The sequence below is a fragment of the Lactuca serriola genome, chromosome 4 (genome assembly GCF_051521515.1).
Source record: "Lactuca serriola cultivar US96UC23 chromosome 4, Lser_US96UC23_V15, whole genome shotgun sequence".
Lineage (NCBI taxonomy): Eukaryota > Viridiplantae > Streptophyta > Magnoliopsida > Asterales > Asteraceae > Lactuca > Lactuca serriola.
In genome coordinates this window covers 83720642-83792730 of record NC_136411.1, presented here as the reverse complement: position 1 = coordinate 83792730, position 72089 = coordinate 83720642, and the positions used below count along the sequence as shown (strand labels likewise).

General features: G+C 35.6%; 1 protein-coding gene and 1 pseudogene across 1 annotated transcript; both read left to right on the top strand.

Annotated features, from left to right (window-relative positions):
* Positions 1-28797: 28797 nt before the first annotated feature.
* LOC145100227 (uncharacterized) lies at positions 28798-31029 on the top strand. The gene is made up of 9 exons (XM_079037585.1): positions 28798-28949; positions 29495-29577; positions 29657-29691; positions 29772-29836; positions 29931-30004; positions 30095-30158; positions 30270-30305; positions 30444-30497; positions 30680-31029. The coding sequence occupies exons 1-9, from the start codon at positions 28944-28946 to the stop codon at positions 30815-30817; spliced, it is 555 nt and encodes a 184-aa protein (XP_078893711.1). The 5' UTR covers positions 28798-28943; the 3' UTR covers positions 30818-31029.
* A 5771-nt stretch (positions 31030-36800) lies between these two features.
* LOC145098566 (metacaspase-4-like) lies at positions 36801-56540 on the top strand (annotated as a pseudogene).
* The last annotated feature ends 15549 nt before the right edge of the window (positions 56541-72089 follow it).

The following is a 72089-nucleotide window of genomic DNA, read 5'->3' as shown; positions in this document are numbered from 1 at the left end:
TTTCGGTCTACAACAAGTAAGAAACCAAAAGGAGAGCTTCGGTCCTCAGAGCGTAAGCAACCGAAAGAATGGCTTCGGTCCTCAACATAATAGCAACCGAAAGGATAGGTTCGGTCCCAGTTCAATCAGACGAACAGAAGGGAAGAATGTTCCCGTTCTCAGCCAAGGAAGAGCAATAATCGACGATCCAATATCACTTCTAAACCCTATTCTTCTCATTCTCATTCTAATTCTTATCCTTCAAAAGATTTAAAGGGGAAAGGAAAGCTCTTTCCAGAAGACAACAAATGCCCGAAAGAGATCCAAAAGAATGCAGACGTCAAAATCTCAAACCCTATGTCTAATGAATCTAAGCCAAACAAAATTAAAGTTTTTACAATAAAGAGAAAAGATGAGACAACTCTAATTAAAAGAACTTATATGGTTTATGTTTCTCTTACTATTCCCTGTCGTGTAAAAGGCTCACAAGGACCCAAGAAACTTTGGGTTCCTAAATCCACTTAATATTTTGCAGGTTATACGTGACGAACAGTTTGACGAAGAATGGTATATTGATAGTGGTTGCTCGTGTCACATGACAGGACAAAAGGAAGAACTGAGGGAGTTTCGGTCTCTCAAGGATGGTGGAATTGTGAAGTACAACAACAATTCGTTTGGAACTATCAAAGGCTATGGAATGATTACGAATGGTGATTTCTCAACAAGAAAGGTCGCGTATGTTGAAGGATTGCAACACAACCTTATCAGTGTATCATAGCTGGTAGTTGGGACCAGATTGAAGGTCTCGTTTGATGATGAAGGCTCAGAGATAGTCGAAAAGAAGTCAAATAACATTCTATTGAAATCAAAGCGAAAGGGGGAAATATACCCTTTAAACCTCAATCCAATTCGAGGGAAACTAGCAGTCTGCTTGCTAACAAAGGCTCACTCAGACGAAAGTTGGTTATGGCATCGAAGGCTCTCTCATCTTAATTTCAAGGATATCAACAAGCTTGTTTGAGGAGATCATGTTCGAGGTCTTCCAGTTCTCAAATTCGACAAAGAACATCTATGTGCAACTTATGAAATGGGAAAGAAAAGTAGGCAAAGTCATCTTTCTATTATCAACACAAAGGTGATAGAACCATTGGAGCTATTGCATATCGATCTATGTGGTCCCTCCTCTATTGAAAGCATTGGTGCGAAAAAGTACATTCTGGTCATCGTTGACGACTTCTCTCGCTTCACATGGGTGTTTTTCTTGAAGCAAAAATCAGAGGCTACTCCTAAGCTCAAGCTCTTCATAAAGCAAGTTGAGGTTCAACTGAGGAAAGTGGTTCGTAACGTAAGAAGTGACAATGGCTTGGAATTCAAGGACAAGGATTTCGAAGATTTTCTTGTTGAGAAGGGAACGACTCATAATTTCTCGGCTCCATATACTCCATAGCAGAATGGAATCGTCGAAAGTTGAAACTGATCTCTGTGTGAAGTGGCTCGAACTATGTTATGCTTCGCTTCCTCGCCTTTGTATTTCTGGGCTGACGCTATTGCTGGTGCTTGTTTTACTCTGAACAGATCATATCTAAACAAGCGATTCTCTATTACTCCTTACGAGATCTTGAACAATCGCAAGCCGAATGTGAAATTCTTTCATGTGTTCGGTTCAAGATGCTTCGTCTTCAACTCAAAAGAGAATCGAAACAAGTTTGATGCTAAGGCTGATGAAGGAATATTTTTTGGTTGTTCCTTGCACTCGAAGGCACATAGAGTTCTGAACAATCGCTATAAGAAGATTGAAGAAACATACTATGTCACTTTTGACGATTGCTATGTCAAGAAGATGAAAACAACTAAAGGTGCAATGCAGGAAATCTTTCCAAAGACCGGTCAAGTTACAGCTCCTATCTCAAACCTTTTCGAGCAATATATGCTTCTTTTTGATGAACCTGAAAAGGCTATCGATTCTGAATCAAAGGCGGAAGATAACAAAGTTGACAGTTTAAAGCAAATCATTGACGATGCTGCAAAGAAGATGGTTGCTGATCAACCAAAGGCAACTGAAAGAGCCTGACTTAAGCGAACCTTCTGGTGACCGTCCTTCTGTCCAGGGGGAGGGTTCGTCTCTACCAAAGGATCAAGGTCCTTCATTCTAGGGGGAGAATTCAACGTCACAATCATCTATGTCAATCGAAAGTCAAAACGAAGGGGAACATTCTGATCCAGATATTGAACTTGTGTCATCATTCAAGGGGGAGAATACACATGTCAATGATGATGATACACTGTCAGAATTGGAAGAAGAAATCAATGCAGAACTGGATCCCTCTTGCGATCCAAATTACCCACCTCTCATTAAATGGACCAAAGATCATCCTCAAAGTCAAATCATTGGGGAATCTTCAGAAAAGGTATAAACTCGATCATAGATCAAAGCGAAACAAGCTACACTATTCTCTCAAGTAGAATTTTGCATGTTCAACTCTTTTGTCGCCAAAGTTGAACCGAAGACTGTGAATTCGGCTCTTGATCATTCTGATTGGGTTCAAGCCATGCAAGACGAGTTGAATGAGTTTGAAAGAAACAAAGTATGGCGTCTAATTCCAACTCCAAAGGATGCTTCGGTTGTCGGTCTCAAGTGGGTTTTCCGAAATAAGATGGATAAGGAGGGGAATGTGATTCGTAACAAGGCTCGGTTGGTTGTAAAAGGCTACTGCCAAGAGGAAGGTATCGATTATGAAGAGACCTTCGCTCCAGTTGCAAGATTAAAGTCAGTTCGTATCTTTCTTGCTTATGCTGCACACAAAAACTTTGAAGTCTATCAGATGGACGTAAAGTGTGCCTTTCTCAACGGAGAACTTGAAGAAACTGTGTATGTTGAGCAACCTCCAAGCTTCGTGAACGAGAAGCACCCAAATCAATGTTACATCCTAGACAAAGCAATATATGGCCTAAAGTAGGCTCCCAGAGCATGGTATGAAACTCTCACTGGATTCTTAAAAATGTCTAAATTTAAACAAGGTTCGGTTGACCCAACCTTCTTTCGTAAGAGAAAGGGTAACCACCATATAATAGTCCAAATTTATGTTGATGACATCATCTTCGGCTCCACGAATCCCAGCTTAACAGCTGAATTTAGGAAGTTGATGGAAACTAAATTTGAGATGAGCTCAATGGGTCCAATTAACTTTTTCCTTGGCTTAAATATTAGACAGGGACCCGAAGGCATTTTTATCAATCAGGAGGCATATACAAAGACATTGCTCGCTAAGTTTGGCATGATGGGAGACTCCAAAGTGAAAGTTCCAATGGCTTTTGGGACAAAGCTTACACCTTCTTTGGAGAAGCCAGCCGCTGACATGATGCTTTATCGTCAAACGATTGGGTCACTAATGTATCTAACAGCTAGCAGACCCGACATCATGTTCTCAGTTTGCTATTGTACCTGATTCCAGGCTAACCCACGCGAACCTCACTTGCTAGCCGTGAAAAATATCTTTCGCTATCTGAAGCGAACCTCCTCTCTCGGTCTATGGTATCCAGCAAACTCAGGTTTCTTTGTCCAAGCTTTCTCAGATGCTGACTTAGGTGGCTGTGGACTGGAACGTAAAAGCAACACTAGACGATGCCAATTTCTCGATGGTAAATTGGTCAGCTGGCAATCAAAGAAACAAACCTTTATTTCTCTCTCCACGACAAAAGCTGAATACATTGTTGCCGCCTCATGCACATCTCAGGTTTTATAAATACAAAGTCAACTTAGAGATTATGGGCTGAACATGAAGAAAATCCCACTATATTGCTACTCTGAAAGTGCAATTAGGATTTGTCATAACCCAGTGCAACACTTGAAGACAAAGCACATAGCACTGAGGTATCACTTCATCAAAGATCACGTGGAAGATGGCAACGTGGAGATTCACTTCGTGAGGACAACTGATCAACTGGCAGATATATTCACTAAGGCTTTACCTGAAGCAAGTTTCAACAAAATCTTACAAGGCCTAGGAATGACGGAAGCAGAATCAGTACCAAAATCGTCTTCGCTTCAATAAAGGTAAGAAGCAAAATAGAGCGAACCGAAATGAACCGAACGCTCGGTCTATTTTGGGTTCGGTCTATTTCGGGTTCTGTTCAACCAAGAACCGAAATGAACCGAACGCTCGGTCTATTTCGGGTTCGTCCTTCTAAACTCGTTCGCTTCTTTTTCATCACAAGGAATTTTGATTGTATTCTTTTGTAAACTCTTTTAAATACTCATTTTTATGTTTCTTTTCATTTTTTTATTTTCATAAAATCCAAAAATATTTTTCATTTTCGTTTTATTAAAAATTTTCACAAAATACAAAAATATCTTTTATTTTATTTTATTTTATTTTATTTTTATCTAATGCTTTCCTTTGTATAAATGTTACTCTCGATGGTGAAGCTCAAGCAAGTATAACCACTTTTCTATAAATTAGTTAAGTGTCCCTAGAAGCATGCTGCTGCATGTTGACTAAAGCCTCTACAAATTTTGAGTGAAGCCTTAATAACATGATATATATACAAATCATGTTTTCCAAAACTAGGCTGTTACATTCACTCTAATCATGAGCTACCTTACTCTTCTCATATTGAGCTTAGAGTTTTCTGCTTGGTCCTTCTTTTATAGCAGAGGTACATTCGCTTCTTATACCACCTATATCATTTTTCTTCATTACACTTCATCTTACTAATGTAACCCTTAAGACTCTCAACATTTACCACTGAGGTTTATGGTTATACAAAAATATGTGTTCATGATCTTAGTTTCGTGTCACTACGTACTAAGTGAAACCCACAATTCAACACCTTTAATGAATTGATGGTGCACCATTACTATGATAAGGTTCTTGAATGAAATCTCTTTTTATTTTGAGTGATCCTTCTGAAAATGTCTATTACCAAGATTTTTCTTCCCCAAGGATCCAGTTAAGCTTCTTTTTGAGATTTCTCATTTGTCAACAAGTCACTAAATATCTTACCTACCTACTTGTTTAACAGGCCACATTGGTCTCACAAGTACTTCGTTCAGTTTCAGTCTTATATCAAGTATCGAAATCATGAATTGAAGCGAAAGCCAACCTTTATAGCTTTAATTAAAAAGATGCCTTTCAATACTTCTTAACAAGTACTTGATCGTTATTTAATGGGAAGCCACACAAGCAATTTGAAGTCTCTCTTGACTTTAAAGGAAGAGATTCGTGCCCAGAATCAGTTGCTTTATGTCTTAACAAGACATCACAAATTCCCATAAAAATTTTGCTTTATTTCTTTATCATTCACACTCTATGCACGAAAATCTTTGATTTTCCAAAATTTGGTTCTATTAATGATGACCTAATTGTTACAGCTTCGTTTCTAAAAGTATTCCAGTGATCGATAAAGATAAAGGCGATGACGGTTCATGTACAATATGTGGGTGACGTTTGGGATAAATTTCTTGGTTGAGTCAATAGTTATCTAATCGTTTTGACGATTTGAAAAATGCACTTTTTATGGAAAGGCGCGTAACAGTGAAATTTCGTTTCTCTCTCCTGCGTCATCATCAAGGTTGCCAACTGTTCACTCCGTCACATCAGGAACGGTTTCTAATAAATCCAAGATTTCAGCCGGATATTTCTCTCTCCTACTTGTACGTATAAAAGGATTTGGCACGCTCCTCTATACTCTTTTATCACTTACAAATTCTCTCAAAGAAAAAGGGTAATTTCTCTCATTGTTCATCTTCTTCTTCTCAAGCTTCATCAATGGAAAAATCATCTTCTGTTCAATATATATCTGCTCACTCCAACCTTCTCACCATCAAGCCTCAACAAAACCTCATCATTAATCTTACACCCTTCATCTATGAATCCTACATGTTGTATGTCGTCGAATGTCTTAAGTACTCACCTCTTGTCGATGCTCATATAAAGGTCGAAGTTGTTCCCATGTCCTGCCTCTCACACATCTATTCAACCGCTTACTATGACAAGGTTGCTGAGAGGATTCACTTTGAGATTCACAACGAGAAGACCTCCATCTCCAAGAATCGCTTTTGTGCCCTAATTGGTCTAGCTCATGAACCCACTCTGGTAAACCCCGACTCGATTACTACTGGTCAACTGTTCTCCATGTTCTACCAAATGGGGTACACAGAAACCCTAGCCACAATTACCAAATTCAAGAAGTCTTGCCTTCCTCCACAATGGAACGGCCTCTTCATTCTTCTTTTCAAAGGTCTCTCGGAGCGTAGCGCCGGATCAGACGGAGCAAGCAAGTCATTTATGACTGTGCTTTATGGGTTGTATCATGGGGTTACCTTGGACTATGGGGCAGTCATATGGCAAAAACTGGTTCAGAGTTTGTATTCTTCATCTCGACATTCAGAGATTTCATGTGGTAGGTACTGGTCCATTATTACAAAGTGGGCGATGGATCGTCTCCACGTTCCAATCATGGTGGACTCTCTTCTTTCATCTATCGCAACCTTTCACACCACGAAGATCATCGTCACAGATCCCCCCAAGTATTCCTTCATTGGATCGATCCCAGCAACTATGTATGCCTGCGTGTCTGACGCAAGCAATGTTATTCAAGAATACAAGAAGCTTCCTTCTTCGGGCCCAAGGGAACTCACTCATGCCATGATTCGCTCTATTGAAGAAGCAGACAAGCCTGCGAAGAGGGGCAAGAAACCAGAAACACAAAAGGAGGTGAGGGTCACTAAACCAACCAAGGGACAAACTCCCAAGAAGCGAAAGTCCGATAAACCTGCTCCTTCCCAACCTAAGCAAAAGAAGTTGAAGAAGCCAGCCCGGAGACTCATTCTTCAATCTTCTAGCGATTCGCATTCTGAGTATGTTCCTCCTATTACCAAACCTTCTACTCACACAGAATCAGAGAGCGAAAGCTCTGACGAGGACGCTTCGGGTCGTGGTGATACACCGCCTCGCTCGCCTACACCAGAGGTACATGTTCGGTCCAAAGCCCCTTCTCCTCCACCAGTTTCTGTTCCTGTTTCTATCCCTCCTATTTTTCCCATCACTACATCTCAACCATCCACTACTATTCCCATTTCAGCTCCAATCTTTACTGAAGCCACTACTACCACCACTATTGGAGTACGAACCAAGGTATCTGATATGGGGGCTCGCTCTTCAGCACCAACCGAACCCCCAGTCACAACCGAACCTCCAGTTACCACCACACCACTATCTCCTACCCAATCCACTGAAACCAACACAGTTCTTGGAGGTGAGGACTTGGAGTTTGACTCCACTTATTTCAGTCCCTACCGTGTCCAAAGTGATGACGACGAAGATGCTCCAGTAACCAAGCGCCATCTCTAGGCTGTTACTGACAAGCTTGATCAGCTGCTTTCCTCTTCCTCCACCAGTGCTTATTCTGAAGCCGCTCTTAAAGCTCTGTTCTCTTCGGTTGTTAAAGAGCATGATGCTTCTTTTTCTGCTGCAACAAAGGCTATCGAAGCGTCTACTTCTCAATGCCAGAAGGCCTCGTCTGCTGTTGAGGCTTCGACGAAGGAATGCAAAGAAGCGACCGCAAAAGTCGATAAACTAATTTCTGAGGCTCAACTATTCCTTGATTCTTTGCATGCTGCAGCTCAAAAGAACTCTCAGATAGTGAATGCTTCAGTTGATAATCTTCAGCGTTCTCTTCAAGCTGAAAGGACTAATCTTGAAGACGCTTGTAAGGCCATTGAAGCTTCCAATGCCACCCTTCACGCTAATGTTAATAATCGTCTGACTCAACTGGAAGCAGAGTTGGCTATAGAAAATCTCATAATGGATGAGTTAGACAAGCGTACATCTTAGCTAAAAATGCAAAACCTTAAGCTTCGCACTACAACAAACAAGCTGAATGATTTAAAATCTAAAAGGGAGGTAATTTGAAGCTCTGTAGGTGACGTTCATTCCATTCTACTTCATCTTCTTGATGCACATGATCCCATTCTGACTATATCCATCAGACACCATTTGGCTGACAAACTCATACCTGCATTGGATATCCTTAGTCGGATTGAGGGTGTTTCGGTGACTAATGTCCAGCCGAAACAAGGGGGAGAAAAGCCAAAAACTCAACCTCCTCCCGAACCTAAGTCAACAGCTGAACCGGAGGATAATGAAGCTTCGGTCAGCAAAAGGGATAAGAGGAAAAAGAAAATTGGTGAAGATGATACAGATAATGATGATGATGATTTTGAAGATACTTTTGGTGAAAATCCCTCTAAGCCTTTTCAGAAAACAAAACTTTCTGACAAAGAGCTTGAAGAAAAGTTCAAAAGGGAAACGGCTGAGCTGGAGAAGAAGCAAAAAGAAAAGGAGCTCTTGGAGAAGAAGAAGTCCATTTTTCCAGAATGGACCATTGATTCTCTTCAAAGAGATGCTATAGACGAACCGAGTACTTATTGGCTCGAACCTGTCATGTCGTTCAGCCTTGAAAACTCGAAGGATGCGCAATTTGACATGCCAATCACTCGAAAGGCATTTATCTTTCATTGCTTCAACTCAACTGCTGCCATCCCTTCTCCGGACCCGAAGGTTGATCGGGATCTGCTAGAGTTTTATCTGGAGTTAGCTTAGCCACAATACTTGACCTGGAGTTCATAGAAGATTACAACTGTCAAGGTACTGAAGCCTTATTCATCCGGGAAGTTCATCAACGTCAAATTTAAAGTGACTCGAGGCTCTAAAGGCTTGGTTCATAATTTCTCCCTGGCTGATCTACCGAACCTCAACCCTCACGACTGGATACTCCTCAACAACATTTTACTATCGAATCCTTAGGAGTTTCAGCCGATTATAGACCATATCAAGCGAATGCTTGTTTGCTACATTCATGAAGTAGCAAAGATGGATCAAGAAATTGCCTCTGCTATTCACAAGCGAACCATGATCAAACCAATGGGAAGAGCTGGCGATATAAACTCAATGGTCAAGGGCAAAATTGACACAAAATATCACACTGTGATGTTTCTCAGGGGCGAAGGTCAAAAATGTATGTTCGCTCTTGTTGACAAGCACCTGTTCTCAACTACTTGCTTGGAGCATATTTTAGAGATCATTCAGAGGTGTAATCAGAACTCAGCAGCCGACAAGAAGTTGTTTACTGACATGCTGAGATGGTATATTCAATTTCGGCAGACTCTTCTTGCTATCATTCATCGGTTGTTCAAAGTTGTGAAGACAGTGAAGCCTACTCAAAAGAAATAATCTCTCGCCTCATTTGACGCAAAGGGGGAGATTGTTGGGCTTATTGTGTTGCGTCATGGGCACGGTCCTTAGCCCAGTTTTGGTTTCCGGTTTGGGCCTGTCCAACCGTGCATTATTTTACCCTAGGGTTTTAGTATTTAATGTGCATGCATGCGTCATTAGTTAGTAACGCTTTTATTATTTTCTCATAAGTATTGTAAACCCTAGATCGTCTCTACAGTGGAAGTTCTTCATCGAGCTTTGCTGAGGCGTGACCAATTTAAAGAACTAAACCTTCATCTATATTTCAACCAATTGAAAGAGATTAACTGAATATCATCGCCTGTCTTCATTGGGCTGATCCTGAAACTTTTGAAAATTAAAGCATTTCTAGTCTTCCATATGCTCAATAAAACCGAATATACGAGGGCCCATAGCAATATCTTCCTTTTTTTTTATTCAACACCAATGTCCAACTTTTAACTTTTAAGTTAGACCACTTTTACTAAGATTCATATATGGTATTTTTGCTGAATTGCCATATAACGTTGACTGGGTGTCACATAACGATAATATGGACAACATGAATCGAGTACTTTTAGAAATATAATAGTATTAAGTTCAATCCTTTTATTCTTTTAATAAAAAATTTAATCTATCTCCCACTTCTTAATTATTGATCTCAATCTTCATCATTTAAGTACCACAACTTAGTATAATATTAACATCACCATCACGAAGATCCACCGGCGGCCACTATTTCATGAAGAGAGAGCTTAACGCTATAAATCACTTTCATGATCTATAACAATCTCTTATTATAAATAAATTGGTAGAATTCATACATATCTTGAAAAATGACAAAGAATTCATAATTTTATCCGTGACTCTTAAATATCTAGTATCTACAGCGTAACATGGATAAGGGGTGCTTGGTCCACACGGGAGACAAATGTGAGACATGATAACATTTTCCTCAATGGAAATGAGATATACATGTTTGTAGAAAAATACAAAAGAAATATACGTGGTCATATTCATGAGATATACATGTTTGTAGAAAAACACAAAAGAGATATACATGGTCATATTCCCAGTGGGTAGAATTCATCTTTTATTACTTTCATTTATTGAAATGCCTAAGTAAAAGTTAAGCCATCTCAACCTTTCTTATTTAAGTTTTTAATGTTTATATGTTAATTGCAAAACTGATTCTTGAAACATTTTTTATGTGTTTGAAAATATTATGCGCTAATTGTTGATATTGGGCTACTGGATTGGGCTAAGAAGTAAATGGCTGAAGTAGGTACCATGCTAAGAAGTAAATGCTGAAGTTGGTACATGGTACATGGTTGAACAACTAAGGATACTGAGGGACTGAATATGTACATTTATGATTGTCTTGGATTGTTGTTCGTTTCAACAAAGATGAAAAAGGAAAGTGCGGATCTTGAAGACCCGATACATTATACGGGTTATAGATGTTCTATATCTTCATTTAGCTGAGAGAGAGGGTCATTCAACACACTTCTTCTCGTCTTCAAATTCTCTGGAAATATTTTAGGGTTTTTGTTGATCTAAAACTGATTTGCTAGCTTTCTTTTTGAATAAATTACACGAATGGTCCCTATTGTTTGAGGTAATTTGTGTGTTTGATCTCTAACTTATTTTTTAACACGGAAGGTTCCTACTGTTTGTTTTTTTGTGTGTTTGGTCTCTGTCTTACCTAAAAAGACTGTTTTGTCATTGATTTTTTTAATTTATTTAAATAAATGCACCCCAACCCCACCCTCGCCTCACCTTATCTTACCTAAAAAGACTATTTTTATTTATTTAAATAAGGGCAAAATAGTCATTTTAGATAAGACAGAGACCAAACGCGTAACAAAAACAAACAGTTAGGACTTTCTGAGTTTAAAAAAAAAAATTAGGGACCAAACATGCAAATTACCCCAAACCATAGCAATCATTCGTGTAATTTACTCTTTCTTTTTTATTTGTAATCTGATTAAATAGTTGGGATATATACACCAAAGTTCAAATATTTTCAACGACTTAACAAGAAAGTTTCTTTTTTTAATAGTAAATTCCTAATCGATAGTTTTTGACATGTTTATCTTTTTTGTCGGTTAGCCGGTAATTAGGAATTTACTGTAAAAAAAATAAAGTTTAGGACTTTCTTGTCAAATCGTAAATTAGGGCTTTAATGTAAAAAAAAATTAGAACTTTTTTTGTCAAATCGTTGAAAATATTAAAACTTTAGTGCATAGTTTTGGTTTCCCTTTAAGCAAATAATGTTATTAGCCTCATGAGAATTAATTCGTAGCCCAAGAACTTTTAATTGTGATTTTCGTCGCAACACCACTGTTTTTCTTACCATCATCTTTACCCTGCTGCAATCACGATCAGGGGGAACAGATGCAAAAGTGAGAGTGGGAGAGGGTGAGAAGACTTGTAAAGCTTTCTTCTTGGTTCGCCGCCAAATGTTGAACTGAAAAGAGGAGACAAATTGTACAAACACAAACAACACACGGCTACACGCCTAGTCAAAAGAGTGTGAATGTGGAGAATGGCAGTTTCGTCTTTTCCGGTTTCTTAGTTCTCCATTTTTAGGAGTGTAAAAAGCCAACACAATACTGATTCTATATTTTTTTCTTGATTATCTCCATTCTTTTCAATGTCGGTTTGTTGAGATTAAAAAAAATCTATTTAACAAGAAGCAAACGTTAAGGATTTCAATAGGATCTAGCTGACTAGAGTTAGTTCCAATAACTCTTATACTTAAAAACTATCATATTATTAATTTTCTAACAAAAACGGTATATATATATATATATATATATATATATATATATATATATATATATATATATATATAAGGTGTTAAGTGTTGCGTCTTAGGGCTTGTTTATTTAGTCCATTTTTTTTCGGTATTGGGTCTGTCCATGCCGTCTCATTAATTATGGTTAGAGTATTAATAGTGCATGCATGCACCGTAGATCATTAACGTTTTTTTTATAGAGATATTCTTGTAAACCCTAGCACGCCTCTACAGTTGAAATTCTTCATCGAGTTCATCTGAGGCGTGACTTTTTAATCATTCAGCATCAGTTTGATTACTATTGTGTTCTTTGTTTACTTGTTGAATCTAATCGATCTTTAAGGATTTAATATCCTAACAATTGGTATCAGAGCAGGAGATTGTGTAATCTATATGCATCTCTTCTCTTTGTTGAGCTACTAGGGTTTCCGTTGATATAGGATCTTGTTTAGTCGTCTTCTTTGGCTTCTGACGACTTACTGTGATCTTGATATTACCCTTTTATTTTTTTAGTTTGCACATCTGATTCATAACAGGTTACAAAGATCTTGTTAAGATGCAGCACGGTGAATCAAGCATTAACTCATTGAACATCTCAAGCAGTATTGGATCGACAACAAGGATTCCAATACTCTTTCCTCACGAGTATGAAGTTTGGGCGCTCCACTTTGAAGATTACGTTCTAGGTTCAGATGACAATGGTTATCTGAATTTGGAAGCCATTACTCTTGGTCCATTCTTTCACATAGAGACCAAAAGAAAAATCAAAACGCAGAGAGAATACAACCAATTGCCTCTCAATGTCAAAGACGTGCCCCAAGATGAGAAAGAGAAACTCATTAACAATGTTAAAGCTATGAGGATTATCATATTTGCCATGCAGGCATACATGTTTCGCTTGGTTAGCTTGTGTGAGACAGCAGAAGAAATATGGGACAGGCTCAAGGAACTTTATTCCACAGATGCAGACCTTGAGCATTCAACTCAGACACTTTTTAGTCTCTCTTGACTTTAAAGGAAGATATTCATGCCCGGGATCTTCAGTTTCGTGTCTTTATTTACATCATTTTAATCCCACAGATATATTTGCCTTTATTTCTTTATCTTTAGCACACTCTTGCATGAAGATCTTTATGATTTTCAAAAAATCTGGTTCGTGACACTTATGGCATTGTTCAGATTCACTTTTGTATGATTATGAGTGTTTGTTTCTTAAAAGTGAATGGTGCTTATCTTTTACAAGAAATAGGAGGATATTGAAACGTTGGAGATAACGGTTGCTAACGCAGAACATGAGGATAAGGTTTTAAATTAAAAAGGCGCGTGGAATTTTAAACGATTCCGCTTCTAACGCCGCCTACAGTCATGATGACAACCTGTCAGTCGCTACAGTTGTCATATCACGCTTTTTTAGGCGTCCAATCAGTACTCGTCACGCAATCGTCGCTTGATTTTCTCTCACTCACTATATATATATATATATATATATATATATATATATATATATATATATATATATTCAAATCAATTGACGATTCATCTTTTATCACTCTCAAAGAACTTTCGAACCCTAAACGGTGCTTTCCTACTCAACTGCTCATTTTCTTCCCCAACTTGCAACCATGGCTGATTCGTCATCGATTCAAGAACAAACTGCTCAATCCTCTCTCCTCACTATCAAGCAGAATCAGAATTTTATTCTTGATTTGGCTCCATTCAAGTACGACGCATATATGTTGCCAATCGTTGAATGTCTGAAGTATTCACCTTTGGTCATAGCCCTAACCAAGTTTGAATGTGTTCCTATGTCGCTGTTATCTAAAGCTTACTCCACCGCTGCTTATATCAAGGAAGAAGAAAGGATCTCCTTCGAAGTGTTTGAGAATAAAACATCAATTACAAAGGTCAGATTTTGCTCTCTTCTAGGGCTTGCTCATGATAATACTCTTGTCAACCTAGATTCGATCTCTACGATGCAAATTATCGATATGTTTTACCAGATGGGGTACACTGATCCTATTCCCTCAATCACTAAGTTTAAGAAGTCAAACCTTCCCCTACTGTGGAACGGTCTATTTACCCTTCTCTTCAAGGCATTTTCAAAGAGAGTCACTGGATCAGATTGCGCGAGCAAGTCTTTTATGACCATCATCTACGGTCTATACCATGGGATTAGCCTCGATTATGGTTCAGTGTTATGGGCACAACTGGTACAACCGTACAAAGCACCAACTCCACAACTCGCCACAACAAAATTTCTATGGGTCGTTTTTGGACCCTTATGGTTCAACATGTTATCACAAAGCTCAATATTCCAGTGATGGTGGATGCATTGAAGTCTTCAATTGCTACATTTCACACCACGAAGATCATCGTGACTGATAATTCCAAGTATACTTTTGTGGGTTCGATTCCAGAATCCATGTACATGTGTGTATCAACTGCGAGCAAGCTAATTAGGGAGTACAAAAAGCGTCAAGTCTCTGGTCCTCGAATCCTCACTACGGAGATGCAACAAATGCTTGATGAGGCTGATAAAGTAAAGAAAGGGGGCAAGCCAAAGCAACCTAAAGAGGGTCCTTCTACCCTGCCTTTGCCTTCCAAAAAGCGAAAGACGAAAGGTGATTCATCCAAACTTGCTCCTTCCTCCCCAAAGCGAATGCGAGTGAAGAAGCTTGTTCATAAGATTCGCGTCCCTTCCTCAACCTCCTCAGAAAGCGAATCGGGAGAAGCTCATCGAGACGAATCTTATGATGATGTCCACAGAAATGAAACTGAGGTAAACTTCATTCCATCTCCACCACCATCACGTCCTGTTACTTCCATTCCAATTACAATATCACCATGTCCACCACCTGTCACTACTCAATAACCACCTATTATATCTCAACCACCACCCATTCCTTCTAAACAACCCACATCTACTACACAGCCTCCTCCTATTTATACTGAAACTACCACAACCACCACCACAGGCGAACCTCCTATCAATTTCAACGCATCTGATGTGGGAGCAAAGACTTCAGGTTTCGTCTATACCTCTACCACACCTCCTGTTTCCCCTCAGCCTCAACATACTTCTGAAGATCATCTTGGTGCCGATGGACTGGACTTTGATACGTTCCATTACAGTCCATTTTCCATTCAGGTAGACAGTGATGATGATGCTCCTCTCACTCAGAGGCATCTCAAAGAGGTGAAAACTAAGTTGTATACTCTTCTTGCTTCCACTACTGCTTCCGTGAACCACGCCTATTCTGAAGCCACAGTTAAGAGTATGCTCGACACTCTGGTAAAGGAGCATGCAACGAACCTTGCTAACTCCAACCAAGCGGTTGAAGATTCCACACTTTCAAACCAACAAACGACCGAAAAAAGTCGATAAACTAATCTCAGAAATGAAGGTGTTCATGTCGGATCTTTCTACTGCAGCTGAAGCAAATGTTGTCAAGGCGAACGAGGCCATTTTGAAAACTTAGTACTTTGCTGAAGACTGAATGCAAAAAACTGGAAAAGCTTCGCTCCAGTATCTCTGATGACAACACCACTTTTCATTCTTCAATTTCTACATGGCTTACCAAGTTCCAAGATGATTTGGCCGTCGAAAGAAAGATTATGGACGAGCTCTCTCTTCGCACCACACAAGTTCGTACTCAAACAATCAAGATCAAGCATGCGAGGTCAGAAATTGATGAACTCAAGTCTGAACGCGCGATCATGAAGTCCTGCATTAGTGACGTCAATTCCCTGTTATCTAATCTAATTGAAGCACATGATCCGGTCTTAACCATCACCATACGCCGCCACTTAGCTGATAAGCTTCGTCCTGCCTTCGCTCTTCTAAACTGGCTTGAAGGTGTTCCTGAGGCCCCTGTCCTTCCGAAATAAGGGGGAGAAGAGAAAGATGTTAAGGCAGGGGAGAAACCAAAGACAAATGAACCGAAGGTTAATGTAGCTTCGAGTTCTAAAGGAAAAGATCCAATGGGTGTCGATGATGAAGAAGATGAAATTGAAGAGGATCAATTGAAATGAAAGTCACGCAAACATGAGGTTAATGAAAATGAACGCATTGCAAGAGAAATGCAGGAGAAAGAACAACAAGAGAAGGAAGATCATGATGCTTTGGAATGCAAGAAAATGCTCTTTCCATCGTGGACATTGGAAAGATTGACGTATGAAGCTATTGAGTTCCCCAATGTTCATTGGTTGGAGCCAGTGACTTCGTTCAATTTGACCAACACGAGGGATAATCAATTTGATATGCCAATAACAAAAAGGGCCTTTGTTTTTTAGTTCTTTGATTCCATTGCAGATGTTCCCTTACCAGACGCGATAGTGGATAAAGCCCTGATCGACTTTTAGCTCACTTATGGCAAACCTCAGTACCTGACTTGGAGTCTTCAGAAACTAACTACAGTCAAGGTTACGAGTCCATTCGCTACATGAAGTTTCGTGAATTCAAAGTTCAAGGCGACACAGGGATCTGATAATTCTTTGCATGAGTCCACACTTGCAGATCTGCCCAACCTTAATCCACATGATTGGATCTTGTTGCTGAATCTTCTTTTGATCGAAGAAAAAAAATACGAACCCATTCTGGATCATCTAAAGCGAATGTTGGTTTCGTATATTTACAAAGTAGCGAGGTTAGATGTTGAGATTGCTAAAGTTCTAAAGCGAAAGCCTTCAGTGAATCCGATTGGGAAAGCGAGCGATATGAGCGAAATGAGCATGGGAAAGGTCGATACAGTTCACTTAACTGTTATGTTTTAGCATGGGACTGATGTTCCTGGAGTTTTTCAAAATTGTCTTTTCGCTTTGCCTGATAAACACTTGTTCTCCACATCTTGCCTTGAACATGTTTAGGATATTGTTAACAAGCGCACCTTGAATGATGATGCTGCGACGAGGCATTTCAATGACATGATTCGCTGGTACATTCTATTCCGCATGACTTTGCTTGTTGTGATTCCCAAGCTCTTCAAGACGATCAAGAAGACACAACAATGAAGAATCTTTCGCCTCAATTGACGCAAAGGGGTAGATTGTAAGGTGTTAAGTGTTGCGTCTTTGGGCTTGTTTATTTTGTCCATTTGTTTTCGGTATTGGGCCTGTCCATGCCGTCTCATTAATTAGGGTTAGATTATTAATAGTGCATGCATGCACCATAGATCATTAATGTTTTTGATAGAGATATTCTTGTAAACCATAGCACGCCTCTACAGTTGAAATTCTTCATCGAGTTCATCTGAGGCGTGACTTTTTAATCATTCAGCATCAGTTTGATTACTATTGTGTTCGTTGTTTACTTATTGAATTTAATCGATCTTTAAGGATTTAATATCCTAACTATATATATATATATATATATATATATATATATACACACACACACACACACACACTAAAGTCCAATATTTTCAAAGATTTGACAAGAATGTCATAAACTTTATTTTTTTGACAATAAAGTCATAATTCATGATTTGATAAGAAAGTCTTAAATTTTATTTTTTTTAATAGTAAAGTCCTAATTACCGGCTAACCGACAAAAAATGGCAAACGTGTCAAAAACAGTTAGTAGTTAAGACTTTACTGTAAAAAAACAAAATTTATGACTTTCTTGTCAAATCGTTGAAAATATTGGGACTTTAGTGTATATATCCCTAAATAGTTTTTTTTTGGAACGACAAATACCAAGCAGAAGCCCTTCCGCCTTTTAAAGCGGAAGCTCGGGTTCGAGCTCCTTTACAGGGCAAACCCTCACCCTTTTTTAATGGGATTCCAAAGGAAAATTCCCCATGAGTGGCCACCAATGGGAGTCGAACTCCCCACCTTGCCCCTCAATGGTTATAAACCCAACATTTCTTTCCCAGCTGGGCTGGGCTTCATTGGTATATCCCTAAATAGTTTGTTTCTACTTATTTAGATAGTTCATATTTATTGTAAATTGGGAAGCTTACAAACAGGACATTCGATTTGGTTACAACCATAATACCAAGATTCTTCAACCATATTCACAATGTGTAATAGGAGAACTTTTCTATGTTTTTCTCTCCGCATTCACCATAATTCTTGATTTTATAGTTTTCGTATCGTTTTGAGTTCTCATCGATCTCTGCTATACATATAAGATTGCATATATAACCACAAGATAGATCATTCTGACACTTTGATTTTATTTTAAATAATGAAATTATTAATTTGTTTGATTAGCCATAGATCATTTTGAGTCCCTTTCGTGAATATATGGGAGTGTTTTGAAGTTTGAGTTTTTATGATTAGCCATGTTAGTTTCGAAAGGAAACCTCAAAATGCTACAAAAATCCTTCATGGACATTCCAAGTTGTTCATATTAGAATCAGGGTGAATTGATTATATGTACATGTAAGTTAACTAGCTAACCCTTGTCAACTCCTAACTCAAGGAAATTCCATTTTACTTCAATATGTCAGTTTACAATGTACACTTGATAATTTCTCTTTCTAAGATTAGAATGCAATGTTTGGATTAACCTAGGAAAAGCTTTATCAAAGGCATGATCTTTCCTTTCGTTTATGAGAACTATTCCCAAATTATGAATTTATACAAGATTGATCATCCTCATAGCTAATCCTTAGAGGTTTTGAAGTAGTAGATTTTAGTGGACACGGTTATAGACATCATTTAATATCAATTTCCATTTTAGTTTGTTTTACATATCCTTAGAAAATAATCACCCTAAATAAAATTATTTAAGAAGGCTAGGATCCATATTTGGCTCCATGATGTGTAAATGGATGTCGTAAACGTACCATAAAGTTATTTAGGTAGGCAAAGCTCTTTGCCATTTTTTATCACCACGAAATTCCTAGATCTCTGAGATTCATTAACTATCAATGGCATGTTAATCTCGGATTATGTTCATCTCAAATTCAATGACGGGGTATCCATGGATCATTGAATAGATGGTGAATCACCCATACAAAATCGCATGGTCCCTAGCTCAAGTTACACTTGAGATTCACGAGTTCCACATCATTCTCTACTTATACTGTCAAATTGACGTGTCGGTTAACCACACGAGCTCCATCAACAAGTTATAAAGAGAATGTGCAACTTTTATGGATAACAAAAGATTAACGTTAAATAGATTGTGAATTAACCATGCAAAATTGCATGGTCCCCGGCTCAAGTTACGCTTGAGATTCATGAGTTCCATATAATTCTCAACTACACTCTAGATTGATGTGTCTGTTAACCACACGAGCTCCATCAACAAAATATAAAGATAATGTGAAATTTTCAAGGATAACTTAAGACTTAAATTCTATTAATAGAACAAGATTTTTTAAAACTTGTATTTAGAATACTTTTAGATTGACCATTATCACTATCAAACCATTTCGGTAACTCTACTCTCAAAATGCAATAGGGTGGTGAGGGTGGTAAGCGTGAAACATATTAAAAACCAACATCCTTAGGAATCATAGAGACCTCCTTAAACCCCTACATCAAAATAAGTGAGCGTAGTCATAATAAGACTGATAATATCAATATTTAAAACACTCGAGGGCGCATGTTGTAACTTTCTTATACATATAATATATATACACTTCTAATATATATATATATATATATATATATATATATATAGGAGTAGGATCAAATGAGAACACCTAAAAGGTTGAGAACGCGAGAAAAGATCTGAATCATTTAAATACTTAGATCTAAGGTTATTATTAAATGGACTATTTATGAAAAATTCTAAAACTAATGGTATTAAAGTGTAACTTTAAAATGATCAGAAGGGCATAATAGGAATTGAAACTTTATCTATTTCCTATAATTTCTTACCCTCTCACCTATTTCCTCTCATCTTTCTCCTATTCCACCGTCTCTCTCGTCACTCTCTCTCTCTAGGGTTTTATAAAAAATCCGCCTCCATCATAAAACTCACGCCATCATCGATCTGGGCATCACCCAGTATTACACCATCACAGACCCGGTGGTTCAGTGATGGCAGACCCTTACCATCGAACAAAAAAAGGAAGAAAAAAAGAAAGCGATCGAACAACCCAGTCAAGAAAGAAATACGAAGGCAAAAGGAAATCGGGTCCGGTGGCTGCTGATTTTTCGTCGAGAGATTCGCGATGTGGGAGGCGTCTTCGGGGTCGACGAGATCGAAGAACAAAGACGTGAAGAATCAGCGAAGGTTCGATCGTTCTCATCCGGCTGTGAGGTGCGAAGGAAGGAGGTAGTACCCTCGACGTTTGGCTAGATCAAAGAAGAGAGAGGGAGAGACGGAAACAGGTGGATGGGGCAATCGATTTCCTGCGAGTCCCTTTTTGGGTCTATTCTTCGTCGCCGGTAGTAGCGAACTAGAGAAAAATCAAGCAGCAACAGTCGCAACGAAGAGGGGGGCTGTTTGGCTTGCTATTTTTCGATTCTCATTTGGAGACTAACAAGGATTGCCTTGTATTAGATAAAGTTAATGATAATGTTTATCATGTGTGAATAGCAGTGTATAAAATTCATTTATTCATTTGTGAATAGCAGGGCATTCATGTGTGAATAACAGTGAATGAATAGCAGTGCATTCATGTGTGAATAGTAGTGTATTCATTTGTGAATAATAGTGAATGAATTTATTTATTTATGATTAGAGATATTCATTTATTTAATTCTGAATAACAGGGTACTTATTTCTTAATAGCATTGTATTCATTTGTGAATAACAGTGTAAGCATGTGTTAATGAGTATATTTATTTATGATTAGAGATATTCTTTTTATGAAGAAATGATAATTTTTACACTCTTTTTATTTTCAATTGATTAAAAAAGAAATTGGATTACTTGTAAATTGATGTATATTTATTTGTGATTGGAGTAGTATCAGGTTTTTTGAAAAAAAAAAACATTTATGAATACAAATGTACTAATTTGGTGTTCGATTTCTATTCATTTTATTTAACACAAAAAAAAAGTGAAATAAGAGAAAAAAATTGTTTTTTGTAAGAATTTTTTTTCAGTTTTAAAATAAATTTTGGTAAAAATGAATTTTATATTCCATTAATAAGAAAAATAAAAAATTGAATATTTATTTCTTTTTTGGTAACTGATCCTAAATTTAAGGGAATTTGATTGAATTTTAGTTTATTTTAATTTAATTAAAATATACAATTACTAGTATGTCCTTATATATTGATTGGTCCAGAATTATTCTCGCGTTGTCAACCTTTTAGGTGTTCTCATTTGATCATCTCCCTATATATATATATATATATATATATATATATATATATATATATATATATATATATATATATATATATAAGGGCTAAATTTAAAACTCTTTAAATTTAGTTGTCTGTTATTAATTATAATTAATTGCGAGGATACAATGTAACAGTTAATAAATCACGATCGGTTAATATTCAAATTTATAAATCTCTATTATAAATAATATTAAATATTTAAATTCACTATTTAAATAATAAATATTTCGATTTAATATTCATATTCAAATAAAGTTTATATTTTCCAGATTTAAAATATTTTAAATTTGGTATTTATTCATGTTTAACAAATCTTCAAATTTGAAAAATGAAAAAATAGAGAAAACCTAATCCTGCAAGCTTACATCGTGATCAGCAAGCTCTCACGTTGTGAGCTGCAATTAAAGTTTTTTTCAATGGCGATTTTTTCAATCTTTCTTCTTTCATTCAATTTCAAACAAGCATTTACAAAAAATATGGATCTAGCATGAATGTAATCATGAACCAATGGCTATGATATCACTGTTGGGTTTTCTACGCATCATATACACTCTAAACTAGGTAGCAGAAAAATCGAAACTACGATATACCTAAGTGTACATGCAACCTATGGATCTATGGTTTCATGCTAATTACAACTCCCCTAGAAAACGAAAATACAAAGAAGAAAAACATGCCTCTTATGTAGCCCTTGATCTCCATGCTTGAGATCTTGATCCTCCATGACGTTGCTTGGATGAGAGGACCCAAACCAAAATCCCTCTAATAGTATCACACCCAATGACACCAAAAAATGGAATACAAATAACTAGGAGAATGGTCAATTCATAAACCCTAAGAGGGTTAGAAATGGTCCCTATGGGTGGAGGAAGAAGAGGCAAAACTTCAAGCCAAGAATGAGCAAGGAATAATGAATCCATAAGGCCCTATTTATAGCCTTGGATGCCTTCCAGGGTTCTATCCTTAAGCCTATATGGGATGGATAACCCTAAGAACAAAATTCCCTTTATCCTAAGGGAATTTTCGACCACTACCTTTCTTCATAGGGTTATGGAATATTCCTGATCAACCAACTATTGATTAATTAATCTGTTAATTAATTCCCAAAATATATTTCCAATTAGTTTTTAATTAATTATTAACCATACTAATTAATAAACCAATTTCTCTTTTATTTATTCTACTCAATTTGGGTCGTGAAGGCAACCAACCATGTAATTACTAGAAATATTACCAATGGTTAATGAACTTGGACACTCTTTCCAACACCTTATTGGATCCATAATATGATGCAAATGAAGAGATGAAGAAGACAAGGTACCATGATATGTTGCGAGATGATATTAGGGAGTTTGTCATCTTTTCATATTGTCGGACTTTGGAGGACATGATAGCTAAAGAGCAAGAGCTAGAGATTGATTTGGAGCACCTTGGGAAAAGGAAGGAAGAGCAAGTTCAATCAGTTGGGGTTCCTGTGAAGAGACCCAAGATTTCTGATCAGTGAGTGAGGGGCCAGTAGGTTCGAGGTCATTACAGTACATACGGGAAGCAACACGACATGGTATGTCGATCTAGGGGTATGGGCTGCTACAAGTGTTGTAGGATTGGTCATGTCATTAGAGATTGTCCCCAGGGAACGAGTTCGTTATGTTTCCACTACAACCAAGCGGGCCACCAAAAAGTTGTTTGTCCGGGGTTGATGGGGGGAGCAGTGAGGGCACCTGCTCCAGCCACTATGAGGATTACTAATGCTCGCGAGAGCATAATGGAGGTTCCAGTGGTGAGGGGCCGAGCATTGCAGTCACAGGTCGACGAGATCCGAGTTCCATCAGTTTTCGTCATAGGTATGTTCTATATTCACTTCCTTCATGCTCTTATTATTATTTGTGTTTATGATTGTATGATTGTATGTGTGACTCTATGTTTGGTATATCTAAGTATCCACCTAGAAATCGGAATTTCCTTCATGATGGTCTACACTTTATATTTTTTAGAATCTTCATATGCCATTTTACATATGCTTAGAGGATAATCGGGTGAGTCGGTTTTAGGAATTCGATATGGGAGACATCGACCAACAACAAAACAAGACTTAAGCAAAGGAAGACCAGCAGCCGGTTCAATTATGATGGTTTCAGCAATGAATCCAAGGAATCCGCAAGGTTGGCATGTCGGATTTGAATGCATGACTTGTAAGGATCTTTCGTGGTTGTGAGGAAATGAAGGATTGGCATGATCGTGGGTGTAAGATCAGTGGTCGTTAATTTCATACCTTCAGGGTGATTGATTTCATGTTCACATGGGAGTTGCTCCATTATAAGTTGGTAGTTGGATTAGTTATACACTCTTTTTGATAGTTGAGATATTTGTTCTTCATCATCCGTTAAAGACGATCGAGGACTTTAAAGTGGAGTTAGTGGAAGGTGCATGGGGATATTTGAATTCTTTGAGATTTTTGGGCATATTCGTCTGATTTAGGAATGTGTGTGTTCGTTAGTATTGGCTGGTCATGGAATGCTAGTTCTTGAAAGCTCAGGTTTTCGAAAACTTTGAGTAGTAAGGTTGCGAGATGGCTTGGAGATCCATCAATTTTGTGGTTGGCAGAGCGGAATTGAATCCAAGTGGGTGAGAACCATTTGGATTAATGGGAATGATTCTAGACGCAAAAAAAAAGGAGGAGTTCCATACCCTAGGCAAGTAGAGATCCAATTCTAGTCGCGATATGGATTGAGGTTGCTCAAGGAATAAGGATTCAGGTTACCTTGCCAAATACATGACACATCAGTTGGGGTGCATGGTGGATATATGTTTACGTTCAGGTTGAGAGTTGGGTTAAAGCCTCTCTGCCTATTCTTGTTTGATAATACCTTTGGGGTTCGAAGCATGACCCGAACACCTTATTGAGGTATATTCGAATGAGGTTTTGACTCATGATTGATTATGGTATGACATGGTAGATAGATGGCAATACCTTGGGTTGGGTTCAAGGTTGTTGTAGAAGTGTTGTAAGACTACGGGGTAGCCGTAACGTTCACCAGGTTGATAGGCGGTGGTAGAAGTGTTGTAAGACTGAAGGGTGGCCCGTAGCATTCACTAGATTGGTAGGCTGTGATAGAATTGTTGTAAACTGCGAGGTAGCCTGTAGCATTCACTAGGTTGTAAGTTTTTAAGGAAATGTTGAAGGCCTACAATTGGCTAGTAGCCTTCATTGGGTTGAGTTAGACCATCATAGGGTTTGTTACGAGTGGTAGGGGCACAACAGTCATGGGATTGATGTAGGTTGTAGGCCGATTTGGGGCGGGTCATGATGTAAGACTATGGCTGGGCCGGTAGCATACACCTGGAATGAAGTGGACTATCTTACATCCATGTAATGGTTTGTATGGAACCAATATTTGAGACTCGTGTTGTGAGTCACCTTTGTTTTTGGGTACAAGGTTATCAACATTTGTGAATGTTCAAAGGTTTTGTTTCTCCTGTATTAGTAGGATAATTCAGGGTTAGAGAGGTTTGTTCAGTTCGGGTGAATGGGATCATTATAATTGTGATGGAATGGTTGCCTTTCTGGAAGTCAGACAAAGTATTGGATTTCCATATTTCAGACAGAGTAGTGATGGTTATTCTTCATTAGTTAAGGTTAGTGAGCCAAGGATTCATTTCTTCGTCGAGGTATATGATCTCTGCTAAGGCTGGGGTTTTGATTACAATATTAGAGGATAGTCTTTGGTATGATGCAACATCGCAACCCTAGTTAGATGCCAGGAAGTTCTATCTAGTTCAACTAGTTTGGTAGAAGAAGTAGCAATGAATGATTTCGAGGATGAAAGCTCATTTAATTGGGGGAGAGTTGTAACACCCTGTTTCGGTTCGTTCCTTAATTTGAGGTTGTGATCCCAAGTTCGATCATGAAAAGGGTTTTAGTTTTTAAGGAAAGGAAGTTTAGGCCATAGTGAAGATTAATATTGTTGGTGGTGAGGCCCAAACCCTTTGATTTGTGTGCTGGACCAAAGGGTAGAAAGGGAAAAGTTAGATCATGCTTCTTGCAAGTCTTTTGTTTTTAGTTCGGTCGGTGGTAAGTGAAAGTAACTAGATATGATTATGTGGATTTTTAATACCTTTCTGTGCATATAAAGAACGCTGAAAAAGGAGTTGGAACGAAGAAGTTATGACTATTTGAAATTAAGTTAGACTTGGGAGTTGGTTGTATGCAGGGCATACATGATATGTATGTAAGGTGTACATCATTAAAAAATGTTGGGGACCCCTTCGAGTACGTTGGGCGTACTCACGTAGATCTTAAACCCTAAGTTTTAGGGTTTGGACCATATTTAAAGGACCTTAAGTCCTTAAGACCTCCCTTACCTTCAGCCTCCATTCCCTCATTTCATCAGCTCGAAACCCTAGCCCTATTTGTGAGAAGTTAAGGCCTTAGTGTTGCTTTTGTGTGTTCTTGTGAAGAAGGAATCCATTGGAGAAGACTTGGTGAGCTTGAAGCTTGAAGATCCAAAACCATCATCACCTTTACAAGCTTCAAGAGGCATAAAATTTGAACCTTTTTTATTCTCTTGCTTAAATCTTTGTTAGCTTAGAAAGTTTCATGCTTTTGGTCCCATGACTTGGTTCTTGTAAGTAAAAGATACTCCAGAGCTTAGGTTTAGCATTTCTTGATGTTTTTGAGATTCTCATATCATAAAAATCAGATTTTGATGGTTACATTTCATCCATGCATGAATTGTTGGTCATTTTGTGTAGTTATGAAACTAGGGTTTGGTTTAGGGCTCTCCCTAGCCATATAAATTCATAAAGTCAAGTACTTTATGAATTTCGACGTTTCTTAAAGTCATATCTGAGAGTTAGACATGAGGGCTTAAGGTATTAAGAACTTAAAAAGTCGATTTGACATCAACCGAATTACATAGGGTGTAGCCCAGCCGTATGCAACGCGTAATGGGATATGCCTATTTTCTTTTCTGTGGATTCGTGGTACGTGGGGCATAGTTATGGTGTACGCATTATGTACTCCCAAGATTATAAATATATCATTTTGGGAGTTGGGACAAGTTGGACAGGTTAGTCTTGGAAGGGTAAAATGATCTTTTACCTCTAGTGGAAGAGAATAAGAAATGGACTTTGATGGTGGGCTATTACTCTAATCATTTATTAGGGTTGGTTTTGATATGTTTAGTGTGAGGAGCTTTTGTAGCAGCAATGTGTGTGTGAGTTTTGGTTATCTTCGGTTTGAGGTGATTCTCATCACTGTAATTGGGGGTCGAAGGCACCAATGCCGGTCCACATGATTATGTTATATAGAAAGAACAGGCGGTGACACCTGTCAATTGCATGAAAGATCTGGATATGGCTCCCGACAATTTATATGCAAGAGTAGGGTCTAGATCTTGGTAGTTATATGTATAATGTCAACTGTCTTTGTGATACTTGCATGGAAGACCAAGAGGTGGCTCTTGGTACTTGTCTATAAGACCCGATTTTTGGACCCCAACTAGGCAAAGAAAGACCATGATTTGGCTCATGACATAATGACAATTGTAAGACTATGGATGACACATAACAATCTCTATGGTATGTATGGTATGTGGTATTCAAGGGAACCCACTAAGCTTCGTGCTTACAGTTTTATGTTTTTGGTTTCAGGTACTCCCGATTCTAATAGAAATGGTCTGACGTGACCGCACAACATCCCCGTAGAGTTTTCCGCATTGGCTATTTGTGACTTATGCTCTGATGTTAATTTTAAAATAATATTGGTTGGTTTTTGAATTTATTTTTATGAATTTATGTTTTTAAAATAAAAAAATTTCTATGACTTTTTGGGACGTTACATCTACCATCAAGCATGGAGGCTAGGGTTTCGAGTTGAGATGATGGAGGCTAAAGAAAATGACCTAACTTTTGAGTTTATGCCTTTAAATACAGAAGAAGCCCTAATATTCATGGGCTTGGGCTGCAACACTCACCGCGTTGTGGTGACTACCTTACCACACCGCCGTCACCAATCTGACATGCTCTTCATTTAAGTGGCGTTGCCATGCCGCGGTCCATAACATACCACACAGTGGCATAAGGTTTTTACAAAACGAGTGTTACACATATCATAGTAAGTATATATAAACCTAGTCTCCAAACCAAAACATTCACCTTTATGAGAACAAGTTCTCTCACCTCGTTGATCTAGAAGCGAAAACCAACATGTGCTCGTCAATGCATGTTCGAAAACCAAAATGAGCTCCTCCGAGCTAGACAACGAACAAACCCATTTATCTTTCATTGTCCCTAAAGACATTGTGGATAGGAGAGTCACCAACCTAGCCATTTCTAGACCTTCTACACCTCCGCTTTATTCAATTCAAGAGTGTAAAGACGGGGAAATCAAACGTGCAACGAGTCTTTAACTAACCAAGGGTCCATCCAAAACAAGCAATATAACCATTTCCCACCTTCAACTTACATAAATTCCATATTTATTCCCAACATACACGATTTTCCCACTAAATAACTTAACATTAGTGTCATTGTCTTATAAATGTATGAATTCGGTCTTGGATGCATTATTCTTCTTCTCTTAATGTTTTCTGCAATTTTGCTCTTAAAGAACATATAACAAACAACAATGTATTTTGTGTTCTTAATCTCACATTATGCTTGAAATCCAAATTGTATTTTCTTGGATTGTCTCAAAACTAATTTCATGTAAACTCATGCAATATAATTGAAATAACATATTTCCGAAAGTCGCACACAATATCTGAAATTATCTTCGTTTGTTTGTTTTTTTTTTTTTTTTTTTTTTTTTATATTACGATCCTATTTTCTAACTATAATTATGTTTTTACAAGAATACAACATCATCAAGTTTGACTAATCATCTACCTACTTGAAATTATGTAAATTTTATGTTACATATTGTTTAATCTACTATAATAAATGAAAGTTTTTTGCCACATGTCCTCTTCTTATTTATTTGGACACATGGTATTTTCTAGAATTTTTAAAATTTTCTATTTTCCACTTATCATTTTATTGTATTTTTCATTTTATTAAATTAAAATTTCACATTTAATATGTAAGGTAATATATATGTAAGGTATTTATATATACATTAAAGTCTCATTAGTTTTAATAATTCAAAAAATTTCTCATTTTTCTTATAAATTCAAACTTTGAATTAAATTCTATATTTAACTTTTTTTTTTAAATAAACTCATATAATACATGGGTCTCACACCTATAATTAATAGAGCATTTGAACGGTTGCTTAATAATAATGAGAAAATAAACAAAACTTTGTTAACATACGATAACTTTTAGTTTTAAGGGAGATGATTTACAACAAGTAAAAGGAGATTTAGAGTACTTACCAAATATTTCGCATTTATTGGGATAAACATATTATATCGATCCATATTCCTTTTTCAAAAACAAAAATTGAAGTTCTAAACCTGTTGGTGGCTGACTTTTGAGATTATTTTTTGTAATTCATTCATGGGATTCCATTCTGAATGTGTGGCCCATATTCATAGCCCAATTGGTGATGTCACCATCAACACAAAATTGCGGGCAAATCGCCACAAATCGCCACTCTCACAAGAAACCGTCAGTGGCACCACCTTCTCTAAGTCTATTGCACCACCGGCCGCCGCCACTGTTTTACATCTTCAATGCCGGTAAGTTTTCTGTGACTTCACCTACTCATTAACATTAACACGTCCTTCAAAAATGAAAACAAGTCCTTTCCTTCTCCCTTTATCACTTGTAACTTCACTCCCACCATCTTCAATCTTCCGGCGAACATCAAACTCCGGGAAGTCTTTCAATTGAGTAGGAAATTAATTCCTTTGTTTGATTCAGTTATCTTATAATGAGATTCTTGAATAATGTATATATATCTTGCTTCAACTTCTTTATCTAAGTTGCTGCGATTGTAGTGGGTTTGATGTGTTCGATGAAAGTCCCAACAGAATACAAACCGATTAAAATCGAACAAAAATGTGGATGATAAACAATCAAGCAATGCTCCAAGAATCTATTTTTTATGGTTTCCCAAATCTTTTAAATCAAGATCACCCTGTTAGTGTTAGAAACTCGTAATCTTGTAATCTTTTTGATTAATTATATCATGCGTTCAAAATATATACTATAAATGTAATTAATTATGCGTATATCTGATTGATTATATATATTATATATACATCCTTTCTTTTTGTGGTAGATAAAAGCTGGAAGAAAGATGGCATGGTGTTCTCATTGTGGAAGGATTTGTAACACATCTCATGATTATCCCACCAACAATACGTGAGTAGTTTTACCAACATTCATTGACCATTTTACCCTTGTGGTTCAACTGAATGAATCCCATGATTTTACATTTCAGATCATGCCTTGATTGTGGGAAAATTTTATTTGAAGGTATATTAATAAATTGTTTTTATATCTTTTCTGTTACTTTTAATGATTTTGTTATTTGTCCCACTTGTTTTATGCTACAGGGAATTTAACAACTAATGAATCGATATACAATAATAGGATTTCACATGCCACACGACATTATAAGGTTCATACTTTGAGGACATTTTAGGCATAAAGTTACTAAAATAGAAACATTATAAATTCTGATGTTCTTTAAGATTGATGATAGATAATTTCAGGGAAGAGAGACAATTTGGTGTTCTCATTGTATAAGGAAAAGTCATATAGCTCATGATCATACCAGTGGAATCATGTAAGTAGTATTCACCATAATAATTTCTCTCTTTTTTTTTTTTTTTTTTTTTCTCTTTTTTAATTTGAATTTTTTGTTATAATTTATTAGACAATGTGTTGATTGTGGGAAAGTATTGTTGGAAGATAAAAATGTCAAGAATGCTACAGGAGGGGTAAGATTTCTAAAAATAGCCTCTTCACATATGATTCGTTTTACTACTTTTTACTATTTGGATTTAATTTAATTATTTTTTAAAAAATAATTTGTATTCTTTGTTGACCAGAAAGACAAAAGACCGAAGCTTGCTCAAACTAAAAAGGTTTGTCACAATAACTTTTTTCCATGTGTTACTCTTTTTAAATTAATCTACAAACTATAAAGATTTTCATTAAATTATATGTCAATTCTATAGGTGTATTATTTTCTGACATTACTATTTCTTTTGTCTGTATTGTAGAGATCGAGTTCAAAAATGAATTATGACGTAATAAATACACTCTTAGGGGAAAAGGTAATCAAGTTGTTGATCTATTGATTTGGATATAAGAAATTTTTGCATCCATATTTGATATTGTAAAATTTTTTATCATAATTAAAAGTAGTGTTTTAAATGCAAGAAATAACAACATAATTTCATTTACTTGTTTAATCACAAGCTCTTTTATTCATATATATTATTCACTTTTCTTGCAGCCAATTCCGATGAAGGAAGAAGATGAATGTAGCAAAAGTGATGGTAATGAATGGAAGGGTTATGATAATGAACACGAGTCTTGCAGTTATGATTATGATTATAATTATGATGGTGGTGATGAAAATAATGATTATTGATCACAAAAATGTGGAATTAAAGTCTTAAACATCGAGATGTGGTAAAAAAAAGGTCATTTTTCGGCTTCTTTTTTTCGATAATTATTTATTTTAACCTTGTCCAAGGCAAAGGTTGAATCACTAAGAAATTTTGAGACATGGTTTTTTTTTCTTGACTGTGGGTGACATTTTGCATGAATGTTAAATCATATACAAGTATTTTTTTATTTTGATTTTATTTTTTTTTAAATAAGTAAAGTTATCATCTACGGTGAAACACCATCTAACATTCCATATTGGGCGTGTTCGGCACGAAGCGTTTTAGAGCATTTGAGAACTTCTAGCTTCTAGCGTTTGACAAAACGTTCCGTTTAAAACAAAAAGTCTCGTTTGACACTACAAGCTTCTAGCGTTTAGTTTAATCAAAACGCTCCAAATCCAAATGCTACTTCATGTAGCTTTTAACAAAACGCTACAAACTGCCTGTTACAAGCTACCCGCTACCAGCTAGTTTTGCCGAACACGCCTATTGTGGTTTTATGGTGGAGCAACACTAATAAGTTTTGTATTTATTTGATAAATAGTATTAGGATCAAAATAATTAGATATTAAGAAACAACTAGTAAATTGTTGCATAAAGATTAATTTTGAAGATAAATATGATACCATCTCATTATTATTAATTTAAATTGTTTATATAAAATTTTTATTTAAATGCATTAAGATTGATATTTAAATTTTGACTCCTTTTTTGAAATATTCGAGCATTCATTGCATTTTATCGGGGATTTAGTCCATATGATTTACTAATTTACTCAAATTTGCAAGTTTTGTCCAATATTTATTCTTTTAAGACCCATATTTTTATTGCAATGTCAAAGGAACTAAATACATAATACAATGCAACATTAAGGATGACTTCAAAATGATTATATCGTTAAAACCAAACATGTAATTCTAAGTAAAACATATGTATAAAATTTATAGTTTAACTTTTAATAAAAAATAACTGAAAAATATACATAGAAACACATTATGTAAAACTAATAATTAATGGAAAGTAAATCAAGGAACCAATTACATTGATTATTGTTGTAAAGTAAATATTGTAAATTTGTCTATTATCATCTCCATGATTACGTACATATTTTTATCTTTTCCTCTGTATATATATTTTGATATCAATCCCTGTGATAATAAGTTCTTGATTTTCAAATCTTATCATGGTATCAGCCTAATATATCGATCCTTCCTCCCTAAAAACTTTCAATTCTTCTTCATCCTCCATGGCTGGTCCTTCTTCCTCAAACAATTCTACCTCTGTTTCTCTACAAACTCTTATTCATCTTCTCACCATTAAACTATCATCTACAAACTACCTATTATGGAAAAATCAAGTAACTTCCATCCTATCCTATCAAGGACTTCTCGTCCATGTCACTGGATCCATCTCTCCACCACTAGAAACCATCCTTGTTGATGGAAAACTATCTCCTAACCCTGCCTTCTCCATCTGGCAAAACTCTGACCAACAAGTCCTCCTTATCCTCCAATCTTCGCTTACAGAGGAAGCCGTGTCGGAGACTCTCGGTTTGTCTACTGCTCTTGAGGCAGCCTATATCCATGACTCACCAGAACGGATGCATATATTACGTGACTCTCTCCGACAATTACAGAAGGGAGCCTCTTCCGTTGTTGAATATGGACGGACATTCTAGAATCTTTGTGACCAACTCTCTGCTATCGGTCATCCTGTTAATGATTCTGAGAAGAGTCACTAGTTCTTATGTGGCCTCAGCTCTTCATTTGAAACCTTCTCCACAGCATAAAGAGCTATTACTCCACCTCCTTCTTTTCGAGATCTGCTTTTAAAGGTCGAGAGCCATGAGCTGTTTCTAAAATCCATTCACGCTAACCCAGCTCCTCAGGCAACCTTTGTGGATTCCCATCAACATAAAAGTCATACTGCTTCTCGAGATCGTGGACAACAAAAGACTCGTGGTGGAAATTCTTCTGGTCGTGGACGTGGACGTCGGCCAACCCATTGCTAACTTTGCCGACAACAAGGACATTATGCTTCATCTTGTCCAAGTCTTGCAACTTATGCCCAACGTGCTCCTACAATCGATGCAAATTGTTGCCCATGCTTTTCATAATCAGTGCAATGTTACTACAAATTCCCCCGATTGGTACGTTGATTCTGGAGCATCGACACACATGACAGCCTCTCTGGATGGTCTTAACACCAAAGCTACATACAATGGTACTGATTCAGTGACTATTGCAAGCGGTAAAACACTGCCAATATCACATATTAGCACTTCCTCTATCACTAATCTTCCTTTACTTGACGTTTTGGTGGTTCCCCATTTAGCCAAAAATCTCTTATCAATCAGCAAACTAACCAAGGACTCTCCTGTTGATGTGTTGTTATCTGACAAATTTTTTCATATTCAGGATCGACACACACAGGAGGTTTGAGCACGGGGAACTTGTGAAAACGGGTTATACATTCTTCGTCAAGGGAAAAAGGCTTTTGTTGCAACCCTCTCTTCTTCTCACTTAAAAGCATCTTATGAACGATCGCATAGTTGAATCGGTTACACTTCTATTGATACTATTCGATTATTAAATAAAGTTGGTCACTTGCAAGTTACTTCTTTACTACCTGAACCTGGAATATGTTCTTCCTGTCAAATGTCCAAGCCACGTTGTTTACCATTTGACTTGAATTATAAATGTGCATTATGCGTTTTGGAACTTATTCATTGTGATTTATGGGGTCCAGCACCCGTTGCTTCAAATAAGGGTTATTTATATTATGTTACATTTCTTGATGATTTTTCACGTTTCATGTGGTTTTACCCTCTCAAAACTAAATCAAAATTTTACACAGTTTTAGAATCCTTTCTCTCCTATTTGTGCATAACCAATTTGATTGCAAAGTTAAGACATTCCAAAGTGATGGTGGAACAGAGTTTACAAATAGACGCGTTCAAGAATTATTCATCTCAAATGGCATTCATCACCGTCTCTCATGTCCACACACGCCACAACAAAATGGGCGTGTCGAACGTAAACACTGGCATATTACACAAATGGGTCTTGTTATGCTTTTCAATTCTCATGCACTGACCACTTTTTGGGTTGACGCTTTTTCTTCTGCCACATACATTATAAATCGTCTTCCTACACCAGTAACTAACAACATTTCTCCTTATGAGCTTCTCTTCAAACAAGCACCATCATATGCCAATTCTAAAGTTTTCGGTTGTTGTGTGTTCCCTTATCTTCGTGACTATGCAAAGCACAAACTTTCTCCAAGAAGTACATCTTGTATTTTTATTGGGTATAGCCCTAAGTACAAGGGATACCAGTGTTTGGACCCAACCACCTTACGGATCTATCTAACCCAACATGCTCAATTTGATGAAGACACATATCCTTTTAGTGGGCTCTCTCCTCGTATTGATGAAACTCAACTTATCTTTGCAAATTTTGATGACTCCATTGGTCCACTTCAAAACGCAGCCCCTTTGCCTTCTTCAAAAAATCCCACAACTATTCCTAAAGCACCCACTGCATGTTCTAATGCAAATATCTTACCATGCTCCTTATGTGACCCACCTAAACCTATAAACCAAACCTCAACCCCACTAAACCCTTCTAACCAAACCCAATCCCCTATACCACCCATTTCAACACCTACGTCACCTTCCACTACATCCCACTCCCCACTAAATGCTTCCCCCTATGATGCCCACATCTCACCTCCCTTGCCCCCTCCTCCACTTTCAACGCACCAAATGATTACCCGATCAAAAGTTTGTATTTTTAAACCACGGCATTTTTCCGATTTAACCTTTGTTTCCTCTAGCCCTATTCATCACACTCTGTTCGCTGATAAGGATGCAAAGGGATATAAATCAGCCTCTAAACACTCTAAATGGGTACTCTCTCGTGCAGGTCTTCTTGAAGCAAAACCCGTGGGTACACCGTTGAACACCACTGATTATTTCACCACTCAAGGGACATCGTTCAATGACCCTACATTGAATCGCTCTCTAGTTGGTGCTCTTCAGTATCTTACCATTACTCATCCTGATCTTTCCTATGCTATGAATCAGGCAAACCAATTTCTTCAAACACCCACTAGCCCACACTTCCGGCTTATCAAACGGATTCTTCGTTATGTTAATGGAACAATTTCCTATGGTCTAACCTTTGATAAACTGCCACGCACCAACCTTGTGGGTTATTCAGATGTTGAATGGGCACGATGCATTGAAACATGTCGTTCCAATTACGAGTACTCCATTTGTCTTGGAGGAAATCTTGTCTCTTGGAGTGCAAAGAAGCAACCTACCATCTCGAGATCCAGCTGTGAATCTGAATATCGGGCCCTTGCCAACACCGTTGCTGAAATTATATGGCTTACTCACTTGCTTTGGGAATTACACGCCTTACCGTCCGTTCGTCCCACTATTCTTTGTGATAACCGTAGTGCATTGTTTTTATCCCAAAATCTAGTGTCTCATAAACAGGCAAAGCATATCGATATAGACTACCACTTTGTTCGTGAATTTCTCTCCTCTGGCCTTCTTCATACTAAATATGCTACAACCGATCTTCAGGTGGCTGACTTCTTCACAAAGAGTCTACCTCGACCAAAATTTGAACAATTTCGAACGATGCTACGTGTTGGACCACCACCAATTCAGTTGAAGGGGGTAATGGAAAGTAAATCAAGGAACCAATTATATTGATTATTGTTGTAAAGTAAATATTATAAACTTGTCTATCATTATCTCCATGATTACAGGAGATGATTGCGTACATATTTTTATCTTTTCCTCTGTATATATATATATATATATATATATATATATATATATATATTTATATCAATCCCTATGATAATAAGTTCTTGATTTTCAAATCCTATCAATAATGATTCCAAAATGCACATAGAAACACACTAATAATATATGTTTTTAGTCACTGTACTCTGGTCTAAAAAACATTTTATGCATCTAGCTTGCCATATTCAGCTAGAAGGTTAGTAAGAAGTGTAAGAAGAGTGTTAACTATTTGATCAAATTCATCTGTTAGGTTGTAACTGGTAGGAGGCCAATCTCGTCGCAACGACCTTGTAACCATCCAAAAACTCATTTAAACTTTTTTTTAGTCAATGACAAATATTGCCTTTTATTCTTCTCATTAAAGTTGTATTTCTTATTTCATTTGTGTGTGTGTGTGTGTATATATATATATATATATATATATATACACATACATATATATATATATATATATATATATATATATATATATATATAGAGAGAGAGAGAGAGAGAGAGAGAGAATGGGGGGGGGGGTCATTTGGAAACTCATAGTTTCCCAAAAACTTGAGAACTAAAAGTGGAACGTTGGACCAAAAAAGGGATGACCAAAATGCATTGTGACATTTTTATAAATAAGTAGAAAAATAAAGTGACGGTGGTACATTAATAAAATGACATACGGGGTATTTTAGGGATTTAGAAAACGAACCTAGGGAATAACTGATCAGATCCCTTTTTCATGTCACAATAGACACTTCCAATTTCCGACTATGGTACCTTCGACAAACAATCTCTATGTAAACCCGACACGACCACAGATGATCGATGTCTGCCTCACGTTCACTCATTATCACCGACGATCGATCTCCGCCTCATCTCCGATGACCAATTTTACATCATTTCCTTATCTTCGACGATTGATTCGCGTCTCGATGGATTTAGCATCTCTCGATCTCGATCTCAATCCCACAATCCTTCCTAATCTACCGCTCGCACAATGTAGATTGATGATCGACCATAATAACCATCGATTTCCACAAAAATCACCACATATTTCAATCGGATGCACAAAATAGAGGTGGAAATCCTACTCCCACTGTCCAAACAGATCCCAATCGAATTCAAGTCACAATAATTAAGTTGTATGTGTTAATCGAGAAATGGGGAAAAAGGCGATGTTGATTGGATGCAACTACTTCAGAACCAAGACGGAGATCAACAGATGCATCAACGGTGTCAAGAAAATGTATTGTTGTCTGGTTGACCATTACGGATTCTCCGAAGATGACATCAAATTCCTTATCAATAGAGACGAATCCTATACCCATCCTACCGGCCGTAACATCCGCCAAGCACTCGATGAACTCGTCCAATCGGCAGATCCTGGTGACTTCCTCATCATTCATTACAGCGGACACGACACTCACCTTCCATCCGAGACCGGTAACGACGACGATACCGAATATGAGGAGCATATCGTTCCCATCAACTTCAACCTAATTAATAGTATATACTTGCTTTGATGAATGTACTTGTGGTTGATTAGAATTTGATGTTTGTTTTAGTGAATTATATATATCTCAAAATCAATGGATTTAGGAATTTTTATGAGTGATTTAGTAGTTTGACTTAAAGTTCTACCAAATGGTTAAAAGTTCTTGCCGATTATCTAACGACTTGTCTAAATTTTAGGCATTCAGATTTATCGTGCGTCAATCATCGGTTCTCAAATGCTTATATGGATTATCTTAAACTTTTTATAAATATGTAATAATTACCATGACTACGTCAAGAACTGATGGATCATGCCTAAAAAAGGTTATGTTCTCGATTACTTTCATATTTGCAACTGCTATGTAACGCCCGCGTTTCTAGGCTAGGCATTAATGATGATGTAATAGTCTAGGTTGACCTTTGTAACTCTTTTTGAAGTAATAATGATGAAATATTTGTGTATTATGTGAATTACGTGTTTATTTGCTTAATTATTATAATTTAATGAATTAAGAATAAAATAAGCGTCAAAATTAAAGTGAGATATAAGCCTGATATCTATGAAGGAAGTTGTAGCGGTCGAAACAAGGATTCCGGAGAGATAAAGAATGATGAAATACGAGTTATAACGAAGGAGTTATGACATGTCAACGTTTCGCGACAGAACCGGCACGACGCTGAATGACGTAAAGGCGAATTTACGTTAGATCCATATTTATCCTTAGTGATCTAAACGAAAGTCGTAGAATACGTTAAACCGAGAGCGTGCATAAAAAGAATGTCCAAATTTGACTTCGTATGAGGAAGTTATGATTTTTCTAAGTTTCGACTTAGCGGTATGCAACCCAAAGTTCGAATTTGAGATCGAGTGATATTTAGCCGAAATAATCTAAACGAGAATCAAAGATCTCGTCGATAGTAGTCCAACGGTAAAAAGACAGACGAAAATGGGTCTCAGATAAAGAAGATATGAATTTCTAACGGAGTTTTCCTATCACGTCCTACTAAAAATAATATAATAAAAATAAATTCAAAATTAGCTGATGGAGTCTAAATGAGATTTGTAGAGCATAATCTCACCTACGTGTGGATATAAAGAACGTCGAAAACGGAGCTCGTATGCGAAATATATGAATTTCTGAAGTTCAGGGCACGAAACCCGACATTGTGTCAGAGTTCACGACGTGAACACTGTGTTCACAACATGAACTCAGAAATGACGTCACCTGGACTCTGCCAGACCCCACTTGTGATGACGCATGTAGTGACGATCATGCCCACGACGTGGGAGTACTGTTCACGACGTGAATTTCCAGAAAACAGCCCTATAAATAGAGTTGAAGGGGCAATCAACCAAGGTTGCTAATTCACTCATCTCTCACCCGTATTACCTCGATTTACGTGCAAAGAAGTACCCCCAAACACCTGATATCATCCCGAGACCCGAAGCAAGTCCCAAAGCCCCGAGGATCCCGAGAAATAAATTTTCCGAGCTGAAGTTCTACCCGCAAGAAGCCCGGTTTTTGGGAAGAACTCTCGGTTTCACCGAAGAAATACTACTCTTAGAGCCGTAGTGATGTCCGATCATCTTATGATCAAGTGAGTGTATATTCCTTTTCTTCTAACACATAGATATAAAGTATCTCCTAGTGAATATGTGTTATGTGTATATATATATATATATATATATATATATATATATATTATCTATTACTTGGAATGAATCTGTATATTTGGAATGAGTATTAAATGAATATCTTATCAGTTTTTAAGTTGCATATGTATGCATATGTATATTGTTATCTACAAAATGTTGGGTAAAACTTGGGTAGATAGTTGTCATGTAATAAAATGATGAGAGGCCTCTATGTTGATGCTGTTAATATAGTCATCTAGCGGAGTATGGATGACGACCACAGACTCTTTCTAGACTGTCCTGTGGAACGCTGACAGGTACATAACCTGTAGGTGTTGTGGGCTTGATGTTCACTGGTGTACTCTATCCCCTCATGGTTGCCTTTAGGACATCTATTGTTGAGGAAACCCCTTTGCAGTAATGTCCGTCCCGATGAAAAATCCTAGATTAGGTCCCTTGAGATAGATATTGTTTTAGGGACGTAAAGTGAGGATAATGGGAATGGGTAATCGGGTTATTGTTGGTTGGTGAAATTAAATATAATTATTTATTGTGGGTTGAAAACCCTATATGCTCAACAGGCTCCCAAGCATGACCCACTCAGTTTTATTTGTATTACAGGAAGTGGCGCGAGGGCATAAGATGGTTGAATCATCAAGTTATTTTGTTTATAAGCTTGTAGTTGTATATAACTGTTGTATGGTTTGTAATTTGTCGTTTATTCTTTTTGGTCTGTATTGGAACATGACATCCCGAGTTTTGATATCTAATGAAAATGCATTCTTTTATGAAATGCTTTGGTAAATATTATTTTATCATATTTTGTTTTTGGGAACGAATTCCGCAACTCTTTTAAATCAATGGATTTACTCTAAAATAATTTTAAAAGCATAAATTCAAACGGTCTTATCTGGCCGTGATTTTGTGGATGTCACAATTGGTATCAGAGCATCGGTTTAAGCGAACTAGGAATTTGTAGGATTTCTAGACTTAAACTTAGAATGATAAGTGAAGATTGTGAGATGAGTGTCATGATATTTTAGACACGAGCACTAATTTATTTTAGGAAAGTTGCCTAAAATGCTTTTATGTGCTAAATGTTATATGTTTGCCATATATGATATTATTTGTTCGGATCTATGGTTCGATGTCAACCGGATCTTGAGATCTTATGTGTATAGGATTCTAAGCGTAGGATTACGGTATTAGAACTAGCATGTAAACATTTCAGAGTGATAAGGATGATTTAATTATCTATCTTGATTGAGGATCTATATTCACCTTATTCGGTGTATAGATCAAAATGGTAAGAACCAGAAGTGACGTTGGAAACGCAGATGAAAACAGGAATCAACCATCTGTGATTGAGCGAGTGCCTGTTATAGCAGCAACACCTGATCCAATGACAATGGCTGAGGTACAATTAATGATTCAAATGATGTTGGATCGTCAAATGGAAGAAACGAGACGTCTGCTTCGGTAGAATTGCGAAGAACCTTCAATGCCGATTGAACAGCCTGAATTGAATGAAGCGCATTGGAAGAAGGAAACTTCAGTGGGACTGTTGGTCAAGCCAAGCCACCGATTGTTAGGAAAATCAACCAGGATGGAGGAATTGATGGGTGTGGGTGCAAGTACAAGGATTTCATGGCATCCAAGCCACCATGTCTATCCGAAAGCCCGACGCCGGTAGAAGTTATAAACTGGATCTCCGAAATGGAGACAATGTTTGAGAGTTGCAAATGCAGCAGCAGACAGAAGACCGCTCTTGCGATCCCTCTGTTAAATTCTGGCGTGTTGAGTTGGTGGAAGCTGTCAGCTGACTCGATGCCCAAGGGAGAAGCAAGTAAGATGTCTTGGGAAGACTTTGTGGTGCAACTCAAATTGCAATACTGCTCCGAGCAGGACCTTCTGGAAATCAATAATGAGTTTCATAATTTGAAGAAGGAAAAAATGAGCATTACTGAATACGCTGCTAATTTCACAGAAAATATGAAGCTTATCCTATATTTATTTCCAACTGAACTCTCTAAGGTCAACAAGTTTTCCCTCGGACTACCAGCGGACTATGGTCATATGGTTAAGCAAGCAACCACATTCAAAGCCGCCATCTGGGCTGCTAGAAATGTTGAGACCCAGATCAGGGAGAAGGGTCTGGAGAGGTCAGAGGTTGGAGAGAAGAGGAAGTTCGACGGACCCTCGGGGTCCAGCAAAAGGGTAAATTCTCGAAGTCTAGTTCGAGAGGAGGTGGAGGAGGCGAAGCGAAATGGTGCGACAAATCCAAGAAGAAGCATCATGGGAAATGAAACGGAGATGTAGTCACATCCTTCAAATGTGGAAAGCTAGGGCATTATGCCAATGAATGCACCCTCACCAAGAAAGTTTGCTATGGGTGTGGTGAGGAGGGGCACATCTCGAGAGATTGTACGAAGAAGAAGGAGGCAGAAAAACCCAACATTCCGCCAAAGCCGAAGGCGAGAGCCTTCCAGATGACACTGGAAACTGCTAAAGAAGAAGCTGATGTCACTTCAGGTACCTTTCTCGTAAACGAATTGTCTACCCAAATTTTGTTTGATTCTGGAGCCAATTACTCATTTATATCGCATGAATTTGGTAGAAAACTAGTTTTGCCTGTAGATAGACTAAATAATGCTTTATTAGTCGAAGTTGCTAGTGGCAAGTTCATACATATTAGCCATCGTATGAAAAACATCTTAATTGACTTGAATGGGAATAAGTTCCACGAGGAATTATTGCCTATTGAGCTAAATGGTTTCGACATCGTGCTGGGGATGGATTGGCTTAATGCCAATGATGCCGAAATAGTGTGCAAGAAAAAGATTGTAAAAGTAAACCTGCCAGGGAAAGAGTCATTTATGGTGTATGGGAACAAACGCAGAGTAAATTTTGGGATCATTTCGCTAATGAAAGCCAGAAAGTGTTTGGCCAAAGGATGTACATCATATTTGGCTTTCGTGATCGATGCTAAGAAGGAGAAAAAGGAGATCCAGAGCATTCCTGTCGTGTGTGATTATCTGGAAATATTTCCCGAAGATCTTCCCGGATTACCGCCTGATAGACAAGTGGAGTTCAGAATAGACTTGTTACCAGGGACAACGCCAATAGCAAAAACACCTTACCGACTAGCAGCGACAGAGATGAAGGAGCTAATGATGCAACTTCAGGAGTTATTAGACAAAGGTTTCATTAGACCTAGTTCATCACCCTAGGGAGCTCCAGTGTTATTCATGAAGAAGAAAGATGGAAGTATGAGAATGTGCATCGATTACAAAGAGTTGAACAAGGCAACAATAAAGAATAGATATCCGTTGCTGAGGATTGATGGCCTGTTCGATCAACTACAAGGCTCAAGTTATTTTTCAAAGATCGACCTGAGGTCAGGATATCATCAGCTGAAGGTGAAGGAGCAGGATATCAAGAAGACTGCATTCAGAACACGATATGGACACTACGAGTTTTTGGTTATGTGGTTTGGACTAACCAATGCTCCAGCAGCATTCATGGATTTAATAAACATGGTTTGTAATCCGTTCCTTGATAAATCTGTGATAGTGTTCATGGATCATATTCTGATTTAGTTGAAAAGCCAAGAAGAGCATGGCAGACACTTGCGAAAAGTGTTGGAAGTCTTGACGAAGGAGAGGCTGTATGCTAAGTTCTCCAAATGTGATTTTAGGATTCTAGAAGTCTAATTCTTGGGTCACGTGGTCAACCAAGAAGGGATAATGGCTGATCCAACGAAGATTGAAGCTGTGATGAAGTGGGAACAACCGAAAAGTCCCAAGGAGATCCGAAGCTTTTTGGGATTATCCTGATATTACTGAAGGTTTATCCAAGGCTTTTCTTCGATCGCTACTCCACTAACAGCTTTTACCCACAAAGGAGCGACTTATGCTTGGAGTGATAAGCACAAAGAAGCATTCGAGTTGCTAAAGAAGAAGCTATGTGAGGCACCGGTTCTTTCTCTACCCGATGGAGTTGAAGACTTCGCTGTATATAGCGATGCGTCTGGTGTTGGGTTGGGTTGTGTTTTGACCCAAAGAGAAAAGGTGATAGCATATGTGTCTCGACAGCTGAAGGACCATGAAAAGAACTACCCCACTCACGATCTGGAGTTGGCAGTGGTAGTTTTCGCTCTAAAAATATGGAGGCATTACCTCTATGGCACGAAGTGTAAACTCTTCACTGATCATAAGAGTCTCCAATATCTCTTTAGTCAGAAAGAATTGAATATGAGGAAACGACGCTGGCTAGAGTTACTTAAGGACTATGAGTGTGAGATACTTTACCATCCCGGTAAAGCAAATATTGTCGCTGATGCTCTCAGTCGGAAAGTCAATCTTGAGAGAAAAAGGCCAAGAGCATTGAGAATAGAAGTTGTCTCGATAATTGAGGAGAGTATAAAGAAAGCTCAAGAAGAAGCTTCTAAAAAGAATGACTGGAAGGAGGAACGTTTGGGCAAAACATTGGTGTTTGGTACAAACGGTCATGAACTGAAGGTATTCCAAGATCGTATTTGGGTACCTAAGTCAGGAGAAATAAGAGATCTTCTAATGGAAAAAGCTCACAAAACCATGTACTCAATTCATCCTGGCAGCAATAAAATGTATAGGGACCTAAAACCCTACTACTAGTGGCCGACGATGAAGATTGATGTAGCAAAGTATGTGGCCGAGTGTGTGACCTGTGCAAGAGTTAAGGCACAACATCAGAAACCATACGGGAGTTTAGAACCTTTACCTGCGCCTATGGGTAAATGGGAAGACATTGCTATGGATTTTGTCACTAAACTGCCCAGAACAAAGAATGGTCACGCCATGATTTGGGTAGTCGTTGATCGCTTCACTAAGAGTGCGCATTTCATAGCAGCCAATGAGAAATGGTCTATGGATAAGCTTGTGAATTCTTACGTGAAAGAAATTATGAGGCTTCACGGTGTTCCGTTAACGATTGTGTTAGATCATGACAGCCATTTCACCTCGCGATTTTGGAAAAGTCTACAAGAGGAATTGGGTACCAAGTTGTGTTTGAGTACAGCTTACCATCCACAAACTGATGGTCAGAGTGAATGAACGATACAAACTCTTGAAGATATGCTGGTAGCATGTACCATGGAATTCCAAGGCAACTAAGATGAACATTTGCCTTTGGTAGAATTTTCCTACAATAATAGTTTCCACTCGAGCATTAAGATGGCACCTTATCAAGCTATGTACACACAAAAATGTCGTACGCCGTCTTATTGGCTTGAGGCTGGGGAAAAGTAGTTTATGGGACTCGAGATAGTCCATCAAACTACAGAAAAGTTGAAAATAATTAGGGAGCGAATGTTACCAGCTCAGGATCGTCAAAAGAGCTATGCTAACAAGAAAAGAAGACTGATGACTTTTGAAGTTGGAGATTCGGTTTTACTTAAAGTCTCACTGTGGAAGGGACTTATAAGATTTGGTAAAAGGGGAAAGTTGAGTCCAAGGTTTATTGGACCGTTTAAAGTTCTTCATAGGGTTGGGAACCAAGCTTACAAGCTCGAATTACCCGAAGAACTGAATGGGATTCATAACACTTTTCATGTGTATTATCTGAGGAAGTTCATGGGAGAAGTTCCTGATATGATTCCACTTTCAGAATTAATAATTGATGACAATAAGAGGTTAATTGAATAACCAAAGGCAATCGTTGACCGAAAGACTAAAGTGAGGATAACGAGAATGGGTAATCGGGTTATTGTTGGTTGGTGAAATTAAATATAATTATTTATTGTGGGTTGAAAACCCTATATGCTCACCAGGCTCCTAAGCATGACCCACTCAGTTTTATTTGTATTACAGGAAGTGGCGCGAGGGCATAAAATGGATGAATCATCAAGTTATTTTGTTTATAAGCCTGTAGTTGTATATAACTGTTGTATGGCTTGTAATTTGTCGTTTATTCTTTTTGGTCTGTATCGAAACATGACATCCCGAGTTTTGATATCTAATGAAAATGCATTCCTTTATGAAATGCTTTGGTAAATATTATTTTATCATATTTTGTTTTTGGGAACGAATTCTGCAACTCTTTTAAATCAATGGATTTACTCTGAAATTATTTTTAAGCATAAATTAAAACGGTCTTTTCTGGCCGTGATTTTGGGGATGTCACATACTAGATCTGCATGAATTCATTAACATATATTCATTTCTATGATAGAGGGAATTCACTTGTGATAACCATATTTCATGTTGTATTCTTGCGCGTGATTACAGATGACGACTTCAGGGACCTTTTAGACAAAGTTCCCCATGTTTGTAGAATCACTATTATATTAGATTCATGTCACAGTGGTGGATTAATATACTAGGCTAAAGAACAGATCGATGAGAGCTACAAAAAGGATCTAGAAGAATACGAAGGAAGCAAATCAGGTTTTAAACTAAGTAGCTTTTTGCATAAAACCACAGAAGGTGCACTAGAATCCCAGAGTATTCACTTCCCTTCGACATTTCACCATAAGAATCGCGAGGACGAAGAGGAATTAGAAGAAGAAGTAACTTATGAAGGCGATGATGAAGTTAAGAGAAAATATTTTCCTTTTTCAACCCTAATCGAAATACTCAAGCAAAAAACCGGGAGAGACGATATAGATGTCGGGAAAGTGAGACCAAAATTGTTTGATATATTTGGTCAGGATTCCAGTCTAAAGTAGAAGAAGTTCATGAAAGTCCTCTTAGACAGGTTCCATGTAAGTGATGTATAAACACAAACTTACTTTTTTGTTGGACTCAATGAACTATCTGAATAAGATAAGCAATTACTTTTAGACATGAAATGCATTTTTGTCATTAAGAAAAGAAAAAATGGATAAAATTGTGGTTGCTGTACAAATTCAATTTTTTTTAAAGATTTTCAAGTAAATCAAAAGTGAAACACTTGTGAATTACATGTGATTCACATTTAATCACAAGTAATTCACAATTGAATCACATCTAATTCACATGTAATTTACATATGCATCATGTGATTTGTGTGAAATGGTATAATATTTTAGTAATTCATTTGAAGCAAGACTATAAGTGTGTAGTGATTCACATATAAATCACAAGTGAATCACATATGATTCACATGTAAGTGACATGTGATTCACATGTAATTCACATGTAAATTACAAATGAATCACATGTGATTCACATATGAATTATATCATGTAAATCACATTTAATTCACATATGAATCACATGTAATTCATATGTAAATTGTCAGTGAATCACATATGAGTTTTTTTATGATTTACTTACGAATATTATAGTATAAGAAATATGAATATATGCACTTGAAAAAATATGCATATATTCATATAAAACGTTGATTTTTTGGTTAATATAATTATAGCTTTTTTTTTAATTTACTAATTTTTAAAAGTTTACCTTTTTAAACAAATTGTAGTTTTTTTAAAAAACATTGTTTTTTCAATTTTTTTTAAAATTCATGTTTTCTAAAAAAAATTAAAAATAGGCATTTTTTTTTAAAAAAAATCGAAAATTATGATTTTTATAAAAAAAATCCTGAAATTTGATTTAAAATGTTAATTTTTAGTCATTTTTATTAATATTTATAATAACACAGAAAATTAAACATTAAATGATATTGGTAATGTGACGATCCCATTAATGAGTTCATTTTGATATAACGTTCCACCTTTAGTTATCAGATTTTTAGGAAACTATGAATTCTCAACGGATCTCACCCATATATATATATATATATATATATATATATATATATAGACACGCACACACATACATATACATATACAGGGGACAGTTTCCTTGAGATTCTAAAAAACAGAGATCTTGAGATTCAATATCAGTCACATACCGCTCTAACGCTCTAGTATACCGACAACAACAAGGTATGCCTAATAATAAATGATTATATGGTGGAGAGGTATAATTAATGTGGTAATTTCTTATATAAAATTTATACTTTTAATTTGCACTTAGTCTCTCTGAAATCACTTCACAACTAGGCAAGTATACCTATTCGTTTGGCAATTTAGATTTATTAAGTACGGTTTGTCGAACACTTGGGGAACGTGAATGATTCTTAATAAACAATCTACTATTGAATAAAGAAATGCAAAAGGGGAGGATTCTTATTTTTCAAGTTCAGAAAACTTAAGACATGTCTTAAAGAATAAAAACAGACTAAGAAATGCAGAAAAACAATTATAGAAAACTAAATCTAAAGAGAACTTTCATGTAGGTTTGATTAGCTAATTCACTATGGTTGATTCATATGATTGTGCAATGGATTTAATTTTCATTGGTTACCGATTTCTAATGTGACAGACAATAATGGTCATATTCTCTATCCTATGATTTAGTACATTTACTAGCTTTGTGATCAGGTGAACAAATAATTTAACAATCCAGCTTTTAGTTCGAATTATACTTGACTTGAATTGTAAATTGTCATTAATGGTCATAATTTCAGTTTAATATGTAAATGGTCATTACACATGTGCTTACAAATTAAAGTTGCCCAATTTTATATTTAACCCTAGGCTTATGGTCAAAGTCCTAGTCATATAAACCTAATGGTCAGTAAGTTCATATGATTCAAGCAAGTCAAGATAGAATAGTCATCTCACCCTAACAATGTTCAAAAATAAATAGAAAAGATTAAACTTTAACACATAAGGATCTTTATCAAGCTAATATAATAAATAACCAGCTAATTAAATCCATAATCGTAGAATCAACCCATAGTTTCAAAGGCTCTCTACCCTAAATGAAAGTTGAGGTTTTTAGCATACTATTATGGAAGAGAAAACAATTAAAACGAAGAAAACTATCATCCACATGATTGAAAACAAGCTAACCGAGTTATTAATTGTAATTATGCTAAAGATCTCTTCTAATCTTGTTTCTCTAATGAATTCTGACTTCCAAGTCTTCCAATAAATTTTTTGTAAATGCATTCTTTTAACTGCCAAAATAAAATTTATACTAATAAATAACATTATCTTAAGATTTACCCAAATTATAGCTCAAATGTATTGAAATACTGCATAAATAAATGTATAAATATGGCAATATCAATAATCATATATGATTATACATGTTTATACATATATGTCTAATCATAAATGATTATACATATATGTCTAATCCAAATAGATTGTCCTTCTAGACGCTTTGGAGTACCTAAGGTCATAAAAATGCAATCTTGATTGTTAGTTTCCCTCCATGCATGATCCAGATTGTCTTAATGAGTTACGAAGTTAGGGCTTTTGTTATTGGGCACTTAATAGCCATGCAATACCATAAAGTTGGAAACTTTATGGTTAAGGACATTAGTTTAGGGCTAGATCTGAGAATCGAACGAAAGAGCTTAAGGAAATAAGCTCTTAATAGATGGATTAAGTGAAGGCAGCGTACGTTGGGCGTACGAAATGGTACACTGGGCGTACCAGGTCAACATTGCATTTTTTTGGTCAAACTCGTGTACGCTAAGCGTATATTCTGAGTACGCTAAGCATACTCAGCTGTGTTGACCATGTTTGACTTTTGACTTTTTGATTTTGACCAGGATTTGACGAAGTTTGAACTAAGGGTATTTTGGGTATTTTGAGTTGTAATTGAGATTGGTCACTATTTGATGAATAGGTGACGGGTAGAGAGGTGAGTTTTCTTCAATGTACTTATGGGTCGAAGGCACAAAGGCCGACTCATTGGATTTGGTATCATGTTTTATTGTGTGTTGTTATGTTGAGAATATGTATTCACTAATTTTGTGATTAGACTGGTAGATCTGTAGGACTACCTGTGTTTGTTGATTATTGTTTGATATTGTATTGTCGACATATTATGGTTCATTGGGTTGAGCCGGACCAACTGGTTTTGAAGGCCAAGATACCCAAAGTGGCCCGAATAGATTGAATGTCTGCGAGGCAATCCAGTCAGGCCGAAGGCGCTGAAAGCAGTCCAGATAGTCTGCGAGGCAGTCCTGTGACATCCCCATTTTCACGACCAGAAAATACCGATTTTGTTTATGCTTTATTTGAAAACCAGAGTAACATTTTAAATAAAAGTGTTACAGAATTTGTTCCTAAAATAAAATATGATAAAGATTTATCAAAGCATTTCTGAAGAAATGTATTTCATTAAAAACCTTGGGATGTCATGTTTGATACAGATCAAAAGCATAAACAGTACAATATAAGCCTTACATCATTTATTCATATCTACAAACCTATAATCCGTAATCCCTTATCCAAACATCACATCTATGCTCGAGTGCCACTACCTGTAATACAAGAAGTTGAGTGGGCCAGGCTTGGGAGCCTGGTGAGCACATAGGGTTTTCAACCCACAATAAATAAGTTTATCAACTTTATCAAACCAAACAAATTCGATTACCCGTTCCCGTTGTCCTCACTTTACGTCCATAAAACATCTAACACAAGGGACCTAGTTTAAGGACTTTCATCGAGGTGACAACACATGCTTTGGGGGTCCCTCAGCAATCAAGTCAAAATAAGGCAACCATGTGGGGGATGGAGTACTGTTGGTGAGCATACAGTTCAAATAAACACCTACAGGTTGCAAGTCTGCTAGCGTTCCACTGGACTGTCTAGAATAGTCTGTGGTCGTCATCTATACTCCGCTAGATGACTAGATAATCAATAACATCGAGGCATCTCATTATTTTATTTGATCACACAACAACTATTACATCTACCCATGTTTTACCCAACACATTTTGTAGATATAAAATACATATACAATTTAAATCATTTAAAACATGTATAAAATCGTTCATCTAGCAAAGATAGCAAGTATACAGATAATATGCACACATAGAACGTAATTTATATAAAATACTTCATATCTATGTGTAAGATGAAAGTAACTATGCACTCACCCGTTAAGGTGGTGATTCCGAACTTGGACAGCACTTCGTTACTCTTAAAACAATTTCCTTCGACAAAACCTAGTATCATTACCACTAGGGTTTAGTCTAATATTCACCGAGACTAATTAATAGTCTAGCTATTATTACTATTATATAAGCATTAAACAATACTCTTCACCCACTATGTACAAACAGGGGCCAACCATAAAACACCGGAGGGCAGGACCATTTTGGCATATAGCACTTCTGAAATCCAACAACTCTATGCGGCCCTTTAAACCAGATTCCCCATACCGCGAGTGGTTAAAAAGATATTATAACAACACTTATATAACTCATAATAATAGCCTAAATAATTATTGTAAGGTCCTAATAATGGTACTATACGTAATTAAAAGCTATATTAAAAATAGTGTAGGTGTAGCTCACTTACAACGGGTTTTCTCGAAAACCGGGCTTTGCTTGGAGCACCGTTTCCAAACCGAAAGGCTCTTTTTCTCAGGACTCCGGGAGCCTTGGGGCTTCTTTCGGGTGCTAGGGGGTTTACCTAGGCTTTAGGGGGGTAGGGGGCTTAAAGAGAGAAAGTAGTGAGAGAGAGAAGAGGTTTTGGTGTGAAAAGAATGGCAGGCCTCGACCTCTATTTATAGCAGCGAGACCACGGACGTACGTTGGGCGTAGTCCTCGGGTACTCTGGGCGTAAGGTGGCTTCGTACGAGACACGCGTTGGAAAAAGGCTGGGGCGACATGGCTGCTTGTGGATCGAGGAAGGGTAGAACGTTGGGCGTGCGAGGCTCGTACGCGAGGCGTCTGAAGCTTACGTTGGGCGTCCAAAGTGCGATGTGTCACCCATCCAAAGCGAATCGTGGGCAACAAGGGACGGCTGGGATCGCGTCACATCATCAATCTCGCAACAGCTTCGCAAATCGCATACTCGACTTCTAAAATTCATAACTTTTGTATAAGAGATCCGTTTTCGACGTTCTTTATATCCACGTGTAGGCAGGAACGTACTCTACAACTTTCCTTTAGACTCCGTTGGCTAATTTTGACTTTATTTTAAAAGTTATATTTTTAACAGGCCGGGACAAGGTTGGTCCATTAAAAATTCATAATTCCTTCATCCGACGTCCGTTTTCGTCTGTCTTTTTATCGTTACGCTACTATTAACGAGATCTTCGATTCCCATTTAGGTTATATCGGCTAAAAACTACTTGATCTAATATTTGAACTTCGGGATGTACACTGCTAAGCCGAAACTTCGAAAAATCATAACTTCCTCATACGAAGTTAGATTCGGGCGTTCTTTTCATGGATGCTCTCAATTTAACATATTCAACGACTTTCATTTAGATTGCTAAGGCTAAAAGTCGCTCTATCGTAAATTCACTATTTACGTCTCCCGGTGTCGTGCCGGTTCTGTCGCGAAACTTCGACAGGTCATAACTACTTTGTTATATCTCGGATTTCGGTGTTCTTTATGTGTCTGGAATCCTTGTCATGACCACTACCACTTCATGTATTGATATCGGGTTTATTCAAAACTTTAATTTTGACACTTATTTTTATTATATCTTTATAAACAAATAAATAAGCACATAATTCACATAATACTCAAATATTTCATCTTTATTACTTCAAAAAGAGTTACAATAGTTGACCTAGACTATTACATAATCTACTAATGCTTAGCCCTAAAACACGGGCGTTACAAGTCCAGTCATGCTGAAGGCTCATGTATGCATGTTGTTGTTTGTTATGTTGTGTGGTCGTACTTTGCGGGAACTCACCGAGCTTTGGGTTATCGTTTCAATTTCTTTTTTCAAGTACTTCAAAGGATCGGAGGAAAGAAAATGCGTGATCATACACATTCCTTCAGATTTTATGTTATTGGATTTTGGGATACTTTGATTTACGACTTAAACTTTTAAAGCAATGTTTTGTAAACAATTATGGTGTTTGGGTTGCTTTTGAAAAATGAAAATTTTAGTATGATTTTTAGTTTGTTACAATTTCATAAAAATATTTTTTTAAATTTTAATCGGGTTTTATATTATTTTATTTTTTTAGCAAGAATAGATTACAATGGTTAGTTTAGCAAAAACATATTATAATTTAATCTTAAAATAGATAGACTTGAGGTTAAAAATTATTAAGCATTGAAAAAAAATACTCGTATTTTGGTCTATTGATAAAAAAAATCATCATTGATATTTTGTTTACAATTTAATAATCGAAACCTTTTATTGTGTTGCGGTAACATAAAAATTAAGCCAAATTACAAATAATAGCCGGTTCCAATGATTAAATTGAAAAAAAAAAGTCAAGACCCATTTTTCTTTTTTTTTTTTTAAATAAAACCAAACTATAGGAATTTTTATGCATATTTCCCTTTAAAAACCAACTTTTTTGAACATATATTTATAAAATTAGCTAAAAAATATAATAAAAAGTAAACTCCAACAATTACCCATATAGTTAGGGATGAAAGTGGGTCCAAACCCGGACTGGATGGACCCGGACCCGGAAAACCCGGAATCGGTTAACAGGATTTTGTAGAACCGAAAACTGGACCGGTATATAGGAACCGGTTCCGGTTCGGTTCCGGGTAAAGTGGGTCTAGAACCGGAAAACCCGGAAACATCAAAGTGGGTAGGTTGGAACCAGATAAAGTGGGTTTAGAACCGGAAAACCCAGAAAAACCGGAATTTTTTTGTAATTACTTACTACTTAATGGGTTGAACTTTGAAAATTTTCATATTGATATCCCGACTTTGAGGGAATGTAACCCATTGAATATGAAACCAAAATTAACAAAATTATAGTCTAAAATCATGTACAAACTCTAAAATACACTCTGGAAAAAAGAACATGTCAATCCGATTTTAAACGAATGAGATATGCATGTGTTAACATTTTCACATAATACAAAGTACAAAAACAAATAGCTGAAAAGTTGAAAATTTTCAGTTTTGATATCCCGACTTCGGAGGACTGTAATTCATTGAATGTTAAACCAAAAATGACAAAATTATAGTCTAAACTCATGTACAAATTGTAAGCTACAAATTGGAAAAAAACCACATGTCAATCCGATTTCAAACGAATTAGAAATGCATGTTTTAAAACTTTCACCGAATACAAAAAACTGAAAAACTAAAAACTTTCAGCCTTGTATCTCTACTTTGGGGGACTATAAGTCAATAAATATAAAACTAAAAATGACAAATTTATAGTCTAAAATCATGTACAAACTCTAAACTAAATATTGGAAAAAACCGCATGTCAATCGGAGTTGAAATGAATGAGATATGCATCTTTTAAACGTTTCACAAAAACCGGTTATGGCCCTAAAAGTGGTTCCAGTTCCAAACACCGGTTCTGGTTTTTAGACTCGATTTACCCGGACTCGATAGACCCAAACCCGGATTACCCGGAACCCGGATAAAACCAATTTTTAAACTCGGAACCGGAACCGATTCTATATATTCCGGTTCTAACGGTTCCGGTTCCGGTCCGATTCCGATTCCGGTTCCAAATCTCATCCCTCGATATAATTATGTTCCAACTAATGGAAAAGGAGAAAAAAATGTCGCTTGATTTCCAAGCATGCCCTTATTATGTGTTTTACTATTTAAATACTGGTAATCTTAATTAATTATATCTTTTATCCTTTGCTTTCAGCCCACACTAAGGGGGTGTTTGGCTTAGCTTTTCAAACCTCAAAAGTTCTTTTTGGAAAAGTTAAAAAAGTCAGGATTTCTTGACTTTTTCAAAAAGTTCCTTTTCCTTATGTAAAAACTTCAAAAGTGGCTTTTAAAACTAGTTTGTCAAACATCTTTTATCTTTTTTTTCTTTTCCAAAAAGGACTTTTGGCTTAAAAAGCTAAGCCAAACACCCCCTAACATTCATGTTGTTGGTATCTTGGTCCTACCATACAACACGTAAGACACGTACAACACATAATAATATCCGTGCGTACCGTATCAATTTACTATATTTGATTCTACACCAAACACGCTAAGAAATAAAGAACTTTTCATATTCGGCCCCTATAATATGTACATATATTCTAATTTCGGCCCCTATACGATGTACATAAAGACTAAAGAGGTTCAAATATAATAAAACTAACAAATACATCACAAACTTTCCAGATTAAGTATATTTAGCAAGGTTCTTAAAATTTTTATAATTTTTTTAATGTTTTGTTCAATACATTTTATAATGTTTTTTATGATGTTTTTTGTTTATATTTGTTAATGATTTCATGGCTACTGTAACCATATTTCATAACTTCATTAAATTTGACGACTTCCAATCATGTTTTCTTTTTTACCTTTTTTTTTTTTTTTAAATAGATAAATTTATATAATTATTATTTTTTTAATACAAATATTTAATTATAACACAGATAAAGATATAGTTTTATTAGTTTTATAAATATTTTTTATAAAAAAAAAATATAAAAATGTTTGTTAAATGTAACCAGAACTAATATAAATGAGTTATGAATTATATCTTGTAATATGATTAATATATAGGATAATCAAAATTTGAAGCAGGTATCGAATTATACATAGACAAAACGGAAAACATATAACTCGAAAACGAACAAAATTTTTAAAAAAACTGAAAACATGAACAAACACTATTTTCTTTTTTAATCTAATAAAAAATTGGATTATCTAAATCTATAACTATTATTTACAACTTAGAAATGCTTTTTGGTAAAGCTTTTACCGCGTTGAAATAATTTTAACTTTTTTGAAGTTTTATTCGTTTTGTAAAAACAATGCAAAAAAACATAAAAAAATCATAAGTAAAATGTTTGAAACGTTATAAGAGTATAAAATAAACTTGATAAAAATAAATAAATAAATATATATATATATATATATATATATATATATATATATATATATAATATTTTTCTTATAAATCAACATTATATTTTTTTGTTAAGGCTATCATTATTTTTGAAAAAAAAATCAATTCTAGACCGTCATGATCCTCAACTTGGTTTAGCACGTCAGGAAATTAACTAAACTGACCCTTATAAATGCGTAATTTATTAATAATAATCATTTTTTTATCAATTTTAGAAAACTGTCCACTTTCTTTAAAATAGGGCATTTTGAAGAAGCACTATTTATTCTAGAGCATTTGTTGATAGGTGTTGTTTCAATTTCAGAATCTAACATCGCATATTTCAGACTAACAAAGTTAATTCCGGAGTATGGTAGTCAAAACGGTACATGTAGAACAGACATTCCAGAGCCATTGACACACATTCCAGACATAAAAAAAATTAGATATTTCCTCAATATATAACATGTGGTATTCCATTTAGTTATTAAATTACTTCAGGTCATCCATACTTCTCTATTATAACTCTTTGAATATGAGTTTTCTCAGACAACGACTAAGAAAAAAGCTTTACCAACTTGTTTATTTACCTACACAACCTCGGGCGTACGAACCTTCATAGTTACATGAACATCAAAATCGATGTTATCGATAACTTCCGACTATGTTTTGTGGCTATTGGATGTGGTAAAATAATTTTGATCCAAATTTTAATTGTTTAGTTATAATTTATAATCTTTTTACATTTTATTATTATGTTTTCCAAAAAAAAAATGCATGTTCATGCATTTATAGGTTGCTTTCTGTCTATCATCTTTATAGGTAGTGTCCCTCTAAGAGAGAACTACCTATAAACAATGTTCATAGTGATTTCTACGGAGGAAAACAACCAAATTGTGCCTATAGCGTTTTCTATGGACGTGGAAAATAATGTCGACTCTTGTACTTGGTTCCTGATGAAGTTGAAGGAAGCTCTCAAGGACATTGTTGGGTATTATGTGTTGCGTCATGGGCTATTCTTTTGTATATCCGGTATTGGGCCTGTCCAACCGTGATTATAGATTAGGGTTACGTATTATATATAGTGCATGCATGTATGCCTTAGTACGCTAGTCATTGATTATCTTTTGCATTGTAACCCAAAACACCTCTACAGTCGAAGTTCTTAATCGAGCTCTTCTGAGGTGTCAAAGTTTAATCATTCGACATCATTCAAACCTTTCTTGTGCTCTTTATTGTTTCATTTATTGTTTTTCTGCTTGAATCTATCGATCATTAAGGAATATTATTCCAACAATTGGTATCAGAGCCATTACGATTGGTCCATTCATCCATTCTACAAGGGTTCCTTCCTGTTTAAAACTTGGTAACGATTCGTTATTTGCAGCTTGTGAACAGGGAAAGCAACACCGTCAAGCTCAACCTATAGTCATCGACTCCAAGATCATCGAACCACTGGAACTTCTTCACATTCACCTTTGTGGACCTTCGATTGTTGAGACTCTCAACAAGAAGAGGCACATCTTGGTCATTGTTGATGATTTTTCAAGGTTCATTTGGGTTTTGTTTCTTCGTTAGAATTCTGAAACAAACTGCCCAGGTGATGATTTATTTTATCAAGAACATTGAGCTCAATCTAAGAAAGAAAGTTCAAAAGATCAAAAGCGATAATGGCTTAGAATTCAAGAATCAAGTTCTTGATTCATTTTTGGTAGAAATAGGCACACATAATTTTTCCTCTCCATACACCCCACAACAAAATGGTGTTGTCGAAAGGAGAAACAGATCTTTATACGAAGCAACAAGGAAATTGCTAACCTATGTGAATTTGCCTCAATATCTCTGGGCAGAAGCAGTCTCGACAACGTGTTTCACTCAAAATCGATCATTCATTCATTGTTATTTTAACATCACCCATATGAAATCATCAACAATCAAAAACCAAATGTGAAATTTTTTCATGTTTTTGTTTGCAGGTGCTTCATAATGAATCTCAGAGATAACCTTTCGAAATTTTAGTCCAAAGCTGATGAAGGAATCTTCTTGGGATATTCACACAATTTAGTTGCATATTTGGTGTTGAATAAGCGAACAATGAAGATTGAAGAAACATTCAATCTAACTTTCAATGATCAATATGTCAAATGTTTTGGACATACTTTTGAATAGAAGCCTATCATTAAAGAACCAAATGATGAGTCTACAATTACTAATTATTTCGATCTTTACTATGAACTAATTTTTGGTGTTCCAGACAAGGCAATCGATGCAGAAGTTCATGCAGATGATAATCGGATTCCTGAAGCGTCGAAACATGCTGATGGTTCGATAGTGACTAGGGAAAATGATGATTCTCATTCTACCGCAAACTCTCAAGTGCATATTGAACGTCAACCTGTTTTGCAAGGTGATCAAGTGGAGGAGGAGTGCTTGATTTCGATATCACAAAATCATTTCAATGAGTCTAATATGGAGGGGGATCATGGTCCATCTAACCATTCATTCGAAGGGGAGCATGGACATTAAAATGTTGATGTCGAGTGGGAGCATCACAATTCAAATCCAATTGTCGAGGGGGGGGGGGGGAGGAATGGATAAACACCTAATGTTTCTAATGAAAAAACTGACATTTTTCATGATGTGTCTGATAATGTGTCTAATGCACGTAAAGGTTCTGAAGAGAATGAAATGTTCGAAGATGCACCTTTGGATTTTGATCCTGCATATCCACCACTAGACAGATGGACACAAAATCATCCTAGAGAACAAGTTCTTGGTGATCCTCAAGCTGGAGTTTTGACAAGGGCGCAACTTCGTGCTATAAACGAGGTACTAAATGTACACCAAGAATATTGCATGTTTAATGTTTTTATTTCGAAAATAGAACCTAAAATAGTTAAGCTTGCTTTAGAAGATCCTGATTGGATTGTTTCCATGCAATCTGAACTTGATAAATTCGAAAAAATAAGGTTTGGTGACTAGTTCCAAAACATGATGATGTTTCGGTCATAGGCTTAAAATGGATTTTTAAAAATAAAACAAACAAAGAAGGTAATGTTGTTCAAAACAAAGCAAGATTGGTTGTTAAGGAATATTCTCAACAAGAAGGTATTGACTATGATGAAACCTTTGCTCTTGTCGTGAGACTCGAGACTGTTCGAATATTTCTTGATTATACAGCACATAGGGACTTCGATGTTTATCAAATGGATGTTAGGTATGCTTTTGTAAATGACGTATTATAAGAGACTGTGTATGTTGAACAACCACCAGGTTTTGTAAATGATAAATTCCCTGATCATTGTTATATTTTCGATAAAGTTGTTTATGGCTTAAAAAAGCACATCGAGCATGGTATGCAACTCTTACCAATTTCTTGCAACTCTCTAAATTTAAACACGGATCCATTGATCCTACTCTATTTTGAAAGAAAGTAGGGGATCATCTAATGTTACTTTGTGACATCCCGTTATTTTCTACTTTGTAAAAAGTCGACCTTAGTCAACTAAAGTCCAACTTATTGTTTGGATTTTTCTTATTAAGGCTAGTTATAACCTTTATGTGTTTAAAAGCCTTTTATTTGAAGTATTGCTTAAATTAGAAGTGTAGTGCTAATCCGAGAAGTCTCGCATAAGCAATAAACCTTCAGACCGTAAACGGCTTTCGACCGCAAACTCGCATCTTATGATCTCGGTAAGTGGTCTCGGTTGTGAACTCGCTTTTGACCGCAAACAGTTCGCAGCCGCAAACCCAAAGATCTTATCTCCTCGAAAGGTGTTCTCGGCCGCAATCTCTTATATATATATATATATATATATATATATGTTTGACTGATTTTCCCTTGATTCTACACTTCTTAGCCGAACACTCAAAATTTTATCTCAAGTATCATCAACCGAAAACCTTGTAATTAGTTCACTAACACCTTCTAATCATCATAATTTGGTCCGAAAACACTTTAATCTTCTTGGTTTCACCAAGAACACCAAGTACACATACTTGAAGGTGGCCGAAAACCCAAGAACATCAAGATCTTTTGGCCGTAAACTCCTAGCAACCTTCCATTTTTGCTTTTAACACTCTTATTTGTAAGTTAAACTTACAAATTAGTCCAATTCCTTCTCATTCTTATGATTTTATTCACTAATTTTATACATATATACTACGTGAAATGCATTTTAGGACTTGTTTTGTCTCGGGATCTAACTTGTGGAAATAATCATCCTAAATCAAACCTTCAAATGAATCACCCCCATAAGGTGAGTTCATACTCCTACAATTTAACTTTTTAAATGCTTTTAGGGGGGGGGGATACAAGTAGAATACAATTTATATTGAGTTAACATTTACATGTGAAAACAAACAAACAAAGGATTTCTTATTCTTTTATAAGTTGCTAAAATCATTTCAAAAACTCTTTTAAACTATTTTAGATTGTTGTTTATTATCAAAATCATATTCATTTATAAATTTATGTATAAGTATGCTTTACCGGACGTAGGACTATTGCTAAATACCTTGACTCCTGTTCCTTGTCTGGTTGTGGGCTTAGGGTAGGATCACAAGTCCGACCGTCGGCTAAATCATAGTTATACTTGCTAAATATATATACATGAATATTAAACCCCATTTTCAAAGTACATACTTAACTCAGTTGTATACATTGGACAAATGAGTCTTTTCTTCAAATCATTTACAGTACAGACAAACCTACTAGTAAACTATAATAGGTATAGTTTAGGGAATCAATTCATACTATTTTCTAGATCAGAGAAACATTACAACTACAAAAAATTTACAAACATGTTAGAACACAACAGTTTTCATAACAAAACGGAAACAAACTTACAATTTATAACGAATATAGTTAAGGGACAAACAAAAGCTATTTTCATAAGGTTAAGTTATAAACAAAAAGGATTCTCAGTTATTACTAGTAATGCCAACAAACAATTTGTGAGTCATTCTTGTGTACTTATCTAAGTATGGGCAAAAGTCTTGAGCTTATAACCATAGTCTCTTGTAGGGAGAGCGATGACAATTGTGTATAGATCTATGTTGGGACTGACAATCTCACATCCCGACTGTTAGCTACATTCAGGTCAACAGACCTGGGATGACAAATGTTGTTACCAGTTCTGCCGCCTGAAAAACGTCGTTATCAGGCAAACAGGGTTAGTATGGTTATGAGAACTCACAGGGAGAAAATCCCGACCTATTTACGAGTAATATATATATATATATATATATATATATATATATATATATATATAGCTTCAATTTATTTGTAATCTTGCTATCAGTTTACAAAACAAACTTACTTTAGTGGTGTTATTTTAAACAATACTACTATAAGTTATTATTTTCCATTATCTACACACAGAAAGGTTCATACATGAACAAGCATTCTATTTTTCTAGTAAAAATAGTCTACTTTTATGGAACACATACATTATACAATTACAGAGAACAAACATACATTTACACTGTTATAGAGAACAAAACATACAAACATTTGAGTCTTAGGGCTGAAGACTACTTTTCATTTATTATAGAAAATATAGGATTTTATGGAGAACATATACTAACACTTTCACAGATCAAACACAAACATTAAATACTAAATACTTATGAACTCACAAACTTAAATGTTGATACTCTTTTTCAAAATAACTTGTATTCTTAGGGAATCAGTAGACATGTATACTAGCACCGGTTTCGAGAAGACGGAGCATGTTTAAGACTCGTCTTTTATTTTGCTATACTTTTAGTGTCATACAACTACACAATGAACATATGTATTAACTATATTTTTATTGCAATGGATGTTGTTGCTTGTTTTACTATTCTACATTTGTTGTGATACTGTACATGACGTCCTCCGCCCCCAAACGTTTCCGTCGTTCTTGGTTTGTGGGTGTGACATAGTTCTTTACTTAGATGATATTATTTTTCGCTCAACTAACCCTTCATTTTCTAGAGAATTTGAGAATATGATGAAAAGCCAATTCAAGATGAGTATGATGGGTAAGATCAATAATTTTCTAGGTTTGAATATGCGTCAAAGCAGGGATGGAATTTTCATCAATCAAGAGAAGTACTCTCATAACTTGCTTGAGAAATATGGCATGAAGAATAGTTTGAAATTGAAAGTACAAATGACAGTCGACACATGCTTAGGACCTTCATTGGATAAGTTTGTTATCGATCTCACATTTTACAGGAGCATGATTGGGTCATTACTATACTTAACTGCTAGTAGACCTGATATTATGTTTGTTGTTTGCAACTGTGTCAGGTATCAGTCGAATCCTATAGAACCCTATCTAACAGCTATGAAGAATATCTTTTGATATCTCAATGGAACTGTGTCGTTGGGATTGTGGTACCCTTCAAAGACTGGTTTCTGCATTCAAGCATTTTTGGATACAAATCATGGTGGATGTCAACTAGATAGAAAAAGCACTACTGGTGGATGTCAACTTTTGGATGGGAAGCGTTTCAGCCGACAATTGAAGAAACAAACGCGTGTTTCGATTTCCACGGCAGAAGAAGAATATGTTGTTGCTGCAACTTACACTTCTCAAGTCATATGGATTCAAAGTCAACTTCGTGATTACGCAATCAACATGAAAAATATACCTTTGTATTGTGATTCACAAAGTGCAATACACATCTGTCATAATCCGGTTCAACATTCGAAGACAAAGCACATAGCACTTCGATATCATTTCATCAAGGATCATGTCAAGGATGGAAACATCGAGGTGCATTTTGTTAAGACGACAGATCAAATTCTTGACATTTTTAGAATGCCTTTAGATGAGAAATCTTTTCCAAGGATCTTCTCAGGTTTAAGAATGCTCGATGCAAGTGTTGTTCTAAGCTTGTCCTCATCGTGAAACAACCAGGAGTTTGATATTCTGATGACTGGTTCATAAATTATTGTTCACCATTGAACGTTTGACCCCATTTGAATTCGAAATGTCTATGACTGGTTCAATTCCCACTTCATTGTCTGAGAAGATTTGTTGTTCGAAGTACACTGTCAGGAAGTCGATACTACTTACTTCGAATGTGTGGTAACATTTTACTGTTTTTGATTTTGTTTTTTTATAAAAAAATACCAAAAAGATTTTATTATTTTTGTTTTTTCCATTTCAAAAACACAAAAACTCCAAAAAGATTTTCTTAATTTTTTCTTTAAATTTCAAAAACAAAAATTCCAAAAAGATTTTCTTATTTTTATCTTTTAATTTCAAACACAAAAATCCAAAATATTTTATGTTGTTTTGTGTGTTTAACATTTTTCAGTGTATATATCAATCAACATATTATGGTGGACATTGCTTCGTGACAGAGGTTCAGGTACAATTTCAAATCTTTTCACTATTTAGGTGTCCCTAGAAGCATGTTGTTGTATGTTGACTATAATCCTCAAAGACTCAATGTGTTTCGAAGACTTAATGGATCATTCATTCCGAGGGTTCCTTCCCAATTAGGCTATATTTGCATTAGTCGACGAGCTAGCTTTCTCTTCTCATTTTGAGTTAAGAGATTTCATCTAAGTCTATATCACTCACAGAGGTACACAATGTTTTCATAAACAATCTTTTTCACCAACTTTGTTCTTCACAATTCACACACTTCACTTGCATATCCTTGACATCTTTGGTAGAAACCAATTAGAATGTAGATATTGCACAAGTTGGTGCTCATGATCCTGATTCATGTTTCCGTGATGATGGTGAAACCTAACATTCCCAACTTACAAGGAATTAACGATGAACTATGTTCAAGATTTTTATGAAACATTTGTTTCTGTACCACCATTCGATAGTCAAAATCATATTCCTTTCTTTTTGCATGGTTTTGATAAATTATTCTTTCACCAATATATTTTTTCCTAACAAGATCCAGTTTTTATTTTTCTTCGAATATGGTTTCAGTTTGAATATCTTTTCGAATCTTCATCACTTCGAAATGTTTTTTCCCCCTTACTTGTTCCTGACTACACTGGGCATACAAGTAATTTAGTTCATTTTTCTCACACTTATGTTAAGTTGTGGTTTTAAACAAACTTGAGCCTACCTTCGAAGCCTAAGTAAAAAAGAAGCCCTTCGAGACTCATTCATGAGTATTCGATTGTACTTCACGAGATACCACACAAGCAGTTTGATATCTTTGTTGATGTCGAATGAAGTGATCTTTACCAGAGATTTATCTGCTTTACATCGGATGTCTATTTGATGTCACTATACACACATTTTTTTATTTGGTTCCCGCTATTTATTTGGCACACTTTTGCACAGAAATCCTAGAGGTCTTGGGTAATACCAACTCAAACCTAGATTTCGCAAGTCTGACTATGATTTTGTTTCTCATCCCAAAAGGGAATGAGCCCTGCCTCGAAACGAAGCTTAAAGTGTTATATTGGTGACAAAGCTTTTTCATTTTCATAACGAAGGTCAAGTGACGGTTCTTATCCTCGTGGGGAAAACGTAACATCAGGCGGATGTGACAGTTTAGTTCCTTCATGGTTTTCAAGGGAAACGTGCTCATCACTTTTTCAGACGTTGTGACTTTTCTAGAAATTGACCCACTTTTCAAGACTACATGTGGCAGTTCTTTATTGGTGGATGATTCAAATTCAAAATTTTCGTGGGTTATAAAAGGATTTTGGTGGTCAAAATTAAAGACTTTACACAATCTGGTCTAACTTTTCCCAAATCTTTTCTTCACGATAATCATATCTTCTTCAAAACCCTAATAATGGCGGCACCAACTGGTCATGTTGATCCATCAAACACCGCTGCAAAATCAACATCTCAATCACTGTTGATGATTTAAAGTTCAAACTATCGTGTTTAACCTAATGTCTTGAAGTATCTAGAAGAATTGAAGATCTTGATTATTGCCCTCAATCATTAAGTTCTTTCAACGATTATGTTTGCTTCTTTCTCTGTGCCCATGACTTTGTTATCACTGGTTGGTTCTACAGTAGTTTTTAACAAAACATCTAAGGTGGTGACGTGTAGCGCCCGCAGATTCGGGCTAGTCAATTTAGAGACGATAAGCATCAAAAATGAATTTTTTATAGATGATCATTTAGAATAATTAATCTTAACTAAGTGTAGTATATTTCACAAGGTTTCCGTACATATAAAAAACGCTGAAATCCGAGTTATAACGAAGAAGTTATGACCTGTCGAAGTTTCGCGATAAAACCGTCACGACACCGTACAAAGTGAGTTTACAATAAAGTAGTTTTTAGCCTTAGGGGTTTAAATTAAAGTTGTATAGTACGTCTCCACCTATGTGTGGATATAAAGAACATAAAAAACGGACCTTGTATGCAAAAGTTATGACCTTCCGAAGATGCAGCTGTCTAAGACCATGACACGTGTCAGAAACCCTAATCTGACTGGACTCACGACCTGAGCAGTATTTCTCACGATGTGAGGAGTCAAATGGACACTAATTGATCTTGGAAAACACCTGGGAAGTTTTACGGGATGACTCTTGGAAGCTCACGACGTGAGCATATCATTCTCACGACGTGAGAAGTTGTCCGAACACGTTTCAGAGCTATAAACGCAGATGGCGAAGCTACGAGGTGATATAGCCATGGCTAACGACGTGAGCATTCATTTTCACAACATGAGAGAGCCAAAATCAGCCTATAAATAGCGACCAAGGCTCATTCATTCCTTACACTTTTGTACTTTCATTCTCTCTCGTTTTCCGAAGGCCGTTTCCCTTCCCAAGCCTGACAACGACGAACCACTGACCGTTTCTAGTCAGATTTTATCAACTCACACTACTAAGGTGAGTGCATAGTTACTTTCATCTTACACATAGATATGAAATATTTTATATAAATTACGTGTTATGTGTGCATATTATCTGTTTATTTGAGATCTATGCTGGATAAACAATTTTATACATGTTTTAAGCGATTTGAACTGTATATGTATATTATATCTACGAATATGTTGGGTAAAACATCGATAGATGAATGAGGAGGGATAAAAGAGGATATAAGTAAATATTGGCGACTGTGGACTTAGTGTCAATCGTATAAAACATGGCGACTATGGACTTAGTGCCTAAACTCTGGCGACTATGGACTTAGTTCCTGTTATATAAACCTTGGCGACGATGCACTTCGTGCCTATTCTTTAGGATAATCCTTAGGAACGAATGAATAAGGAATAGTCGATTCTTATGGTAGATCCTTAAGATTAAAGAATATAATGGGGATGGGTAATTGGGTTCATTGTTTGATGTTTAAACGTAATAATTATATTATTGTGGGTTGAAAACTCTATGTAATCACCAGGTTTCCCAACCTGGGCCACTCAGTCTATTTGTATCATAGGTATCAATACGAAGCTACTTTACACTGAGAGATTAAAGGAGATGTAGATCACTAGTGTAAATAAATGTAAGGTATGTTTATGCTTATGTTTCAGTATTGACGATGACATCCCAAAGTTTTAATATGAACACAATACATTTCTTCGGAAATGCTTTGATAATATATTTATCATGTTTTTTTGGGAAAAAATTCCGCAATATATTTATTTAATTTTATACTATAATTTTCAAATAAAGCATAAATAAATCGGTCTTTTCTGGCCGTGAAATTTGGGGATGTCACATGACATTTCAACTAACGAATGATAAGAAGTACAAACTCACGAAGAAGCAGCTTGCACAAATCTTGAAGCTTCCAAATACATGTTTGATTTATGAGGTTACCAATGAACACGTGGTTGATATGTTCTATGAGATGGGTCAACAACCTCCACTCACTAGACTCAGCCAAATCTGAAAGGTTGCATTACCTTGTATCTAGAACTTCTTGTTTGGCATTTTTCTTCGGTGTCTAACAGGTCGTAGCACTGGTCTAGACAAAGCAAAATTGGAAGTATATGCCATGGTTGCAGGGATATACTATGATCTTAAGGTGGATTATGCCACTCATTTATGGGAGGAGTTTGGAACAAGTATTTCTCACACCAATGTTACGAATGGTGTCTCCTATGCGAGGTATTGGAGCTTGATTTTGCAAGTAGTGTATGAGAAAAAATGTATTATGGTTCCATATGATGTTCCAATGGCGGAGGTTACAATTTATCAACATCCGAAAAGTGTAGAAGACGATCCAGTGATATTTCCTACAGTGGCTCGAATCCCAGATGCCTTGTTTTAAAATCTCATCACCATTTGGCATCATTTTAAAGTAAAGAGTTATGACCTTGATGAATAATGCTCTTAATTCTTGTTATGGTTAAGTTTCCTGCAATTTGGTCTATTTTGCATGGCGTTCTTGAGTATGGTCTACTCTAGACTTCATGAGCGAGCCATTAACAAAAAATATCTCTAGCAGATAGTCTAACTATCACATAGTTCCTTTATCATCTATCTTGACAAATAAAACTAGCATTTATCATAAGACTTGCGGTCAAATGAATTCTAAAATCCTATCCAGCTGGATAGGTGGCAATGTAATTCTAATTGTCAAAAAGATGATTCCATAATATTACATCTCATTCATATATTCAAATAAGCTTTTGAAAAATACTAGTTTCATATATTTCATTACTCTCTTTTAAACATTTTAAATGGTTCTAAATAAGTCATAAAAATCTTATGAAATTTTGTAGAAACAATTAGAAGTAATGTTCCAATGGTTTGCGAATTTGTATATCTGATTGTAGACTTAAACATTCGTGAGAACAAGTTGGACTAGATAGATCATCCTACAATCCAATCTTTTTGAGAGGTCTTATAACGGTATATTTTAGTGGATTATCTTATAAAAATCATTCAATATTAATCACATTCTTGTTTGTTTTATTAATCCTTTAAATCATTTTTAATCTTTATTAATTATTTACTAAGGTATGATCGATATCCAGCTCCGTGCATGATGCGTAAATGGATGTCATAAAGATACCATAAAGTTATTTAAGTAAGCAAATCTCTTATCCAGTTTCAATCTACATGAAACTCCTAGATCTTTTAAGATTCATTAAGTGGGGTCAATTACATGTTAATCTTAGATTTTGCTCATCTCGATTCAGTGATGGGAATGTCGCGAATCATTGAATGGATGGTGAATCAACCATGAAAATGTACATAACCCCTATATAAAATTATCCTCATAATGATGTGTCAATTATTGGATTAGGTGTCTAAGATCATAATTAAATTGGTATAATTTTATGGAATAAAAGCAACGCCTTTTTTTGGTTTCCCTTAATAAAATAGCTAGAAACTACTTTAGGAGAGTGAGAAAATAATTTGTTAATTTATTATATGATTAATAACTTAATTATAAATGGTTAGTAATTAATTTAGAATTAATCATAATTAATTGGAAAATATTTTTGGATTAATTAGAATTAATTAAAGGATCAAGGGTTAAATTGCAATTGTTTAATTATTGAGAAAGGGGGGAAATTCTAGAAGCTCCCTATGGTGGTATGTTTTAGAGAGGTTCCATAAGGGTTTCAAATGCCTCCTATAGTTGATAAGGATAATTGTCTTGAATAGATTAAATTCTCTTATTTAATTATTCAAATTAGGGTTATCATAGAGATCTTCTAGTAATAAATAGGGACCCTTGGTTAGCCTTTTAGAACACTAGATTTCACAAGCAAGATTTTGAATTTCTCTCTTCCTCCTCTCTCCTAATTTTGTTCCTAGGTTTTCTAGGACATTGGATATGAACCATTAAAGGCATCCACACTGATGGTGCTTGCTTTCTAATGAAGATTTGAAGATTCAAGGTTAAGTATATTCGATTATACTGAAAGGTATGTATTCTAATTTATTTGATTTTTATAATTATTATATTAGATCTTTAGTTTCATAGTATGTTGCTATAATGAGAAAATACTATAGATCTCAAGGCTGCATGTTCCCATAAAATAGTTTTATGATTCTGCTACGTAGATCAATTGTTTTGTAACCTAGAAAACATATCATCGATTAACCACACATGCTTCATCAACATAACAATTTCACGAGTGACGCATTATATTAATTTATATTTTGGTAATGATGTGTCGGTTAACCATACACTCTATATCATCAAAATATAAACAATATATGCGTTTTCATGGGTAACACATGACACATGCTTTTTATATAAAACGAGAATTTTGTTTTATTACTTTGATTAATACTTCTAATCTTGAAACAAAATCCAATCGAACCCTTTCGGTAACTCCACTCTCAAAACACAAAAAAACGGTGAGAGTGGTAAGCAATAAGGCTTTTAAAAACAAACCTCATTCGGAATTAAAGAGACCCCCTTAAATCTCTCTTATTTTATTAGAATGGTTATGTTCCTAGTCCTGATTCGACGATGATGTTTTATTAAACATGAGAGGAAACATGTTGCATGATTCTTATACATATAGTAATCATACCATATATTGAATTTGAACCTTTAAAAAATATATTAGATTTCTTTTAAATATTCTAATTTAATTATCTCATAAAATAATATTCAAAGATAAATATTCAAATTTTAGGTTCAAGTTTAAATAATAGTTCAAATTAATATAAAATTTGAATATTCAAATAACTAAAATAATATTTAAACAATATGTAATTATCCAAAATACGAAAAATCTTCATATTTGTGTTCCTTATTGCACATGCTAGGATACTTGTAAACCAAGTTAGGGTTTTAAAATCAATTGAGCCAAAAATGCAGAAAAGCGTCACGTCCTAGAGAAAGAGTGTAGTGCATGTCGACTCGCAAGTTTCTTTTCAAACTTCGATTTTAGCTTTAAGGTCATTGTTATTAAACCCAAGCTTTGGGCATAACGAATAAAAATAACCACATAAACAAAAATAAAAAAAACTTCGCGCCCAAAAACCCTAAAACCAAAAAACAAACAAGAAGCAACAAGATTTCAGTTCAAATCTATTTGGATCAAGCAGTTCATATAACTAAAACCTATTGGCTTTGATACCACTGTTGAATTTTCTATGAATCAATACACTCTATCAAGATAGTGGAAACAATAAAAATTTACCTAAGTGTACACGCACCCTAGGATCTAGGTTTTACTAGTAATAGCAACATATTTTTGAAACTATAAATCTACTAAGAAAAGATAGAATTACTAACCTTTTGTGCAGGTCGATCTTGATCTTCTTGACCCCTTCTTGAAGCTTCTTGATCCCTTCTTAAGTTAACTGTGTTGCTTGGATGAGATGACCGAAAGTAGAATCCTTCTAATGGAATCACACCCAATGACTCCAAAGATAAAACCAAAAGAAAACTAGGAGATGTTTAAATTTCTTCAAACCCTGGGAAGGGTTAAGAAATACGTACCATAAAGAGAAAAGCAAGAAGTTGGTGAAAATTTAAGCCAATGTGCAAGGATGAATTATACCCTAGCACCATATTTATAGCCTTAAAGCCCTTGCCAAATTTCATCTCCCATCCCATGTTGGATGGAGACATAATTCAAAATCTTCTACCATCCAATATAGGATGGAGAACTTCGAATTCTTTTAACCGTTTAAGGGTTCCAAAATATTATAGTTAGCCAATCTTTAAACTAATTAATATCCAACCCCTTCAATTAATTAATTCTCAATTTATTCAAAAATAGTTTATGATTAATTTATTAAACATAATATATTAATAAACTTATTTTCTCCTAATGTCTATTTCTTTTAATTCCTTATTTATGTCTTGAGGGCAACCCAAAAGAACTTTGTTATTGCTTATAAATATTACTAATAGTTAATGACCTTGAACACTATTTCCAATGGTTATGTCAAAACCATATCTATGCTCTAAAAAAACATTTTACAGTCTTTTTAAATGTGCAAATATATGCACATTTTGTATTTGTTTTTCAAAAAAAAATTCAAAATCTACACAACAATGGGTCTATAAGGCCAACATTTAAAAGAATTATAACTTGAAAACGTAAAAAAAAAACACGCGAAAAATAAATGTACATTCAAATGTGCATATATGCACATTTAAAAAAAATGTCCGTCAAAACTTTTTTTGAGCCTAGATATGTCTTAGACGCATCATTTTCAGTCCAATGATGATGTTGGTTTTGAAAAATATTGGTCGGATTAGGAGTTTTCGTGTTCTTATGCAAATATTGAAATATTGATTATCAAAAAACTGTCATATATATATATATATATATATATATATATATATATATATATATATATATATATATATATATATATATATATATAACGTTTTATTCATATCTTAAATTTTAAAAGATATAAGTTTTAAAACTTTTTGTACAAATCAATTATGGATAAGTAAATTATTAATACTTACCAAAAGTTTGAATACTTTAATTAAGGAAGGTTATTCAAAATTTAATTTTGAACAAAATGACAATTTTAAAATGTTAAATTCATGTATATAAACTAATTTACATTTCATAAACGAGACACCAATATTATTAATTTACATCAAATGTATATATAGATAATATAAATATAAGGTCTAAACTAAAATATTTTATTTAAAAGTCGTAATTTTTTATTATATAATAACTAATAATTAAATCTAATAATTAATTTACAGTGAGAAAACTATTCGACAAAAGAGTTATTTATAGTCGCCGCTTTGTGCGGGCACACATCTAATATATATATATATATATATTGTAACTAACAAATAGTGTGTTATGGTGTAGCTTGATTTGGACCGCTGGACGAAAAAAATGGAAGATTATGATTGTAGGGTGTATGATATTAAAATGGAATAACATGCACCATATAATTACATAAAAATCATTTAATTATTTATGACATATGCAATAATTATGAAATTAAATTTTTGACTATTCTTTTAATAACTACTTGATGGATTGTTTGATTATTTTTAGCAATTGATTTTTTTTACCAAAAAAAAAAACAAAACATAAACATTCTAGGATAAAAGTTTTTGGAAAAAAATCATGTTTTTTTATAGAATGTGTTTTCATTCTTAAAAGAATATATTTTTTTAGAACAAGACATTCCTAAAAGAATATTAACTCAATATAAATAAAATCTACAAAACAATATACATTCATTGAATAATATAAACATATTCTTAAGAGAATGTGATATGTTTTTATGCGAATGAAATACAAGAAACCATTGAACTAAAAAATACATCAAAAAATTATGGAATCATGCTAATATCATACAAAAACTGAAATTCTATTAAGAATGAAATAATTAAAATGAAAATAAAAAATAATAAGTTACAATCATAATACTGAACAGAATACAACGTATTTTATTTATGTACAATTGAAAAAACGCTTGATTTTTGAAAGAATACATTGACATTCTTGAATTTTTTGAAAGAAATGTTGTCATGCTTGAAAGAATATACTGGAATCACTAGCTTTTAATCTTCGTATGTGAAAAAAAGTCAATATGAATCAATTACTAAATATTATTTTTCTTTTAAAAAGACACAATGTAATCAGTTAAAATGGCCAACAATGCACCTAGAAATTCAAACACCCATAATCACAATCACAATTCAATAATAAATTGAATACACATTAACCTTTCCACAAAGTGATCTGGTAGCATTCCCCAAGTTTATAACATGTTCTACTTTAAATCAAAACTATAAAATTATGAGTAAAAATTATATAAACCTTTCTTTTACCAAAATAGAATTAAACTACAAGTTTCAATTGATAATTATGTAGTATTTGAAAATTTATTAACACAATATAATTTTAAATATATGTTTCATACACAAATTTTAAACTTCAAGTTTCATACACAAATTTAATGGTGTTGTGATTTTTCATCCACTCGGTCATCATCACTTTCAACATACAAAACATTATTTCCTAAGTTATCTACAATCATCATAATTTCATATAAACCATTACAAGGTAATGCTTCAAAATAAAATAAATCATTATAATAAGCATTAATAGAACCAATTTCATTATTAAATAAAAATCTAAAACCTTGTCTGTACAAACCATGGAAAGAAATAATATTCACCGTCATCTCTGACAAGTAGCAACATTCATTCAAAGCTAACTCTAACCCACTATTAAGCACTAAAGAATAAACTCCGATCTTGGTGACAGGCGACGATTTCCTATTCCCCATTATCAGGTTCATCTTCTCATGCTCCACATCCCTACTTCTTTTTAGCCTCTGGAAATCAGAACAAATGTGAAAACCACATCCTATGTCAAGGACCCAAGAACTAGTATGTGATGAGCTATTAGATAGAATAGTATAAATACCCACGAAAGAGGGCTTTATCTTCCCATCCTTGATGTCCTGCAAGTACTTCGGGCAACTTATCTTCCAATGCCCTTTATCATGGCAGTAGAAGCACGTTGCTTCTTTAGGATTGGAGGAGGGAGTGGCAGAACCAGATTTTGCTTTGGTTCCACTTGAAGAAGATCCATCATGGGACTTTCCCTTCCAGCTCTTTGAGAGATCATTATCTTCTTCCCATTTCCATGTCCAATAGTCAGGAGTGGGGCAG

Excerpts from the sequence above, each read along its gene's own strand:
- LOC145100227 (XM_079037585.1), top strand. Across the intron at positions 30,159-30,269 it reads TCAAGAATGCTACAGGAGGG|AAAGACAAAAGACCGAAGCT; the intron begins GTAAGATTTCTA and ends TTTGTTGACCAG. Across the intron at positions 30,306-30,443 it reads AGCTTGCTCAAACTAAAAAG|AGATCGAGTTCAAAAATGAA; the intron begins GTTTGTCACAAT and ends TCTGTATTGTAG.